General features: G+C 36.8%; 2 protein-coding genes, 1 non-coding gene and 1 pseudogene across 6 annotated transcripts; 1 reads left to right on the top strand and 3 right to left on the bottom strand.

Moving 5' to 3' along the window:
- Positions 1–24168: 24168 nt before the first annotated feature.
- Positions 24169–28552, bottom strand: LOC132618630 (uncharacterized). 4 transcript variants are annotated; one of them, XM_060333654.1, is made up of 4 exons: positions 28151–28552; positions 26255–26413; positions 25701–25919; positions 24169–24519 (listed from the first exon to the last, which is right to left on the bottom strand). In XM_060333654.1, exons 1-4 carry the CDS (start codon positions 28307–28309, stop codon positions 24178–24180), a joined length of 879 nt encoding a protein of 292 aa, XP_060189637.1. In that variant the 5' UTR covers positions 28310–28552; the 3' UTR covers positions 24169–24177. The 4 variants fall into 4 exon arrangements, with proteins under 4 accessions (XP_060189637.1, XP_060189640.1, XP_060189638.1 ...); XM_060333657.1 differs by having other exon boundaries at positions 26255–26391; positions 28151–28284; XM_060333655.1 differs by lacking the exon at positions 28151–28552 and adding an exon at positions 26494–28142 and having other exon boundaries at positions 26255–26391.
- Positions 28553–40080: 11528 nt separating this feature from the next.
- On the bottom strand, positions 40081–52999 carry LOC132619460 (zinc finger CCCH domain-containing protein 1-like; annotated as a pseudogene).
- TRNAV-UAC (transfer RNA valine (anticodon UAC)) lies at positions 52512–52584 on the bottom strand. The gene has a single exon. It is a non-coding gene; the product is annotated as a tRNA-Val (tRNA).
- A 319-nt stretch (positions 53000–53318) lies between the features above and the next one.
- On the top strand, positions 53319–59445 carry LOC132617695 (tetraspanin-19). The gene is made up of 6 exons (XM_060332761.1): positions 53319–53705; positions 56001–56100; positions 57500–57580; positions 57757–57861; positions 58640–58837; positions 58942–59445. Exons 1-6 carry the CDS (start codon positions 53533–53535, stop codon positions 58951–58953), a joined length of 669 nt encoding a protein of 222 aa, XP_060188744.1. The 5' UTR covers positions 53319–53532; the 3' UTR covers positions 58954–59445.
- Positions 59446–72089: the final 12644 nt, after the last annotated feature.

The following is a 72089-nucleotide window of genomic DNA, read 5'->3' as shown; positions in this document are numbered from 1 at the left end:
CAAAAGATCGGAATCTGAAAGGGTATCTTGCAATTAAATTGCCATATTCCTTTAATAATGATTAACTTTTGTAAACGCTTGTACTTAATGTTTTTGCCGTTATTTCGCAGTTATTACACAAAACGTTGTCATCTGTGTGTATAGTCCCTTCTTCTTCTTCGGCGAAACGTTTCAATTCCCACGTACTTTTGGCGGGAAAATAGGATATGACTAAGATTAATAAGACAGTTTAGTTTTTCGATGATCCTCTTCGGTTCGCGTAACGTCTCATAATTAGCCATAAAAGCTGCTTTTTATTGGAACTGTTAGTCCCAACTCTTCATATTCCTCCTTTGAATATATAAGAAAGTGAATCCTTAATCAAATATTTCACAGTCTTCTTTCCTTTCATAAGTCGTTTGAAGCTAAAATTATTCCTTGCAATCTTTTCGTATTTTTTTGAACATGTCGTCTTCTTTTGATAAAAATCCTTCGAAAATTCCATCAAATCCTTTTGAATTAGAAACTCTAGCTAATGCCTGTCTTCCCACTCGTTCCGACTACTCCAATGATTTTGATATTTTCCACCATTCTTCTCCCATAGAGGATATTGAATCCTCTATTGCTCTTGAAGATATTACATCAGTTGCTCAGGAATGTGGTTTGGGTCCTGATGTTATTTTGGCTGTTGACAGCGGGACAAAACTTCATAACCATGTTGATGGTTTTACTTTGATGCCCGTTTTTCCTTTTCTTATTGGGTTTCTGTTACCCATTCCTCTTGTTATTGAGGAATTTTGCCGCCGATACAATGTGTGTGTTGGCCAAATTGTCCCTGATTCCTAGCGATTAATTTATTGCCTTCAGTTTCTAGCCATTAAGGCTAATCTTCATTTTACCCTGGATCATCTGATCCATCTATACGTTCATTTGTTTACCCGTGGAGAACGCAATCTCATCAATTCTACTGATTCCGGTGACGTGGATCGTTTGAAGCGATTTATTAAGATTAGAACAGAATTACTCTATCGCCCATCCGATGATGTTTTCCTGAAGATATGGAACCCAACTTCGAGTCCCGTCAATCCAAATGAAATCGCGGACATTCTTGATTTGATCACCGGTTTGTTGGGAGCCTCTCGGGATGTTACACGTTCTTGGAGGATTTTAAGACTTATTCCCTCAGTTCTTCCTACAGAAAGGCTCGGACCTTCAAACAGGAAACGAAAGAGGGATGTAATAATAATAGATGATGATGAGGAGGAGATCCAAGCTGATATTCGTCATTCCGTTGCTCCTCCTCTGCCTAATCCCGAGATACTGGCGAGAGAGTCATCTCGGAAGAGCGTCAACCATTTCCGACAAGAAAGTTCTTCGGGATCCTTCCCGTTGCCAAGGATGTCCCACGGTAATGCAGAGCTGTCCTTGGTTCGTTTATCCTAGATGCTTCTTCAAGGTTACTCTCTTTCAACGGCCTCTTCATCCCATGCCGCTAAAATGAGAAAAGAAAACGAGCAGCTTAAGTTAGAAATAAAAAAGCTTAAGTCTGACCTTCAGGATTCTGACTTTGTTGAAGCTGCTTTGATGTCGCGCCTGGAGGATGCAGTTTACGCACTACAGCATCAGGATAATGCAATACAGGTATTGAGCACATCTTATGCGGACCTTCAAGATTGTTTTAAAAGTGTTGAAGCTTCTCGTGATCGTTGCTACTCTCGGTGTAAGCTGCTGCGCCTTTAATGTGATGTGGATATCCTTAAATCTCGGAATGAGGCTTTTGAAGAAGCTCTTACTTCAGGTTTTAATTTACTGCATCTCTTCGAGCTGCTACTCATGAGCTTCATGTTGCATCGGCATCCCCTAAAGATTTGGAGGATTCCAGAGAGGGTTCCCACGATTAGGATCACTCTTTCCTCCAAGAACGTTAAGAATCTTGAAAAAGTGTGTGCTGATTTGGTTCGTGGTACCATCCAATTTCGGTCACCATGGTTGATTCTTAGATTCTTGCCTTCAATGATCACTATTTCCGATTCTTAGATTCTTGCTTTCAATGATCACTATTGTTGATTCTTAGATCCCTGCGATCTTTTAAGTAGAAAAGTTGACTCATGTGTACCTTGAATATTTCCGAGTATCCTTCTATTGTGTTTTCCCTATTTTGAATATTTTTTTTAATAACAATAATTAAGGCTGATACAATCGCTTCCATGAATCGAGATCATGTAACAGTAGTTAAGGTTGATATAATCGCTCCATGAATCGGGATCATGTTCGCGGCATGTGCTCCGATGTGCGATTTTGAAAACCTACTGAGACTAAAGTACTGTAACTTATGTTTAGCAGTACCTAGTGTGTACATGCATATTGACAGTCCCTAATTATAGTCCCTCATTGTTTGGGTATGAATTACATATACTCTAACAATGTAGCATGTATTCATTCCCGCACATCCTTTTTCCTGCCTTTACTTGTTAAAATTCAATCGGAATTAACCCCGGTTGAAGGGTATATCTCGTACAATGTGTCTTCGTAATGACATAGCTTCAAATTGTTTATGCTATAATTGTTGGCGATGACTTTCATGTTTGCTATTGGATATATGTATCAATATGCGAAAACACAAAATCATACCAAAAATAACAACGTTTGCGTAGACATAGATAAAATTGAGATCAAATTACAAAGCCAGTTGTAGAGTTCCCACAGACGGCGCCAAACTGTTTGGGTCAAAATTCGTATTTAACTCAAATAGTTGAATTTGTGCTGAGGTTAACTATAGTTGGTAGTAATTTGATTCAGATAAAAGAATTAAGGTAAGTAATTTCTAAATTATTGATAAAAAATAGATAAAGAATAGATAGATAAAAAGGAAAGAGCAAACTTATTCCAATATTGATGAACAACAATAGCGTAGTTCTTAATCTTCAAGAATGAAAGAAAGCTTGATGACCAAAGAATAAAAGTGACAATAAGCAAGAAATAATGATAATAGTGTATTTTTCAGTAAGAATTGGATGCCTCTTCTATCGATGAAAATTATGTTTATAGGTATATGATCCTATCTGGTGCTCTTCCCGTTGTGTGTTTGTCATTGATGAATTAATGATTGTCATTTAATTTCCTTGATTCTTGCCATTAATAACCGTTTCAGCCTTTACTGCGTTAATTTCATTTAATGCGCAATAAAGAGGGTCTTATCTGTTGTTTCTGTTAATGTTCTCACCGTTGACCCAATCTGTTGCCTTTCCGTAAATGCTATGCTCGGCATTACTATCTAATATTTATTCGTCATTGAATAAACTGACACTTGTCGTCTACCTGTTGGTCCACGTGTCAGGTACATTTTTTTACCCATGCAGTATCCTAAAGCATGATTATAAGTTTTATATTGTGTCCAAACATAGTTTGATCATAATTCTCTTTCTACACAACTATCAATTGAACTGGAATATGTAGTGAAAATTTCAAAATAAAACGTAATCAACCCCACCCGTTATGCTATACTTTGTGTAGAGGAGTTACTATTTTTCTTTTCGTATTTCTCAAGGTAGGTCTGTCCATATAAAGCTTTTGTTCTTCCCTTGTATTTTTGGGCTTTTACATTCGGATAAATATAATTTTATACTACATAATACCATTAATAGTATTATTTAATTATTCAGTATGTGATAAAAATTTTATAATCGATATTATTTAAATAGCTAGGATGATTTTGAGATGTTTCAAAGTTTAGTGAATATTGATATTGTAGTAGATATTATAAAGTACATAAAATTAAAGGAATATTATCATTTGATTGAGTCAAGGAAGATGAGACGCCACAAAGACATAAAAATGATAATAAGAATAAAAATTATTGATAACAACAACAACAATAATAATACTAATTAGGTAGAATAATTCTTTTTACACTATTGGTGATACATATTAGAACTTTAAAGTACCAGTTTGAAATAAAGGAGAAAAAGTTAGACGTTAATAATCGTTTATTAGGAAAATACTAGCCTACTTTATTTACCTAGCTATTTACATATTAATGCTTTGATATCCTTTATAAGTACCGGCTCTATTTTTATAACTTTCTCCCTGCCAATTTATGTAGCACTCTTCGATTTTCGATAGTCAATTTGACTAAATTTTAAAGTTAAATTTAATTAGATTAATTTAATATTTTAACATTAAAATTTATATATTTGAAAACTAAATAAAAAGTATTAAGAGTTACAAGTTTTCTAGTATCATTTTGGTGAAAAAATACATCTTAAAATATTAATCAAAGTTTATGCAGTTTGCGAGAAACGAAATGTGTCATACAAATTGGGACGGAGGTAGTATAAATTAACGATTTCAAAACTGACTTTCTTCATCCCGGGAATAAGATAAGGGCTTCCACCCGACAATATCATATGTCTGAAAAGATTTTCTCATAATTTTCTAAAGAAAGGTGAGACTTGAGACAGAATCAAAAAACAGAGCTGGTTACAGGTTAAGTCTAACTAGTATAAGATTTTTCCTATTCCTTTCACGAGTTCATTCCACCAACCACCAAATTTCAACCACTCCCAACCCCCCGCGCACCACCCCATCCCTCCCCCCACACCCGCCCAAAAATTTTTTTTTTTTTTTGGAAAAAAGGCTTTGACATTATTTTTTATTTTTCCCCGCACCCTAACCCCCCCCCCCCCCCCGGGACAAAAAATTATTTTTTTTGAAAACAAAAGTTTTGACCTTTTTTTTTTCACTCCCACCCCACTCCGCACCCTACCCCTCCCCCACCCCATCGCAAAAAAAATTAATATTTTTGAAAAAGAAGTTTTGACATTTTTTTGGTTTTTTGAACCCCTTAACCCCGCACCGTCCCCCCCCCCCCCCCCCCCCCCTCCCTCCCCCCAAAATATTTGTTTTTAATTTTTTTTTTGTCATTTGTTTTGGTTTTTTGCACTCCACCCCCCCCCCCCCCCAAAAAAAAATTGAAAAAAAGTTGACAATTATAAAAATGAATGTTTGCGTGGTTAAAAATTAAAACTTTTGGAGGGGGTGATGGAGTATTGGGGGGGGGGGGGGTGTTGAAAAGATTTTTTTTTTGGGGTAAGGGGTGTCTGGGGGTGTAGAAACCCGCAAAAGATAATAAAAAACTTCCAAAAAAAATGTTGGGGTGGGGGGAGGGGGTGTTGGTGTGGTATGGGTTCCACGCAAGAGGGGAGGAGGTGATGGGGATGTGGTCGTGTAGAAAATTCAGAAAAACAATTAAAAACTTAAAACAAAATGTTGTGGGGGGGAGGGTGGGTGGGTAGGGGGAGGGGGTGGTGTATGGGTTACAGAGTGATTGGGGGTGGGGTGCAAAAAACAAAAAATCAAAAATTAGGGGGGGGGGGGGTAGCGGGGGCGTAGGAGTGGGTGGGAGTGGGGTGTGGGGGGTATGGGGTTGGGTTGGAGTTGGTGAGGGTTGGGGTGAGGGTGCAAAAAACAAAACAAAAAAATCAAAAGAAATTTTTTTTTGGAGGCGGGGGTGGGGAGTGGGGGGGCATAGGTGAGTGGGTGGGGGTATGGGTTGGTGAGACTTGGATGAGTATTTTCCGAAAATTATTTTCTATCAACCAAACGAACATGAGAAAATAAATAAGAAATTCACTTATTTTCCACTAACCAAACGAACATGAGAAAATATTGGAAATTCACTTATTTTCTACACACCCATACTGTATGTGCTTTTTTCTTTTTCTTTTTTTCTTTTTTTTTTTACAATTATTGTATGTCCTTCCATACTCTCGTTTTAAAAAAAAAAAAATCCAGCCGCCTTCCAATCTTTTAGTTTTGTCCGTAATTCCATGTCTGGGCGACAAAAAATAGCCACCAAAGGTAGTACAGTCAAACCTGTATATAGTGACAGCGTTTGTCCGGAAATTTCATGACTGTTATAGTGAGGTGTTGTTATGCATGTATACCGACATTCGATATTTAGATCTCATTTAGCTGTTATAAACAAAAGTACGCAAACAATTAACCTTTTGTACTTTATTGTTATAAACGAAAACAATATACTTGTAAATTTTAAAATTTCAATTGATTTTCATATCTTATAAACTAAAAATTGAAAAGACTAATAAATTACTACTGAATCCATAACTAGTTGGACCACACAGATAAAAAATTAAAATCTATGGAACATATGCATTTTAAATTAATTGAGAATTTAAATATTTCAAGTTTGACGTAAGAACTTTACAATTGTAGGTTGTTTCGTAAATTCTAGTCTCTTAGTCTAATATAACGCTTAAACTGACGAAGAATTTTGTCCAAACTTTCAACAAAAGGAAATTCAATAGCTTTCCCTTGAAGGTTGTCTAAGTGCTTAACAGTTGACTCTTCTATCTCCAAGTAGCAGTAGGTTGAGGCTCTTCATCGACACTTTTGTTGTCACATAATATATTTCTTACAAAATATTATCACACGCTATTTGAGTATGGCTGTTATAGAGAGGTAATTTTACAAAGAGTGAACCGTCATAATGGATGCTATTGTTGTTATAGGCAGAATGCTGTTATAAAGAAATAAAACATAACATGAAAAATCCATTCCGGAGAAAATCAGGCCGTTATAGTGAAAGGTTGTTATAATGAATGGCAATTATAGAAAGGTTTGATTGTAGTACGTATTATCATAAATATTCCATCTTTCAGTTGTATTATTATTACTACTATATAGAAGCACCAGTTGGTGCCCCTTCGTCGTCCGTTTGTGGGCCCAAAAACATTGTGGGCCCATATATTTTAAACACCTATTAATATTTAAAAACAACTACTAATATTTAAAAAAAAAAAAATTGTGGCCCACATATTTTAAACAACTACTAATATTTTAAAAAAAAATTGTGGGCCCCATATTAAACACCAACCAGTAATAAAAAAAAGAGAAAAAAAAAGTGGAACTCACCACATCCAAACTCACGGGGAAAAAAAAATGGATCCCATACAACTACTAATATTTTAAAAAAAAATTGTGGGCCCACATATTTTAAACAACTATTAATATTTAAAAACAACTACTAATATTTTTAAAAAAAATTGTGGCCCACATATATTAAACAACTACTAATATTTAAAAAAAATTATGGGCCCCATATTAAACACCAACCGGTAATAAAAAAAAAAGAGAAGAAAAAAAAGTGGAACTCACCACATCCAAACTCACGGGGCAAAAAAATGGATCCCGAATTAACAAAATCAAGCAATATTAAAAAAAAAAGTGAATCCCATATTAAAAAAATAAACAATGTTAAAAAAAAGTGCTTAGAAAATCAAACAATTAAATCAATAATGATGGACTAATTGCCACATAACCCATTAGAGGGAGCAAATGAAATTATTGTACAGCAACATACTTAAAATACAAAAATGCTTAGAAAATCAAACAATTAAATCAATAATGATGGATTTATTGTCACATGCGTATCAACCCATTAGTGGGAGCAAATGAAATTATTGTACAGCAACATACTTAAAATACTTATATATATACCCGTTTTCCAATTTTTGAAAAACAAAATTGTGGGCCCATATAGCCAGATGGATTCATTGCCACATGCGTATCAACCCATTAGAGGAGCAAATGGAATTATTGTACAGCAACATACTTAAAATACAAAAGTGCTTAGAAAATCAAACAATTAAATCAATAATGATGGATTTATTGTCACATGCGTATCAACTTATTAGTGGGAGCAAATGAAATTATTGTACAGCAACATACTTAAAATACTTTTAAAAAAAATGTGGTCCCCATATTAAACACCAGCCAATATTAAAAAATTCAAAAAAACACCAATCAATTAAGCATTTTAAAAAAAAAAGTGTGGCCCCCGTATTAAATACCAACCAATATTTAACAAAAAAAAAGTAAATAAAGTGGAACCCACCATCTCCAAACTCATGCGAAAAGAAAGGTGGACTCCATATTAACAAAATCAAGTAATATAAAAAAAAAAAGTGAATACCATATTAAAAAAACAAACAATGTCAAAAAAAAAGAGTGCAGACTTTGTATTCGTAGCAAACACTAATATAATAAAGTTTTAGATACGGAGCACAAACTACAATGTTATATTAATCGTGTTTTGAACATAGTATCCCATATTGATAAAATCAAGTAATATATATAAAAAAAAAGTGAATCCCATATTAAAAAAAAAAGTGGATCCCACCATCTCCAAACTCACGGTAAAAGAAAGTGGACCTCATATTAACAAAATCAAGTATATCAAAAAAAAAAAAAGTGAACCCCATATTAAAAAAAAATGTCAAAAAAAAAGTGCAGACTTTGTATTCGTAGTAAATACTAATATAATAAAGTGTTAGATACGGAGTACAAACTACAATGTTATATTAATCGTGTTTTAAACATAGTATATATATGCATAAAAATAGTGCACCCCCTATTAAAAAATCAAATAATATTCATGTAATTTCCAATGTATCTCATTAAGTCAATAATGATGAATTCATTACCACGTGCGTGTCAATCCATGAAATTGCTTTTCTTCAAAAGGTTAAGTAGTCAAACCATACAATTTTCTTTCTTTTTTTATATTAGCCTGAGATCTAATCTAGATATTAAACTGTTGTATTTGCTATTCCGCCGTGTCATTTATTTGTTATGTTTACTAAAATAAATATACTTAAAATATTTATATTTTAAAATAAGATAGAATTTAATTACTTTTTTATTTTTATTCTTACTCTAATAAATGTGAAAGGAAATTAATGTCGTAAAAAAAATATCAAATGCAGATCAAATAATGAATAAGGTAAATTAGTCAAATTATAATTCTAATCGACGTTTTCTTAAAAAACCATGCAAAAAACAACATGACAAGTAAAATAAGCTAAACCGAGAATATTTACTAAAAATTAAAAAATAGTATTTCTTCGTTTAAATAAAAAAATAATTTCTACTTTGTTTCGTTTTAAACATGTAAAATTAATTTAATAATTTGAATTAGAATTTTCCAAATCAAAATTTGATAAAAAATAATAAGTATTTTACACTTTTAAATTAATCGAATTAAAATTGAAAGTATCAATTGATGCTTAAATGTTGCTATTGTTTTATCTCAAAGAGAAGAAAATAGTTTCCTTTTAAACAAGTCTTCTCTTTTAAAAAATATTAATAAATTTGCCCATTTTGTGTTCATAGCAAACATTAATATAATAAAATTTTAGATACGGAGCACAAACTACAATGTTATATTAATCGTGTTTTGAACATAATATATATATATTATCACTATTTAAAAACAACTATATATACATAAATACACTATAATCTAAAGTGTTGGGCCCGTGCACATAGGCCATCTAGTTGATAATATAATTGAAACCTTCGATGACGTGACGCAGATTCTAAAGGTGGTAACAATATTGATTTTCTAATTGCATAACTTACATTCGTTTATTTGATATCCCGGAGAATCTAAGAGCATCAACTATGAGTACAGTCAAACCTCTAGATAATGACACTATTTGTTCGAAAATTTCATGGCTGCTATAGTGAGTTACTGTTATGTATGTGTACCGAAATATGATATTTAGATCTTATTTAGTTGTTATAAACAAAAATACGCAGACAATTATTTTTCAGTGCTTTTTATGGTATATATAAACGAAAATTATATATTTGTTGATTTTAAAATCTCAATTGATTTTCATATCTCATTAATTAAATATTGAAAAAGACTAATAAGTTTCTAATAAATTCATAACTAGTTGTATCATACCGATAAAAAAATTAAAATATACGGAACATATGCATTTAAAATAATTGAGAATTTAAATATTTCAAGTTTGACGTACGAATTCTACGATTGTAGGTTGTTTCATAAATTTCAGTCTCTTAGTGATAATATAACGCTTGAATTACGAAGAATTTTGTCCAAACTTTCAGCAAAAATGAATTCAATCGCTTTCCCTTTGAGGGTTGTCTAAGTCTTTAACAGTTGACTCTTCTATCTCACCAGAAGTAATAGCTGACTCTTAAACAATAACTTTTATTTCTATACATAATATTTTAGTTTATTTTACAAAATATCATTACACAATATTTGAGTATGGCTGTTATAGAGAGGTAATTTTATAAAGAGTGTACCGCTATAATGAATGTCACTGCTGTTATAGGTAGAATGTTATTATAGAGAAGTAAAATATAACATGAAAAATTGGTTCTGGAGAAGATCAAGTCGTTATAGTGAAATGTTGTTATAAAGAATGATAATTATTGAGATGTTTGATTGTATATTTCAATTTTTGCTCTCAGCTAGCCACCTAATGTATAAGAAAAAATCACCTTCATAATTCATTATAGTTACAAGCTGACATGGAAAGATTAATTTAACGGTCAGGAGAAAGCTGACAAACTAGAAATTCAAGGCACTTATTTTTTCTATTTCATTCATTTCTGAACTTGAATTTATACATCAGAATTGGTGTCCATTGTAGAGCAAATTCATTAAGAAGATCCAACACAAATTAAGAGTCTATTCTCTAGGGGATTAAAAAACTACTACTCCACTACGCATATATAGTTATGCGTACATGACCATCTTTTACACCACACGGCAACAAAATTTCCAAGACCTATTTATAGTTTTGTTGCATTTAGAATAATTAAGCAATTTTAATTTATGCCCGAGAAAACAAAAGAAGAAGATTTTGCAATTGGCAAATTTACATTAGACATATCTTGTCCAATATTTATCTAGAAATTTTAAATTTTCATGTCCTAATATTTTACTCTTATTCCAATAGAATTGTCTAATATTATACTTGCACATGAGAAAACCAATTTGTTTTCGTTTGCAAAGAAGCAAATGAGAGGGGGGGAGGGGGGGGGGGGGGGGGGGGAAGGAGGTATGCAAATAATTTCAGTAGAAGAAAACTTGTAATTAGTCACAGATATGGAAATCAAAATCCCAAGCTAATATGCGAATTAGCACAGATTCAGCTAAAAATATATCTCTATTTTCTAGCTAATTAGTCATAGATGTAGGGTTTGTTTTTATAATATAAGTTGTGAACTCTTTTATTTTTATTATTGTGAATATTTCTCTACTTTTACGATATACTATTAGTTTTCTTGGGCAAATTGCATTAAATACTCCTATAATAACATGACTCAGTTTCGGATATACTCCCCTATGTTTTAAAATCAAAAATTTATACCCTCTATTCAATAGAAATCTTATATTTACACTCCCTTATGAGGTATATTTGTATACGGGTAAAACCGAGGATAAGGGCACGCTCGGTTTCCCGTTATCATGGTGATGCTCGGGCACAATACAACCGGCTCATCGGCAACGAGGCAACGAGGCATCGAGCTCGATCTGGAATGAGGCGATAAAGGAAGGGCGGTTAACTGCCATAAGGAGAAGGCTGAAATGTCCGCCCTCAATCGGATATTTCGGCACCGATCTCGGTAACAGCTGTCACCAGATTTCTTTTCTTTATTTAGAATTGTACTAGGGTTGGGACTCCTCTACTATATAAAGAGGAGGTTCCCATCCATTATAGAAGATTGGCAACAAAAAGATAAAAGAGTTCATATCAATAATAATAAGAGTCCTTAGAAATCATCCCCATCTGTTCTTAAGTTTATCTTTATTATTCACCGTGTAAGTGTTCAACAGAAGTATCTACCTCGGTCTCTATACCCGAGGCTAGGCATACTTGGTAGTCGGTCAGATTACTGCTTCTTCGTTTAATTATTGTCTTATTTTACTATTTAATCCGTAATTGAAGTTAGCCACATATCTTTGGCATCCCGCATAAATTTAATTGTTCTCTGTTTTAAGGTTAAACAGTTTGGCACCCACCGTGGGGCCCTAGATAGTAGTGGCGGTTCAATACAACATTCTGGTTACACTCGATATTCTTCACTTGTTCGTTAAGGTTTGATTTCAGGTGTACCAGAATGTCGGATTCCCATTCTGTCAACTTCCAAGTGGAACTAAGTCATCACGAGCACGACGACGGGGACGCACCACACAACAACGCGCCTCCCGTTAATCCTGCTCAAGTCGGATCATCGGTGGGCAACATACCGGCCGACGAGAATAATGGAGTCATGCTGCAACAGCTCCAAAACCAGTTAGATATGGCTATGGCACAGTTGCAGTCCCAGCAAGAGAGCATAGCACAACTGCAAAACCGGGGTCAGGCACCCGATATTGCCCCATCAGAACAGACCCAGGATTCGGAGGAAAGACGCGTTCCGCGGGGTAACGAGAACCACCCCGGGCAAAGCAGCGACGTGATAAGAATGCTCGAAGAATTGACTAAACGGGTCGAGTCCGGTGAAAAGAAGATAGAGGCGAACGACAAGAAGGTGGAGAACTACAACTTGAGGATCGGTCAGATTCCGGGGGCTCCACCAGTGTTGAAGGGACCGGATTCGAAAAAATTTGTTCAAATGCCATTTTCGCCGAGTGCGGCACCGATGAAAATCCCCAAGACATTTCGCATGCCCGATATCCCAAAGTACAATGGGACAACGGACCCAAATGATCTCGCCAATGACGAAAGGGAATCGGTACTACTTAAGAAATTTGGGGAGACTCTGTCAAAGGGGGCTATGATTTGGTATCATAACTTGCCCGAGCACTCGATTGATTCATTTGCCATGCTCACTGATGCTTTCGTTAAGGCTCATGTCGGGGCCATCAAGGTCGAAACTCGAAAATCGGACTTATTCAACGTTAAGCAAAGAGATGACGAGACCCTCCGCGAGTTTGTGGCTCGATTTCAAATGGAGCGCATGGACTTACCTTCAGTTACTGACGATTAGGCCATTAGGGCTTTCACCCAGGGGCTCAATTCGAGGAGCTCGATCACATCTATGGAGCTAAAAAAAACCTGATAGAGTACCTGGCGATCGCCTGGGCTGATGTACACAACATGTATCAGTCAAAGATCAGGGTCGAAGATGATAAGGTTCTGAGGGCTGCTTCAGTATCATGGCATTCCGGTAAAGGGATTGATCGCTCGAGGAGAGTGGTAGATCGAGATTCCCGATCATCGTATAACAAGTACCAGCCTTACCCGCTCGATTGAAGGGGGAACGGGTGCAACAACGAATCAGGCAAGAATGATAGGAGGAACGATCGAAAGAATGATCGAGGCCAAAATAGTCGTTGTTTGATAAACAGAAATGCTGTCGATAGAGCCCCGGGAAACAGAGAAACTCCAAGGTTATCCGAGTACAACTTTTGCGTCGATATAGCAACCATAGCGGTAGCCGTTATCCGAAACAAAGAAACAAGACATCCGAGGCCAATCCAATCTGATCCAGAGAAGCGGGATAAAAGTCTTATTTGTAAGTATCATCGTACTCACAGCCATCGAACCGAGGATTGTCGGCGGCTGAGAGAGGAGGTCGCCCGTCTACACAATTTGGGACATCTTCGAGAATTCCTAAGTGAACGAGCAAAAACCCCATTTTAAAAACCTGGACTCCAACAAGCAGGATAGGCCGGAAGAGCCTCAGCAGGTGATACACATGATCATGGGAGGAACTGACGTCCCCATTGGGTCGGTTATAAAACGCACAAAAATTTCCATAACAAGGGAAAAGGTTATAAAACGCACAAAAATTTCCATAACAAGGGAAAAGCGTATCCGGAACGATGACCCCGATGGCCCCATCACATTCAATGACGAGGAAATGGAAGGCATCGCCCAGTCGCATAATGACGCACTGGTAATATTTGTCCTTGTCAATAAGTTGAGAATTAAACATGTGCTAATTGATCCAGGTAGCTCGGCTAATATCATCCGATGGAGAGTCATCGAACGGCTGGGACTACTAGATCAGATCGTGTCGGCAATACGGGTCCTCAACGAATTCAACATGGCATGCGAAACGACGAAGGGTGAGATCACTTTACCGATCAGTATGGTAGGAACTACGCAGTAGACCAAATTTTATGTGATTGAGAGAGACATGGGATACAATACATTGCTGGACAGACCGTGGATTCACCTCGTAAGAGCGGTTCTCTCAACTATGCATCAGGTATTGAAATTCCCGACTCCAGAAGGTATCAAAACCGTCCGTGGTGAACAGCAGGCCGCAAAAGAAATGTTCGCGGTTGAAGAATCTGTTAAGACTATAAAGGCGCCAAATCGGAGTGAAGGGAAGAATGCAAAATAGCAATCATAGATCCCGATCCCGGAATCTTCAGAAGATCGAAACGGAGATACACTAGACGAAGATATAAAATTCGGGGTGCCGAGAACATTCGTGGTGCCCCATGATTCTGATGCCACTAAGTCCACAGTCGAAGAACTCGAGCAAGTCATATTGTTCGTTCATCTACCAGAAAAGAAGGTATACCTGGGCACGGGGTTAACGCCCGAGCTCAGGAAAATTTTTATTGAGTTCCTTAAAAATAACTCAGATTGCTTTGCTTGGTCCCATTTAGACATGACAAGTATTCCACCAGACGTGACGACACACAAGTTGAGCCTGGATCCAAGTTTCCCTCCAGTCAAACAAAAGCTGAGGCCACAACCTGAGGTAAAACATGCATTCGTCAAGGACAAGGTGACCAAGTTTCTTAATATAGGGTCTATTCGTGAGGTAAAATACCCAGATTGGTTAACTAACGTTGTGGTGGTGCCTAAAAAGGGGAATAAGTTCAGGATGTGCGTAGATTATAAAGATTTAAATAAAGTCTGCCCGAAGGATTCATTTCCTTTGCCCAGCATCGATCGCATGATCGACTCTACTCCGGGTCACGATACGTTGAGTTTCCTCGATGCCTACTCCGGGTACAACCAAATACAAATGGACCCGGAGGATCGAGAAAAAACCTCCTTCATAACTAGGTCCAGCACATATTGTTATAATGTAATGCTCTTCGGCTTAAAAAATGCCAGTGCCACCTATCATCGTTTAGTTAACCGCATGTTTGAACACCAAATAGGGAAATTAATGGAAGTTTATATAGATGACATGGTCGTTAAGTCCCTGCGAGCAGAGGACCACTTGAAATTTTTGCAGGAAACTTTCAGCATATTAAGAAAGTACAACATGAAGCTGAACCCGAAAAAATGTGCCTTCGGGGTCGGATCGGGCAAGTTTCTCTGATTCATGGTATCAAATCGGGGGATCGAAATCAACCCGAATAAGATAAAGGAGATTGAAGATATCACTGTGATCAACGACATTAAAGGGGTACAAAGATTGACAGGACGTATAGCTGCCCTAAGCGGATTCATCTCCAGATCCCCAGACAAAAGTCATCGTTTTTTCTCGTTGCGAAAGAAAAAAACTGACTTTGCATGGACCCCGAATGTCAGATGGCCTTAGCAGAACTCAAGGTACTTACCAAGCCCACCTCTACTCCACACGCCAAAAGCGAACGAGCAGTTGTATCTATACTTGGCAGTGTCCGAGATAGCGGTAAGTTGTGTCCTGGTTCAAGAGGAGAAAGGTACGCAATACCCGATTTACTATGTAAGTAGAACTCTCGGTGACGCTGAAATCAGGTATCCACATTTGGAAAAACTCGCTTTGGCTTTATTGAGTACATCTAAAAAAATAAAACCTTACTTTCAGTGTCATCCCATACGCGTCGTAACATCGTACCCCCTAAGGAATGTCATGTATAAACCCAAACTCTCAGGCCGACTGGCAAAGTGGATTGTGGAGATTAGCGGGTATGATATTGAATACAAACCCTAAACTGCGATCAAATCCCAAATACTAGCGGATTTCGTGGCCGATTTTGCACCGGCCATGATTCCCGAGGTCGATAAGGAAATGCTTCTTACCTCGGGGACTAGTACGGGAGTCTGGACTCTTTACACAAATGGTGCTTCTAATGTAAAAGGGTCCGGGTGAGGGATCGTTCTTAAACCTCCCTCGAGTGACGTAATAAGACAATCTATTAGATCGGCTGATTTGACTAACAATTAAGCCGAATATGAGGCTATGATTACAGGTTTAGAATTAGCTAAAAGCTTGGGAGCCGACATCATTGAAGCCAAATGCGATTCTTTCATAGTAGTCAACCAAACGAACGGAACCTTCGAAATCAAGGATGATCGAATGCGGAGATATTAGGAAATATTGCAAGTTATCCTTCGCCGGTTCAAGGAGTGGACGTTGGAACATGTACCCCGAGATCAGAATAATGAGGCGGATGCCCTGGAAAATTTGGGATCCTCGGTAGAATCGGATGGGTTCAATTCCGGAGCTGTGGTGCAGTTGACAAAATTCGTCATAGAGACCGGCCACGCCGAGATAAACTCGACCAGCCTCATTTGGGATTGGAGAAACAAATACATAGACTATCTCCAAACAGGAAAGCTTCCACCCAATGCCAAGGAATCAAAGGCCCTCTGAACCAAAGCAGCTAGGTTTTGTTTGGTCGATGGCCAGTTATACCAAAGGTCATTTCACGGCCCCTTGGCAAGATGCCTAGAACCAGGGGAAACCGACTACATTCTGAGGGAAGTTCACGAGGGGACTTGTGGAAACCATTCGGGAGCCGATTCATTGGTCCGCAAACTAATCAGAGCAGGATACTACTGGAACGAGATGGAGGAAGATGCCAAAACCTTCGTTCGAAAATGTAACGAATGCCAAAGGCACGCCCCGTCAATACACCAACCCAGGAAGAGCTCCATCCGATCCTCTCCCCATGGCCATTCATGAAATGAGGCATAGATATAGTGGGGCCTTTGCCATGGGCACCAGGTAAGATGTAATTTATTTTACTTATGACTGATTATTTCTCTAAATGGGTCGAAGCACAGGCACTCGAGAAAGTCAGGAAAAAAGAGGTCATTGATTTCATTTACGACCATATAGTCTGTCGATTCGGGGTACCCGCGAAGATCGCGTGTGATAACGGGAAGCAGTTCATAGGTAGCAAGGTCAGCAAATTTTTTAAAGAATACAAAATCAAGAAAATCTTATCCACCCCGTATCACCCGAGCGGGAATCGCCAGGCCGAGTCTACCAATAAAACTATACTGTAGAATTTAAAGAAAAGACTGGCCAGCTCTCAACACCGATGGAAGGAGGTTCTACCCGAGGCTTTATGGGCCTACCGCACAACGGTAGGATCGAGCACCGGGGAGACTCCGTTTTCCCTTGTATATGGAGCCGAGGCCCTGATACCCGTCGAAGTTGGTGAGCCAAGCTTAAGATTCTGATATGCCACTGAGGACTCGAACCATGAAGCAATGTCTGTCAATCAGAATCTCGTGGACGAAAGAAGAGAAGCTGCTCAAACTTAACTAAGAGGGTGTTTGAATTAAAAGTTGGTCAAACTAACTTAAATTAAAAGTACGAGAAAATGACAAAAATTGTTATGTTTTGAGGGTAGATTTAAATATTTCCTTAAGTATGCATTGAACAATTTTGATCCTTTAAGTTCACTGCTGCTAAAGGCAAATCACAGGTTGTTCAAATTTTCAAAATGGTCTATGCATAAGATGTTTACTCTGTCTGAATTGAGAGAAATTAAAGAACCTTTGAGAAAAAAATTTGGTTTGGACTCTATAACAAGAGAGGTAGCATGATTGTAATGTTCGAGGCCCACCAGAAATTAGAGCTATGTTACAAAAGCTCAGAGACTAATAAGTACGGAACTCATGCTATTAGGTTAGAGAATGATACATAGATAAATGTGTTATTTGGCTATGGACCTATGGTTCCATACTGTTTACATTGGTGATTGTTAATTCTTTTTATCGGATGTCCCCGAAGAGACTATCGGTGATTATTGATTAGGGAAAATGGCTTTTTTAGTCCATGTATTATTGCATAATTTCTCTTTTAGTCCCTGTGTTATCAGCCACATTTAACCTTTAATTAAACAATATAAGTGGTTTTGGTCCAATTGTTAACAGGGCTCACGGATTGCTAACTGCTCAAAGGGCAATTTGGATATTTCCCGTGTTTCAACGCAATATTAAACTACACTAAAATTAAATTTTAAAGAAGAAACGCAATCACTGCGATTCTATCAAACATAAAACTCACGGCAGGAAGTATAATCTCCTTCAATCCCCAGTGCATTATGAAACTTGGTTACTTTGAGATGAAACCAACTCAGAAAAAGCTCAAATTAAATAGAAAAAAATACCAGCATTGTGAAACTTCTGTAACTTAGAGGGTGAAAACGGATTAGACTAGGTGGATCTATCGAAATGAAAACTCCCGACTTCTCCCCACGTTGTCTATACACTATATAATGAAATCAGTTTACAAACATGCAATCAATTTACACATAAAAGAACGATTGAAGGGGCATTAGAACATGGATACAAGAAATCAAAACACTAAACCTCGTAATGCAAGATTTTAAAAATAAGGGATCGAGAGAACCCTAGGAATCCTAGCTCGAAATTGGGAAAATTCAGTCTAGAACTCAAAAAGTGGCGCAAAATAAACTCTCCTTAGCAGCTCCGCCATGAAATTTTCATAGACCTTATTCGAGGATTTCTCTAGTTTTAGAAAAGCTCTTCATTCGAAGTGAAAACTTGTGAAGTGTTTTATCACATACTCTAATGGAGTTTGCCACGTGGTATCAAAATGTAATGACTTTTTTATTTTCTGGTCAGAATGTAATGACTAAACAAATCACTTTTGTACCAGAAGCATGCTTCGAGCAAAATATAAGCTGGAAAATAAAGTTCCAAAAGTGTCCTTTATATACATTAAGAATCCGTTTAGGTTACGTGAGCCCCGTTAGCAATTGGACCAAAACCACTCATACTGTTTAATTAAAGGTTAAATGCGCTAAGGTTGATAATACGGGGACTAAAAGAGGAATTATGTGATAATGCAGGGACTAAAAAAGTCATTTTCCCAAGTTAGCTACCAAAAGGAAAATGCATATTTTATCACCTTTTCAATCAGAGGCGTAAATAAAAAAATTAACAATAAAAATAAATATGTAAAAACTTTTTATTTTGTAATTTTAATTCATCTATCATAATTATATTTTAATATACTTAATTATAAATATGATTTATAGGGGGTATAAATATAGAATTATAAAAGTGTAAATATCTAATTTTAAAATATGAAGAGTGTATCTAAAGTCATATTCGAGAGGTATTTAGTATAATTAACCCAATATTCTATTGCCAATCTTCACGTATTTATTGTGATGTGATTCCAACAGACAAATTTCTTGAAGGCTTCCAAAGAGCAATGACTTCTTTTGAATCAAATCTCGCCTTCGAAAATGCTCACAACAACTATGCTTTCCTTTGACATGATCCTCTTCACATGTTAGTTGTACATAGATCCTATGGCCAAATGTTGTTAATTAATTTATGGTCAGTAGGCTAAATGCAGCAACTTCCTGAACTTCTTTTAATTTTCAAATCAAAACAAGTGATTTACTTGTGGTGAAGAAATGGAAGCAAAATAGCTTATTAAATAATGATGGGAAAATGCTTAAAATGCATCTCAATCTTTGCCCGAATTTGCTGTAACACGCCTTCTATTGTCCCCTTGGACATTTTTTACCTGGTATTATTAAGCTCCTAAGTGTTAAAAAAGAAAAAATTATAAGCTTTACTTAGTTTTTTCTTTTCTTCTTTTCATTTTCTCTCTTCTTTTCCTCTTATTCGCTGCTTCTATACCTTTGAAATTTCTCAGTCGCTGGAAATCTCTCCGGCTATGGTTGACTCTTTTTCCTGAAACTATCATCCTTTCTTGTCAGTTACAAGGCAAAGACGACAAAAAACAACAATGATCATTTTTAATCATCTTCTCCGGTTACAATTCTCAGTTACAATCATAAAAACTCGCTGAAAAGTATCTCTCTATTTTTTTAAAATAAATTTTTTTCTACATCCATTTGAATTGCTTTACCTTATAACCGCAAAATCCAGAAAAAAATTCCTAAATTTCCTCCAAATCTGTGAAGAAAAATAGAAAAAGAGCCCACCGGAGAAATTTTCGTACATGCAAAAAAAAATTGAGCTCAATTTGAACTAGATTGCTAGCCATGAATTCAATCATTGAACTAGGTAGAGAAAAAGGAAGAATATAAAGAGCAGTGAAGGAGGCAACAATGAGAAGAAAATAAAAAAAGGAAATAATTACCCAAAATAGGGAAAAGAAAAAGAACATAAATTAAAAAAAAAAAAATATATATATATATATATATATATATTGTAAAATGTACACATGACGGTGCAATACGTTCAGCCATAAATTAGGCTGTTCAATTTTAGGGTGAAATTTATTTCAGTTAAAAATAACTCGGGGGTAATAGAATCCCATAAAAATTAAATGTGTTACAACAAATTCAGACAAACACAGGATTATTTTGTTTATAGAGCCATCGACATATAGTTTCTATGCGGTGAAAATAATTTGGTTCTCAATAGCCTATTAAATTATAAATTAGAGAATGAAATAACTAGAAAGGTCTAACTATGTAAGTTCAACTAACTAGATCATAACTCCTTAGACTGACATAATTGATGTGGTAGGCTAGTGCACATAGAATAAAAAATTCCTTTATTTTGAAAATATTAAGAGGAATTTTGACTAGAATATCTTAATTTATGACTTTCTTTTCTTTTTTAATTGACATAATTATCATTAAATTTGTACATTGCATTAGGAATGTGTCGATAGTAAATTTGAAAAAGAAAATACCTTCTCAATTTTGTGAAACATCAATTATTTTAGACTAACTTTTAGAGAGGTTAAAACATCAATAATTTTGAACCTTAGAAAGTAATTTGCTTCTAAATATTCTTGGGATTAAACTTTTTTTTTTTTAAGGTGGTGTCCATGCAATGCAAATTGAAATGAAATTTTTACATAAATTATATTCATTGGCTATTTTAAATTTAAGCGGCTTAATGGATTATTATTTAGGTTAATTCTCCGATCCAAATTAAGCAATTGACCAGAATCTTCTCATTCACAAGTTCTCACATTTTAGACCCCAGGAATAGATGAATTAACAAGTAACACTTCAAAGAGCACAAATTGAAAACAATTACAAACCCTACCCAAAAGAAAAACAAAAAAAACTGTTTACAACTCAACACCCAAATTAGTACATATCTAAAGATAGTAACCAACTCTCCCCCAAACCCAAATTCCAAAACCCCTCAAATCTCAAAAAGTCAAAATGATAAAGAAAAGAAAGAACAAATCTTTTTCTACATGTTCAAAAAAAAAAAAAATCAACGCCTCATGTGCCTGACCTTGTGCCAACCCTTTTGCACAATCTTCACTCCCTTCTTGAAAAGGGTCTTCAAACCTTTTGCTCTCTCCTTTACTTGATTCTCAAAGGCACCCATTTTGCAGAGAGAAAGAAGAAGTAGAGAATTTCAAGAATGTATCTATTGGTTTCAAGCAGAAGTTTTGGAATTTAAAGGAGTTGGGGGCCTACATTACATTTTGTTTTTTGTATACTTAGTGGAATCCAGCACATTAGATATGTATGCATTTGGAATTTAAAGGAGTGGGCTGTCAGTCAATCTTGTTACTTGGGATATTTCTTAATGTGTTTAGCGGAAATTGTGGTCATCCAGAGCTGTGTGGGGGCCTTGCAATCACCTCTTTGGGACAACCTCGATTCGTTTTTTAACCTGTCTTGTCTCTTTTTAGGGAAGAGGTTCAAAAACATCCCTTTACTTTGAAATTTTTTTTAAAATATCCTTTAAATTTATTTTTGATAAAAAATATCCCTCTCATCTTTAAAGTTTTTAAATATATTCCTATCTTGACGGAAATTATCCTTTCAAATAATCCGAAATTCTTTTTAAACCCGTTTCATCATTTAAACCCGATCCAACTAAATAATAACCCATAAAATCCCCTTATTCCCCCAATGCATAGGTATGAAGTTTGAGGAAATTAGGGAAATAAAGAGATCTTATGGATTATTATTTAGTTGAGTCGGGTTTAAATGATGGAGCGGATTTAAAAAATGATTTCGAATTATTTTGGAGATAATTTCTGTCAAGACAGGGGTATATTTAAAAACTTTAAGGACGGGGGTATTTTTGACCCAAAATAAGTTTAGATAATATTTTTAGCCCTTTTTTCAAACTAGAGGGGTATTTTTAACCATTTTCCCTTCTTTTTATTACTCCATCGTCTCAATTTAAATGTCTAACTTTCTTTTCACCTTGTTTCTTTTTTTATCTTGTTTTGTTTCTTTTTATTACTCCATCGTCTCAATTTAAATGTCTAACTTTCTTTTTACCTCGTTTCATTTTTTCAACTTGTTTTGTTTCTTTTTATTATTCCACCATCCCAATTTAAATGTCTAACTTTCTTTTTTATGTCTCAAGTGTCTCTTTCTATATTTATTAAATTGACAATTCAAACATTTTACATGACAAGTTTATACCCACAAGATTCAAAGGGCATTTTAGTACGTCATAATTTATACACATCTTTAATTTAAAACTACAAAATTTAAAACCTTTTTTATTTCTTAAATTTCATGTCTGGTCAAACTAAGACACTTAAAGTGAGGCTGAGGGAATAGTATTTTTATTCCATTTTAAGAAAATAGTTCTTTTATATTTGTTGCGAAAGATTGGAGATTGTGGGTTAAGTTCTTTTATATTTGTAGCCAAAGATTGGAGATTGTGGTTTAAATAGCAGTCTAGCACACAATCATACATAAAGCAAATAAATAAGTGGAAGCAGCGTAAAAGCTTAAGATTGAATTGTTTGAAGCAGGCTAAAAGCGTTAAGACTTGGAATGTTATTTAATATGAAAAGAATCTTAAAACAAAATGTCATATAAACTGGGACAAATTGAGTACTATTACTTTTCTATAAATGATAAATTCTTTAAAAAATTAGGGTGAACAAGACCTCCAAAAAGTTCAAAGAAAAGTATGGGAAGCCAGCATAAACCAGCGAGACATGTCGATTACATTTGAACCAGCTAAACATGCCTGTCTGTCCATTATTGTACAGCTTGCAGATATTTCTTAAACGTTGGCTCTTTTTCCCCTAAAAGGAACTGATTTTTGGAGCAACGGGTGGTCCCTTGTGCTTCTAGTATATTCCATTCACAATTTCCTCGTATATACAGTAGACAAATTCCTTAAAAGGATTTGAAAGAGCAATGATTTTTTTTTAATCAAATCTCACCTGTCAAGTGCTCAATAACAGCTATATTTCCTTAACATGATCATCTTCACATGTTCTCAAAATAGAAGCTTTCCACTTGTCATTTTCAAGTCAAACTTGAAGCAGTCAACGGTTTCTACAATTAGCGGTGTTCAGTGAAAATTGTAAAATTGAACGACAAAAAAGATTAGTAATTAGGTTTGATATGAATTAATATTGAAAAAAATAATCATAATTGGTTTAGTTTGATTTTAACTAAAAGAAAGATAAACTATTAAAATCATACCGATATTATATGTATTTTATAGTTAAACATATTTATCATAATGTAATTTGCATGATAATTTGATTTTAATAAACAATTGGTGTATCAAAAAGGTCATAGTATATGATCCAGTGATGCTTTGAAAGTACTAGTGCGAATCAATATGAAATAAGCTAATAGATCTGGTTCCACAAGAAATCAAATTATAGAAAGACTTTCTTTTTTGTTTTGCGAAAACAACGAGCATTGGATGGAAACAGCCATATTTATCATTCTTTTAAGAGATAATACAAAAGTACAGGACTTTCTATAGGATTTACAATTTGGGAAGTTAAATTTGATATCTAAACCTTCCTTACAAATCCCCTTCCCCTTTTCACTAATTCGTATTCTCTTGTAATTTTAATTGTCACAAGCATAACATCTGGCTAAGAATAATCCATCAGGTACTTGTTACTCCGATCCCCATCTGGCTTGACATCCTTTTATCTTTGGAAAATTGAAAATTAGTCTCCTTCCTTCAATCCAGTTTCATTGATTGTCAGACTACATCTTTGAATGTAGATTTAGTTATTCACACACGTTATGTTGATGATATTGCAAAATTCAAAACGCTTTATGAAAGTGCTCAAAAGCCATATTATTACGATATTCGTACCGATCTCCCTCATTACTTAGGATTCTTTTTTATCATGCTAGAGGAGTTTTACTACCCCGACACTTGAGCTAAACAGTTCAATTTCTGACCCGCACCCCCAAAAGAAAGATCTATCTTGCTCTCAAAAAGCAACAACTCATGATGCATATGTTATTAGTAAGGTTAAAGCATTGTATAGTGAATGAATTACAATAGAAGACCTTAAGTTTCCACTCCAGCAATAAGAGCATCCAAGGATTAAACCTATGATGAACAATTGTATGAAATTTTCATTAGAGAAGTGAGCTGCACTAAAAACAACTGAGCTAACAATCACTGCTTGCTGCCACTTCATTGTGGAGGAAAGAGCAGTCAAGAAAAACCCTCTGTAGACAACTTCTTCTAGCAAGGGGGTGATGACACAGTAGACCAGGATGCATGATGTTATCGATATTGGACCACTCGAAAGAATTTCTTTCAAGATTGGATTGTTGACGTCCTGCAAAGCTCATCAAACAATGATCACTTTCTCACACCACCGATCTAGATTTATAACATCATACAACGCTGAACAACAACTCAAAGTGAGACCTAATATGATACTATCCAGAATTTCAAGAGATGGAATGGAAAGAAGTCAAGCTTGCCTAAAGAACAAACAAGGAAAATTGTCCTTGAACAGCTTGCTCAAGAACTAGAATTAGAATCAGATTTGGTTGACCTTTTCATTCCAAGACGCCTTACAATGGAGAGGAATCACAACTATAGATAGAGGGAAAGATTGGGAAGGGGGAATTAAAAAGTTAGTTATAACTAATTCTAACAGTGAAACAGTCCCTTAACTAACACGTCCAGATCAAGTGACCTCTCTTAACTGATTTTCAACAACCATCCATACTAATTAGACCAACTGAAAAGGGAAAAGAAGCTAAAATTGGAAACTTTCCATATTTGGATCGTATAATAGTATGATGGATATAGACGAGAAAATGCATCTACGGATGCACCTTCTACTTAATCTCCCACTATACTTCTAAATTTAACAAACTTAAGAGGCAAATAACTCACTAAAATACATACATACAGGTAGTTAAGCATGTTAGTTTCCGGTGCTTCAGTTGTACACACTTCTAATTCAAAATATATGTTTTAGATTCCTCGTCAATAATTTAACTGAAAGTTGAAATAATGCGTGCTTAACGTCCACAGAATCAAGTGAAGAAAATCCTTCCCCAATTTTGCTATCTAAAAATGCCAATTATCAAATACAATTCGGTTGTCCCAACTCCCAAAGGAAAGGCAATTAAAGCCAAAGTAGAAAATATGTTGAAATTATGCAACAAAAGTTGGGTCTTATAAAGAGAAAGGAGCACACAGAAACATTTATCACTAGGGAAAGCAAGTTCATTTGATAAAAGAATTGCACTGCCTGCCAAACCCTGGTTTAAAACTATCAAAACCAAAGTAAAAATATGAGATTGCTTTGTTGCGCAGGTTACTCACAAGAGGGTATAATTTTCTGTAATGTAACTACCGTGATAAAGTGACACAGAGTGATGTATTATAATATTTGTCTCTTTCTTTTCTTCTTCATCTTCTATTTCAAGGTGAACACATGCACTAAACATTTCAACTCCCAAATTGATAATGCAACTGAAAAAGGAATTGGAAACAGCTTACCTTAGTACCTATCAACGTGTCAGCAATAGCTGATGTCACGAAAACCAGAATTACCAGGAACCCGAAGCCAAGAACTGACGCAAGTAACCAGTTCCTTTCTCTGGTTGATTGTTTCTCTTGAAAGAAATCACGAAGCTTGTATTGGGACTTCCCAGCACGTCTTAAAAGAAACAGAACGCTGATAAGCTCTAACGTCTGAAGTACAACTAAGGACAATGCCTGTGGTGAAAAACAAGCAATGACACTATCAAATTGATTAAAATCACAAGTTAACGGACTATTTTGTAGTTGAGAAAAGTTTAACGTTTCAAAGCTACCCAAGTTTGATATATGTCACTTTTGAGTTCCACAAATTTTATTATTTGATGGAATTAATTTCTAATAGTAAGAACTTCTGTGCGCAACAAGGAAATGAAAGATAACTGATTTTTTTACTTTGAGCCAGTCACAAGAAGCAACAGAGAACACAAGAGAACTTATGTGTATATCTCTTGAACTTAAATCATACTTCATTATAGCAATAGTTTATACTGTTATGTAGAAATCTTACTCACCTCGGTCTGTGGATCAAGAGCTGAACGATGCAATATGCTGGTAACAGCAGACAAGCCGCCAAAACTTAAAGGAACATGCACACTGAACAGGTAGAAAGCCATACTGCTCCACAAACTCCCCGTATCACAATGATTATCTGATTTAAGGACCGAGAAGCCCTATTAAGTTGAAAATCATTTACTCAATTATCTGAATGACAATATTGTACAAATTTTGGAGTAGAAAACTGAGTACAAACCTTGCTTAATCACTAACCATTCATGACTATCCATTTCCAGTTCATTAATCAGTAGAACCCTTTTGATCTTAAAAATACAAAGTAACTATTTTCAAGAAAGTTGATTCGATTTTGAATCATGTTACCCCACATATTGGTGCTTCCTCTTTACTCCAATACCTCAAGCACTAGCCCATCCCCTTTGGGATCAAATTCAGTTCAAACACAATTTATCCCGCGGCTATAAGACTTAGCTCCCTGCTTGGGTTTATTGTCTTTTTGGAGTTTTGATTTATTCAAAAATCTGTGCATCAAGTATTTTGCCATGATGAATCAATGTTAACTCCATGTCGTCTGTTATGCAGATTCACTTTCTGCTTCCAGAGTTCCAGTTTCAAAGACGGTCTTTTACCTCAAATTACCTACTTTTGGACAACAAATCGCAGCAATGTGATCCAGATTCTGTCCTGGCTTACTTTGCGGGTCTGTAATAACCTTATATATTTTTTCTTGTGTAGCAGAAAAGTCGGAAAGTTTTCTTTAACTTATGAAATAAGGGGGCTCAAAGCACACCTGTAACATCCTGGATGCAGTTTCTTCCTAAATGGGGTTGGCCGAGGCACCTCATATTCTCATTTTGTTGTTGCTCATTTCCTTTAAGCCGAAGTGTTTGGTACAAATTCTCCATAGGATGTTACGACTTAGGACCCCCAAGTAGCCTGCTTTTATGTAGAAAATAGAGTCTGTTCTAACCCTTTCCTCGCTAATGACTTTACAATAACATGTCGAATTGCTCAAAAGTTTGAGAAGCTACATTAAACTTGTCATTAAAGGTTGAATGGTCTTAAAGCAAGTTATAAGCTTTTTTTAGTAGCTATGCAGCTGGAGAGCTCCAAACTAGTACCTTTTTTGTCTCCCCCTATTTACTTCCTCCCCCTCCATTTCTGAGGCAGATCTAGCTCTTCCCGGTGAGTTCAATTGAACATATTGCTTTCCGCTTAGACCACATAAACGCGAGCAAAAAAATGTGTATGTTTTAAAATAGATCACACTGACTCCGAAACTACTGACTCTAAATCCTGGATATACCTCTAACTCCACCTCTTTTCACTTCTATTTCATCTAAGCTACCAGATTCAAATTTAACACCCTACACATCAATACAAACTTTTGAGAAACTGCCCTCGACATTTTCATTGTTTATTGGGCTTTCCCTTGTATTTGGTACTTCAAGAAACAAAACATGACCCAAAAGATATACATAGAAATCTTAATTAGCCAACTAGTTCCTAAATCCTGCGGCACTTTTCGCTTCACGAGATCCTAACTATATGACTTTTGACCAACATTTTAAATTGTATTTCTCAATTCTCATCATACTGACACGGCCAAAATTTGCAACTTAAAATACTTTCCGCATAATTTTTGAATATCTAATTTTTTTTACTTTTAAAATCCTGAGCTAATCTAATTCAATTTAGCTTTAAATATTAATCAAATTGACTCTCCAGAAACGAAAAGTGCCACAAAAATTGAGTCGGAGGAGTATTAGACTCAACAGACGGAAACCATCCTAGTTAAAATGTTCTCTGCTCACCCAAAAGGTTAAGTTTTTAAGTTTCTTCTAGCTAACATATGTTATCGAAAGAAAAAAAAAAGGCGGTGAAAGCAAAAGTACCTCGGGGGGAATTTGGGTATCCTTGTTTCTTATGCAATTGCACTTGGGATAAGCTCTTTTGTGGAAAAACTTGGAAGGGTACAAATAATTATGAAAATCTTGAGTAAATTTCACCGATGAAAAACAAATTATAGGTGCACGGACCATTAATCCGTTCATCTTTCTCTGGTTTCCTTCGACTTCCAACGCCAATTTCAGCTCAACTTGGTCCTAGCATTAGAAATGGAAAATATTTTTTCGAGAAAATGGTTCTGTATTGAAATCATTTTAGTTATGATGATATTTGAACAAAAAAATGTGCAATAATATCTAAGTGCTAATTAAAACAAGTTATGTGACGTAAAACTTGAATATTGTTATAAAATAATACAAATTGAGAGAGTTAGAGAGGAAGCTTAAGGAGAAATTTTATTATCATCTTTTTGATCTCATCTCCAACCAAAACTTGGTCTCCAAGTAAATATATACATATTTTATAATACATGGACAATCACTTATAATAGTATTTACAACACTCCCCCTTAAATGTTCATTAATAGATAATGTGTCTCGTTAAAACCTTATTAGAAAAGAAATCCTGTGGGAAAAAGTTCTAGTGGAGGAAAAAGAGTACGCATATCTAGTAATACATTTTGATAGTTGCCTCGTTAAAAACCTTGCGAGGAAAACTCAATGGGACAAAACCTTAACTAAGGGAAAAAGAGTACAACACGTATTTTACTCCCCCTGATGATAACATCACTTTATTTTTCGGAGACAACACATCTCAATCTTGTATACCAGCTTCTCAAATGTTGAGGTCGATAATGCCTTAATGGACAGATCTGCCAAATTATCAATCGAGCAAATTTATTGAATATCTATTTCACCTTCGGTCGAAGATCGCGTCTGAAAAAGAAATCTAACGAAATATGCTTTATTCTGTCTCCTTTGATATATCCTTCTTTCAAGTGAACTATGCAAGCTTCGTATAATATTATCGGATCTTCACCTCCAAATAAATATCACATGATTGCAAAATGTGTTGAGGTATTGATCTCAGCCAGATACATTCCTGACTTGCTTTACAAGTTGCTGATATCTTGACGGACTTGAATAAGTATCAATAATTGACTGTCATGTAGAATGTCATATTATGGCAGCATCCTCACATGCTCACACATAATTTGTTTGAGATCTAACTTTATAGAGATCATATGAATGCCCTGCATTTCATAACCAATAAATCTTGATAATACTGGTTAGCAAAAATTTAAATCACTATTTGATTCATCCTGATGTCTCCACGAGTAAAAGTGAGACTATATCTTGCTTGCAAATTAATAAAAGCATTATCTCATGGATAGTAATAGCAGGATACATTAGTGCATCAATTGCACTAAGACATGGTACTTTCCAACCATTTTCATGAGATCCAAAATTGATCTTTCTTTATGTTAAGCGATCATATAGCCATTGGGGGTACTCAATGGAATTGCTTTAAGACCTTTTCAATCCTTTAAGAATTTTCATATAAACTTCACTGTCTAGCTAGACATGAAAATATTTCATTATACGCATTCAAGCTTTTCATGTATTGTCAGATTGCATAAAACCTCATTGCATCCACCTCAGGTAACACATCTCAATACAATAATGTCAGGACTTTTGCGAAAAACCTTTATACCACAATGCACGAGTCGTACTTTATATTGTACGAATTTATTTTTCATTTCACTGTTCGCACAAAATTTCCTTATACCCCACTGACATTATACCTTCAAGTGTTTGGAATATAGATCCAAAATATTTCACACTTACTATGTGAAACCAAATATACTTGAATTGCGTATTTTCATTTGGCCAATCATCTATCTATCCACATTTCTTGATAGATTTGAATTCAAGATCCTCGTCGCCATTTATAATGTTGAGCGCTACATTATATCAAAGATACCGTCAACGGTCATTTGATACCGGTTCCAATGCGACATAACTTATTGAGATCTCTTCATTTTTTCATCATTTTCAGGTACCTGAACCTTTCTCAAGGTTTCATGAAGTGTTATGTCGTGGTGCTCCTTTAAAGAACTTGCGTCATTATTATGGTCATCTTGATCATTTGCTCCTCTCCTTCTTCAAGGAGATTTACCTTTGGAACCGATTGGTCTATCACGCTTCAGGCATGCCATAGACTCTATCCTTCAAGGACTTTAATTCTAGTAGGAGCATTTGCAGCTGCAATATGTATTTTCACTTTGGTCAGCAAATGCATCTGGCAGTTAACTTGAATTATATTTTAAACGAGGATCATACTAGTGATAATTCATTATACATAATTTATTTATTTTCAGCTGCTTATGACCTCTCCCCCTAATGTTAGAAAATTCAACATTTACCCTCAATCTTATTTGAGGACCCATCTTTGTGCGTTATGGTGGAGCAATTGAATCATATACCGCACATTCACATTTTTAGATGGGAATTATTTGGTTCCTGACCTTGAACCAATTGTGATAAGGAACCTTGTTGGCTTGATGCATACAAGTGCTGGTACATATTAAATAACACATCATACCAAAATTATATTTGGGAGGTTTGTTCTCATAACCAATTGTTTAGCTATAATTAGAGGCATTCAATTTCTGCTAAACTAACTTGGATATAAACCAGCATTATCAACGTAATTTCATAGTTTGGAACCATGCTCTTAATTTAACAATTTGAGCAAACAACTGTGCAAAAACCAAATTGCAAGTTGATACCAAATGCACATGTGACCGTAACATAGATGCATCTATTAAGATCATATAAGAGTAAAACGGTCCACATGGCAGGTGAACGGGCCCATATTCACCTTTTTTATGTTCCAGAATTATTGAGGGATTCAATCCCAACTTTAGCTAGTATAATGTTCAATTTATCATGATAACAAGTAGCACAAGAAAATTCTTGAAGATCTTTTATTTCTTCAATATATAATCACGTGAATTCTCAATTATTTTTTCCTCACATTAGAACCGGAATGGCCAATCGGTCATGCCAACTGATATTTATTTCAATAAAATTTTATTTTACCATCGCATGTAATTCCATCATCATGCTCATAATTGTGTAGTAGAAACAGGAGGGAAGCAGGGTAACATTTCACATTTATATTTCTTACCCGCCATATGACTGCAGTCAGTGTTTTAAAAGGCGAGGGCGTAAGGCGGGGCGTTTTACATCTGCCTCAGTGAGGCGTAAGCCCCGAGGCACGGGGCGTAAGCCCCATGGGGTTTTAATTTTTAGTATTTTATAAAATGATATAATTATAATAAATACTTTTAAATAGGTGAAATAGCGTAAAAAATTGAAGAAAACTATAAATAAGTGATATATATATATGCTCCACCCCCACAAAAAAACTAATTAGAACAATCTATTATATGCTACTTACAAGTACAAGTGACTGCTCGTTACTTTTTTGAGATAGTAGAAGACAAGATAAATAATTGGAAAAGAATATATATTAGGCATTCTAGCAATAAAAAAAGGTCTTGACTTTTAAATTTAATGTTCCAGTTCCTTTTTAAAACATTTGAGTAATTACATGTTGACTTTTGAGAATTTGGGCATTATATTAAGGACTTATTTAACAAAATTCGTTTTAGTTTGAAGAAGTTTTCTGGGCTTACGCCCCAACATGCCCCAACAAAAAAAACTCGCCCCAAACGCTCGGGCGTACGCCCCGAATTGCTGGGCGTACGCCTTTGGAGACTTTCGCCCCGGAGCATTTTTGGTACGCCCCGCCCTAGGGCTCGCCCCGAAAATGCCTTTTAAAATACTGATTGCAGTAATATAAAGATATTAAATCTTTCCATCATTTATAGTCTCAATATGAATGGCCACTTTGGCGAATATTTTTGAAACTCAATAAGTTTCTTTGAGACTTATGACAATATAATACTTTCTTGATAATCAATATCCTTTAAAGGAAAAAATTATATCATTTCGGTCATGATCAAATTTATTATAGGCAATACTCATTTCTTGCTTTAACCTTTTCCCTTCAATAATCATTACCGACAAGATGATTAATGACTACTTATACCTTAATGACAATTTCTCTCAAACCTCTCCTAGAGGTGAGTTGTGGTACTAGCATAATACATAAGCACGTCTTTATCCCTATCTTTTATCATTTCTTGCCACATTCACTTTCAAGAATGGGCCAGCATTCACGATGCTTATCACAAGTCTCATTCTCTTCAAGGAATGCACTATAATTTTATATATGTGCTTCATAAATTTGATATAAACTCATTGTCATGTCTTAATGTTTATCATATTTATGTGATCCACCTCAACATCACTTTGAAAGGTCAAGTGCGCCTCCACTTTGTATTCCTTTCTTTTGATGGAGGATTTATATAATTTATCAAATTAGGTCACACAACAATCGCGTGCTCACGACATTTCGTACGACGTTGAGGCAAATATTACTTTCACCTTTTGAAGGATCATTTTGAGAACCCATAGTGTTCTTCATTTTATAATTATCACAATGATGCTGATTATTTTGTCCCTAGTCAGGTCCACGTTCATTCATACGGACACTATAATTATTTTGTCATCTTTCAGACTTATTATATACTGTTACCACATTTTCTTCCAGGAATGGAGCAAATTCAGTGGGATGGACTTCATAATTTTGTTTCATCAAAAGTATATATTATTTTGCCACAATCATCATTATATCATCAATATGGTGTGTTGACACCCAATTTTGTCCCGCCTCTCCTCCGAAATACCTATTTACGCTTCTAATATTTTTGGAAAATTAAAAAATATATATATTATATCTTACTATAATTACTAGCCTCTTATCAATACCCACGTTTTATTATTCTATTACAGTTACCTATTATTATTATTATTATTATTATTATTATTATTATAATAATAATTCACAATTTTATCATTCCGGCATTTTTGTCAGCTTACGCACACGCATCGCATTTATCTTTGCATAATTAGATAATAGTGTTTATTTACTGTGGATTTTTGAAATATTATTGCACGGCTATTACAACGCCATTTTTTATCTGAGCACTAATAATTGCATATTTTATATTAAGTAATATTTTAACACAAGTTAGTTAAATAGGTCTTTTATTTAAATGTAGTAGCCCAATCAACTCGTACTATTTTCGGACCAATTCACAAAAAACCAGTCCACATTTTAATTTACCTGACATCATTTTAATTTACCAGCCCAACTTAATTCACCCCAGCCCAAATAATTAGCCAACATTTCCGACCAACCCATTCTTCTTATTTGCCCAGCCCATTCTTTTTATTTGCCCAGCCTATATTTTAGCCAAACCAGCCTATTTTTTTACCCGACCCGGAAGCCCAATTCCCGTCCAAAATAAGGGAACTTCATTTTCTCCCTGATCCGCCGCCTCCCCCTTCCTTATCCTCTCTCTCTCCTTCTCCCTCCTTTCTCTCTCTCTCCTCTCCACGCCACTGCCACTCCACCACACCTTGTCCCCCCACGCTTTTGTTCCCTCCACCTCCGTCTGTCACCCCACTCCCCTCTGTCCCCGCTCCTCTCTCTCTTCTTCGCAACAAACCCTAGAATCGCCCTATAAATAATCGGTTTTTTAAGCCACCAGGAGGTTTTTTGGATTGGTGAAAACCCCCCTAGAATCTGAGGATTTTTGATTGGTGAAAACCCCCCAAGAACCGAGAGGTTTTCGATTCAAAAATGCCCCAAGGAAACTGAGGTTTTTTTTTTTCCGATTCAGAAACCCCCTAAGAGATACCTTAATACTTCTTGATAGTCATTTCGAAACACAAGTCTTTAATGGTTCCGGTCCCCTTTCAAAATATCGGCTTTTAATTGTTCGATATCGTCACAAAATTAAATCCTGTTTTTTGGGCTGTGGATGTTCGTTTTGAATCCGAGAATACGCAAGTTCGAATTTCTGTAGTGTTCGAGTGGATATCGAAGCCCCGCACCCTAGTTCGCTGCACCCCAAAAAGGTCTGTAATTCCCCTTTCTTTTTACTTTGCATTTTTGTTCTGTCTCTTTGGTTATTTGTAGTTGATTATGTGTTAGGTTAGCATGTTTTATGTGTTGTTTCGTTTAGTTACTATATGGCATGATTTAGATGTTATTAGTCTTAAATTTTATTAAGTACATGATTGGTTCTATTTCTGCCTATTGCTTTCTCAGGCATTTGCTATATTCCTATTACGATCCTGTTAGCATATTGGTTTACTTGTGTAAGTGATTAATTTGATCATATTGTGCTAGCTTGAATATCTTGTTTAGTCAGAATCGTTGAAAATGCTTATGTAGTATGTTTGATGGTTTACCTGATCCCTATGTGACTTGTCAGTAGCTGTTTGGTATTTGGAAGAACAAAGTAATCTTTAAGCACGCATATGTCTGGTTGCTAGTCAATACAGAGTTGTTATTTCAAATGATGTTTGGCTTTAGGAAGTTTAAATTTTGTTGTATGTTAAACCCTGATGATAAGTTGTGTACCAATTTGTATAAGGCTGCTTGGATCTAAAACTACGTTCATAGAGACCAAAAAACATGTAACTTGAGTTATTAAACTGACCAAGACCTTTGTAAACTCCTTTCCTTTGGCTTTATGTTCCAGCATTCTGTATGTTTGTGTGTGTATAACATACTGTGTGTTTATATGTGTATCAGTCTAGTCTTATTTAGTTGAGGTTTTAGGCTAATATGCTGATCAAACTATATATGATCTACCTAGTCCTCAGTATGGATTTCTGTTCAGTCTTGCTTATGTTTAGTTTATCACATCTGTTTATGCTTCGCTTAGTTAATGGTTTGATCAGGTGATTCACTTGTAGGATAGCCGACTCTAATAGTGTTATAAGTAACTCTGTGTTGATCTTAATTCCTTGATAAATGATTTAACTTGTTGTGGCAGTCTCACTGGTTGGCTATTGAAAGTGTCTTAAATGCTTAAAAGATGATTTGTATACATTTAACATTACTATTATTCCTTAATATGAACTCACATGCTCTGTGTGAAGTATGAACATCTAGTAGGAATCCTATTAAGCTTCCTTATAACCTGGTTATAGTGTGTAATGACATGCTTTGACTCCTCTTGAAAAGCATGGCTTTAATGCCCTATTCTATTTTCAAAAGGTGTATTTCATTGTTTAGTGCACCTCACATTTGCTGATGCAAGAAATGGTACACATAAATTTAAGTCAATGCATGAAGGAAAGTATGGTCCCTTGGAGTCTTTGTTTGGCCTGTGAAGTATTGCTATTGGTTCGGTTGTTGGCAGAAGTTTATTGTTGTCTGAAACAGGGTTCACATAGTCTTAATAAGATCTAAAAATGTCCTGAAAGGTTTAGTCTATTGGACTGTATGGAGGCGGTATGTTGGAATGATTTCGGTAAATATATTAAGATTTTGGTTGGTTAAATCATGGCAAGATGTTAATTGGATTCTTAGCTAAATTTGAATCTTTCCCGCTGACTTATATATAAGGTTGACCTTTGAAATACCATATGACTATACTGGAAAATGTATCTTCTTTTTTATTTAGGCCTGAGCTTGTTATTTGCCTCATTAGAGTGGCTTAACTTTTGGGTACATAGTCATGTTACCTTAATATAAAAGGGGTGCAGATCCGTGTGAAACGCCATGATGATTTTGTGCTTATTTGAATTCGTATATGTTGATGTATCTAATACATCCCTGTGAATTGTGTATACACAAAATATATTTAAAATATACAGATTATATATCATCTACTGATCTATTTTGAGCTTATATTTTTTACATGTTTTACCATATTCGTGGAGTGTATACTAATCCTTTTCCTTTTATCTTTCGCATGAAACTCGCATACGAGTCCGAGGGACTCGTTCTTCTCCTGCATGCGTTGTTGGGCTAAAAGCCCAACGAAATCATCTTGAATCATTTCCCATCAAGACAATCTGCAATATCAATATATAAAATTTATCGGGCCAAAGCCCAATAACATGCATAGTGTGCAGCAGCTGGGCCGGGAAGATGGGCCAGATCCATTCAACTTTCTTCCCCTCTACTTTATTTTATTGTTGCGTATTTTGATTGTTTTTGTATGACTAACCTTGTCTTATTTTATTAACTTAGATGAATCCTAATGATTTAGTAGATTTAGTTTTAGTAATGGTTAGTTAGTTTAAGGAAGATTAACAATTAACTCCATAAGTTATACCATTCTTTTTCATGTTTCATTTTTTATTTGGGATAATTGATTTGCAAAATGGCATGACTATATATTTTAAGTAAAGGGAATCATGTTTCTATCATAAACGTTTCAAAAACGTCACTAATACGCAAGTATAAACTCAAGTATTATTTTATAAATAACTCTTCAAGTTTGAATTAGTCATGTCTATTTTTCAGCCGAGCATAATTAAATAAAAAAAAAGGGAAGAAATTCATCCCCTTTGCACTCTATCTTTAAAAACAAGTCTAGATTTCTTACACTATTATACAGATATAATGTCATATTGGCTAAGTTTTCTCTTAAAGCTTCTATCTATATACAAATCATTATATTTTGCCAGTCCCATTTTTACCATAAAATTATTATTTTAAGCTTAACAACATTTATAAGTTTTTTTATTTTCACGTGGACTACTATGCATTTCTTCAAGTCAGTTCAAATAACATCATTACGTTTTCCTTTTAAAACCTCAATAACATTTACAACCTATTTTTCTTAAGAGTTAAGTATTATATTTAATCTGAATTAATTAACCTAAGTTTGGCCGGACAACCGTAATTAGCGGATTCTAAAGGATGCCTAACCCCTTCCCTTTAGGATAATATAGAGCCCTTACCTAGAATCACATTGGTTAAGCAGACTATTAACAGAGGTTTAGTTTTAACTTTACCTTAGTTAACATCTGGGTGTCCTAATTCACCGTTAAATTAATTAGGTGGCGACTCCTTAAATAAAACAAATAGGAATCACCAATATGTTGTACTCCTAAATCAACCCGGTTAAAATGGGGTACGACATGGTGCATTGGGACTCAAAACCAACGTCTTACACATATAAAGGCGTGTTAGGCCATAATTTGCTGGGACTTAAACCCGACATCTTATCATCATGGTGTACCAGGACTCAAACCCGATGTCTTACCCTCTTATTGTGATGGAAATTGAATCCACCATCTTACCCTCAACTACTTCATGATTATATACATAAGTAAGTTAAGTTTCAACAAGACATTTGAAATATAACCATTCTTGGGTCCAACACTTTTATAAACTCTATTAGAGTTCAAGTTAATAATAATCATTCATGGACATAGTAACAAAGGAAAATAAGTGACACAAATTGAATATAAGAGAAAGAAAATATCTCTTTCACACTTCAACAAAATAATATCAACTATCTAAACAATTTAATGCTAACCCAATATTTTTATAAAGCTTACAAGTGATTTAAATTCCAAGAAGGAATATGAGTACATCTCCAACTTAGTGATGTGACCCAAATACTACAAGTTAGAAAAGTTTTTTTTTTTTTTTTTTTTTTTTTTTTTTTAAATCAACAGCATTTAGCTCTAATATGCTTGGAATGTTAATTTCATCGGACTCAAGGAGAATAGTGATTATTATCCTTATAATATGCATGTCTGACTTGTATAGCAATTATGTTGTTATAGGCATAACCACTAAAATGTTATTGAATGGACTAAATATAAGTATCACCACTGCATCAATTCTTGTATTGTTGAAAAATAATATTTCGCGTAAATAATTTTGAGCGATAACTAGCGAAAGGTTATATGAGATAAAATACCTTCCTCTAATTCGCTTCCTGTAGCTAATATTGAGATGTCAACCTCAAATAATCATACAAAGAAAACTTTATAGTTAGGCCAAAGTATCACAAAGAGAAAACAATAATATACCTCAAAAGGGAGCAAACAAAAACTGCAAATTTTACCTTCTCTCATTAATAAATTTTGTGGGCACAAAATAGTCAGGCAGTATCATATATACTTTGGTTCCTTTGCAAGCTTAATTCAATGAGTGCAGTATTACTTGAATCACCTTCGAGGTGCTAATAGAAATAAGATTAGAGACTCGTAAATACCTTTTGTCTTCAAACCTTTGTCCCATAGATAATATGGAAGAATTAAACGGTCTTTGAAGCAATTTTGTTTTCAAAATGCTTGTTATTTTTTTTTCCTGGAGCATATTGATAATGGTGCTCATCTTCTTATATAATCCAAAGTCAGTGTAATGAATGAGAAAATTTGGAGCACAATGTGGACCTCTTAAGAGTCCAACCATGAAATATCCCTGCACTTTTAATAATCTAAATTAATATAAGGAATTGAATACAATATCTTATAGGGTAAATGCAGAAGTTCCAAAGTGAAATGTGCATGGTGGAGATATTAATCCTCAAGAGTAAATAATTGTGTTGATAACGTGTTATAAAATTATACAAATTGAGAGTGAAATAAGAGAATTAAAGAGGAAGCTTAAGGAGAAATTTTATTGTCATCTTTTTGATCTCATGCTAAGGAGATAAAACCTTCCTATTTATAGGAATAGAAATACTTGGTCACCAAGTAACTAGTTAGATTCTAACTAGATGAGTCTCATAGCAACTATAGTTATTACCTAGTTACATTGGTCTCCAACCAAACCTTGCTCTCCAAGTAAATAAATACATATTTTATAATACATGGACATTCACTTATAATATTATTTACAAAAAATATTTGATTATTTTTTTTAAGTGAAAAATTATTTGGGTGAAAATCATTTTAACCCCCCAACTTTGCTTTGAAAATCAAACTGCCCCCTCAACTATGAACAATAGACATTCTCCCTCTTTTATCCTATGCAATATCTATTTTACCCTTGACATTTTTAATCCTCCATCTATGTAATACCATTTTATATTATACAATTTTTTTTAACCTAGGCATTTATAAATTTTTATTTAAGTTCATATATAAGTAGAATAATCCTTTTATGAATTTATCACAAAATCTAATGTTACTATGATTGATATTTTAATATACATGCATGTACATACACACATACGCGCGCGCACACATGTACATACATATTACCTGTTATTTTACATATATATGTATATGCATATTATAAGTTTCAATTCTCTCTTATTTTCTATTGTCAATATATAAACGAGTTTTGGTTGTCATTAATGAAATATTAATAATATACCTCTATTTTTATTAATTAGTTTGTATTACTTGCATTGAAATATATTTATAAAGCTATTATTACTTGTTACTTTTAGATAATAGAGTTTTGGTTATTAGTAATAAAAAAAATCGTATTCTTCTCGCTTATTTTATAATAGAATGACATTAAGTTAGATACTCGATTAGAATTTTTTACTTTTATTTTTCCGTCTCGAAAATAATATTTATTTTCTTATAGAAAATTAGTTATATAGATTAAGATGATACAATATATCATGATTTTAAAGAAATAAAAGAAAAAAGACGAGTTGATAATATAAGGGTAAAATAGGTATTTAAAAAAGCTAATTAGGATAAAGGGAGGAGAATGACTATTGTTCAAAGTTGAGGGGGGAGTTTAATTTTTAAAGCAAAGTTGGAGGGTGAAAATTTTCACCCGAAATTATTTTTATTTACAAGAAACCTTAGTTTTCTCTTTTCCCTTTTGGCTTTTTCCGTTTTACTCCCTCCTGGTTAAAAAACTTGTTACATTTTACTTTTTGAAAGGTAGTTTGAGTTATCTTTAAAATTAAATAAATTAGATTAATTTAATATTTTAAAATTAAAAATTAAATATTAAAAAATATACCACTTAAGAGGTGTTATAAAGAGAATTTTGGAAGGATTTTACAACAAAACATGTTCGGTGTATAGATTGTAAAGATACTAGAGAACCATTAGTTAAAATATTCAAATTGCTTTATATTGCTACTATTAGCTGCCTCTCTGCCACCCGACTTATAATCTCCTCGATCATGCATAAACTTGCGAATGTTCTCGTATCCACAATATCTCATTTCTTTATGGTCCTTACAAATATTCGGTTGATAATCAAATCTTGTTGAAACTCTCATAGAGGCACAAGTCCTAGGAGGATCATGCGTTCCACTAGATTTCCCACTAGAAATTGTATGTTCTTTTCTCAAACCGGCTTTGTAATCAGTATAGCGATTCATACTTGTATACGGTAAAAAACTGGATACGGGTAAATCCGGGGCAACTATGGATCGGAGAGGGAAAAGGGGCGAGAGTTCGTACGAGGACATCACCTTCCCGGATAAGCACTTTGATCGCTGCCGAGTGGAAGCGCCATCTGACCCGGTCTTTAAGCCGCCGAGGGTTCGGGATCTCTCCCCGGTGTCTCATCACCGTTGGTCCGGTGTCCGTGAGTCCGTTGGTCCGATGCGACCGTTGCTAGGACGCGTCAATGGTGTCACATCATGGTCAGCTGCCAACTGTGCGTGTGTCAGACGGCGCCGTCAGTCAAATCTCACAAAACCCGTGCAGGGGCTGTCCCCTTTTATTACTATTTTATTAAACCCACATTGGAGGAGGCCCATGGGCTCATTAGTATAAATAGAGTGCCCCCTCCTCCCTTAAGGGGGTTGATTCTTCTTTTACTTTCAAGAGCATTTGTAACACAACATATATATATATATATATACATCCGATTCTTGTTGAACCTCTTCAATCAACTCGTCATATGTGTAAACAGCCGGTATTTATGCTCCTTATTTGTGTATTAAAAAGCGTTCTTATCCAATCTTTGTAATCAATATTTAGGCCCAAGCACATATCCTATATCCACATACAAATTCAATTGGTTACCAAATCGGGGGTAAGCAGTTTGGCGCCCACCGTGGGGCTAGGATAATAGTGGTCTTTGGCCTTAACTTCCACCACATTCATCGAAACCAAAAACTCCCTCTCCGTCTCTGTGAAAACGGTCCAAATGGCTGACGTCGAACAATCCGGTCATGTCAATAATGCCGAGATAGTGGCGGAAAACGAAGGGAGCGGACTGCGGGCATTGCCGAACCCCGTTGATCCGAACCCCGTTGATTCAAGGGAAGGACTTAACCGGCAAAACACCGTAGATCAAGAGAATGCCGTTCCGCCGGCAACCGATCCTCTAAACACTCACCATTCCATTACGTTATCCCGGGATAGGGTCCGGAGAGAGCCAGACGCGCCAAACGACGGCGTTAGCTTGCGTTTGATCTTTGAAATGCTGCAGGAACAAAGGGCGGCAATCGCCGAGCAAGGGCTAGCGATAGCTCAACTGCAGAGCGGAAAGGGTGAAGCAGGGCCGGTAAAGTCAAAAGGTACGGTTGAAACCGGAAGAAACGGAGAACAAATGATCGAGAGCGACGGCTCCGGAGCCGGCTCCTCAACTGAGGTCCTAAAAATGCTCGAGACCTTGGCAAAACGGGTGGATTCGACCGAGAAGAGGGTCGAGACGTACAATTCTCGCGTGGACCAGATACCGGGGGCTCCACCTCTACTGAAAGGGCCGAATTCGAAGAGGTACATCCAAAGGCCTTTCCCGCCAAGTGCGGCCCCGAAACTGATCCCGAAGAGGTTCAAAATGCCCGACATACAGAAGTATGACGGCACCACAGACCCACACGAGCATGTGACCTCATATTCTTGTGCCATAAAAGGCAATGATACGTAAGAAGATGAGATCGAGTCGGTGTTGTTAAAGAAATTTGGGGAAACCCTGTCGAAGGGGGCATTGACGTGGTATGACCATTTACCCAAACATTCGATCACTTCTTTTGAAATGCTCGCTGATGCGTTCGTAAAGGCACATGCCGGAGCGATAAAGGTGCAAGCCCGTAAGGCTGATATCTTCCGGATAACCCAAAGGGACGATGAGCTGCTACGGGAATTCGTCACCCGGTTCCAGAGGGAACGTATGGAGCTCCCTCCGGTGCCAGAAGAATGGGCCGCACAGGCCTTCACAAAAGGACTCAACATGCTGAGTTCGGTGGCCTCGGCCAAACTGAAAGAGAATTTGTTAGAATACGAGGCCGTAACTTGGGCCGACGTCCACAACAGGTATGAGTCGAAGGTCAGGGTGGAGGATGATCAATTCGAGCTCCCTCCGGTAAGGACCAAAGTAAATAGAGGTTTCGAGGTACCGAGGAAGGGATATGAAGGCAAGTCCGAATCATTGAAAGAGAGGTTTTGGCCATATCCCTATACGGAGAAGCAAAATTTCAGGTCGGAAAAGGCAATAGAGAGTCCGAGCCATTTCTCGGGTCGGGGCAGCAAGCGGGTTGAACGCCCGTCTAACAGTCGGGGACTCTCGTTTAGAAGCGACACCGGAAGCTCCGCCAGCAATAAAGTTTCTCCAAAAATTTCGGAGTACAACTTCAACGTTAGTACTTCGGGACTTGTCTCGGCTATTGGACGTATACCCGATGTAAGGTGGCCTAAACCATTGAGGACGGACCCGGGTCAGCGAGATCCAAGTGTAGTGTGCGAATATCACGGGACCCACGGTCATCGAACTGAAGATTGCCGCCAATTGAGAGATGAGGTAGCCCGGCTATTGAAAAATGGTCACCTCCGAGATCTGCTGAGCGAGCGGGCCAAAAATCACTATAAGGAAAGAGAATCTTATCAAATGCCCGAGCCTGTTGAACCCCAACATACGATCAACATGATAGTGGGGGGCACTGATGCCCCTCGAGGGCCGGTAATGAAACGGACAAAGATTTCTATTGTCCGTGAAAAGCGCACTCGAGATCATTCGACCGAGGGATCTATCGTCTTTAATGATGAAGACGCAGAGGGCATCATCCAACCCCACAATGATGCATTGGTAATCTCTATACTGGTCTTTAAAACTAAGGTCAAACGCGTTTTGGTTGACCCGGGTAGCTCGGCCAACATCATCCGATGGAGGGTGGTTGAACAGATGGGACTGCTCGGTCAGATCGTACCAGTGGCCCGGGTGTTAGGTGGGTTCAATATGGCAAGCGAAACCACGAAGGGGGAAATCTCACTGCCTGTAAATGTGGGTGGCACCATTCAGCAAACGGTGTTCTACGTGATCGAGGGTGACATGAAATATAATGCCCTATTGGGCAGACCTTGGATACATAACATGAGGGCCGTGCCTTCAACACTACACCAGCTGTTGAAGTTCCCCACGCCGGAGGGAGTGAAAACCATCCGAGGCGAGCAGCTCGCTGCAAAGGGAAATGTTCGCAGTAGAGGAAGTGGCACATCGGCCCAAGGGGCCGGAAGAGAAATGTGCAATAGGAGGAGAAGTTCCCAAATAGCAATCAAAGTGCGCTGGGTTTAACCCGGTGCATGAAGAGGAAGATTACGAGGTACCCAGATCGTTCGTCATGCCGGATGACTCGGATGCAACCCAGTCGACAGTGGAGGAGCTGGAGCAGGTCATCCTGTTCGAATATCTCCCAGAAAGAAAGGTATACCTGGGCACGGGGCTCACCCCGGAGCTCAGGCGTCAATTAATTGAATTCCTCCGTGCTAATGTCGATTGCTTTGCATGGTCGCATATAGATATGACAGGTATATCACCAGACATAGCAACTCACAAGCTCAGCCTGGACGGGAGGTTTGCTCCGGTAAAGAAGAAAAGAAGGCCCATGGCGGAGGCTAAACACGCATTCGTGAAGGACGAGGTAACAAAACTTTTGAAAATAGGCTCCATACGGGAAGTGAAATACCCGGAGTGGCTGGCTAACGTTGTGGTAGTACCCAAAAAAGGTAACAAATTTCGAATGTGTGTTGATTTCAAAGATTTAAACAAGGCATGTCCGAAGGACTCGTTTTCGTTGCCCCACATCGATAGAATGATCGATGCAACGGCCGGGCACGAGATGTTGAGTTTTCTCGACGCTTACTCCGGGTATAACCAGATCCGGATGTACCCAGAGGACCAAGAGAAAACATCTTTCATCACCCGGTACGGGACCTACTATTATAATGTCATGCCTTTTGGATTAAAAAATGCCGGTGCAACTTACCAACGCCTAGTTAATGGAATGTTCGAAGAACAAATAGGGAAAACAATGGAAGTTTACGTTGACGATATGGTTGTTAAGTCCCTGGAAACAGAGGACCATTTAAAGCATTTGCAGGAAACCTTCGATGTGCTTCGCAAATACAACATGAAGCTCAACCCGGAGAAGTGTGCCTTCGGTGTAAGATCTGGCAGATTCCTGGGTTTCATGGTGTCAAACCGAGGGATCGAAATCAACCCGGACAAGATCAAAGCCATCGAAGATATCGAGGTGGTGAACAACATAAAGGGGGTTCAGAGACTCACCGGGAGAATCGCAGCGCTAAGTCGCTTCATATCGAGATCCTCGGACAGGAGTCACCGGTTCTTCTCCTTGCTCAGGAAGAAGAACGATTTTGTCTGGACACCCGAGTGTCAAGAAGCTCTACAGGATTTGAAGAAATACTTGTCTAGCCCCCCTCTACTGCACACGCCGAAGGCGGGTGAGACACTATTTCTATATCTAGCTGTCTTCAAAGTGGCGGTAAGCGGCGTTTTGGTCCGAGAAGAATCAGGTACGCAATTCCCTATCTATTATGTGAGTAGAACATTGGGGGACGCGGAGACCCGTTACCCCCATTTGGAGAAGCTGGCATTAGCACTGGTGAGCGTCTCCCGAAAGCTTAAACCTTATTTTCAAAGCCATCCCGTATGTGTAGTGACTACTTATCCTTTGAAAAACATCATGCATAAACCAGAGTTGTCGGGTAGGCTAACGAAGTGGGCTGTAGAGGTTAGCGGTTACGACCTCGAATACAGACCCCGAACGACCATCAAATCCCAAATCTTGGCCGAGTTCGTAGCAGACTTCGCCCCGGCCATGGTCCCCGAGGTCGAAAAAGAATTCCTACTAACCTCAAGAAGGGCCACGGGCATTTGGTCTCTGCATACGGACGGGGCCTCGAACCTTAAAGGTTCCGGGCTTGGTATTGTCCTTAGGGCCCCGGCCGGTGATGTCATCCGACAGTCCATCAAAACTGCCAAATTGACTAACAATGAAGCCGAGTATGAGGCTATGATTGCAGGTTTGGAATTGGCTCGGAGCATGGGGGCAGAAACTATCGAGGCAAAGTGCGACTCGCTTCTGGTCACAAACCAGGTGAATGGCACATTTGAAGTCAAGGACGAACGGATGCAGAGGTACCTCGAGAAAACCCAAGTGGTGCTTCACCGATTTAAAAAATGGACCATGCAGCATATACCAAGAGAACAGAACTGCGAGGCCGATGCATCAGCAAATTTGGGATATGCGGTCGAAGGGGTCGGGTCAACGGTGCTACTATCAAACACGGCCATAGAAAGCGGACACGCCGAGGTATATTCAACAGGTTTGACTTGGGATTGGCGCAACAAATACATTGATTACTTGCGTGATGATAAGCTCCCAAGCGACCCAAAGGAGTCACGTTCGTTACGAACAAAGGCAGCCCGTTTTTGCTTAGTGGATGGCCAATTATACTGACGCTCTTTCCACGGACCTTTGGCTAAATGTTTGGGCCCTGGGGAAACGGAGTATGTGATGAGAGAAGTACATGAAGGAACCTGTGGCAACCACTCCGGTGCGGAAGCTCTGGTCCGAAAGCTTATCAGAGCCGGGTATTACTGGAATCAGATGGATGAAGACACGAGAAACTTTGTCCGAAAGTGTGACGGGTGTCAGAGGCATGCCCCGATGGTTCACCGGCCCGGGGAGTTGCTGCATTCGGCGGTCTCACCATGGCCGTTCATGAAGTGGGGGATGGACATCGTGGGCCCGTTACCCCGGGCACCAGGTAAGGCACGCTTTATCTTATTTATGACTGACTATTTTTCTAAGTGGGTCGAAGCACAGGCCTTTGAAAAAATCAGAGAAAAGGAGGTTATCGACTTCATTTGGGATCACATCGTCTGCCGTTTTGGCATTCCGGCCGAAATAACTTGTGATAACGGTCCTCAGTTCGTGGGTAGCAAAGTCAACAGTTTTCTTGAAGGGTTGAAGATCAAGAAGATTGTGTCGACCCCATATCACCCATGTGCAAACGGACAAGCGGAATCCACAAACAAAACAATAATTCAAAACCTAAGGAAAAGGCTAGAAGCATCAAAGCATCATTGGAGAGAAGTATTACCCGAGGTGCTGTGGGCGTACCGAACCACGGCCAAGTCTAGCACGGGCGAGACCCCTTTCTCATTGGTGTACGGGGCCGAAGCCCTTATCCCCGTCGAGGTTGGCGAACCGAATCTCCGGTTCAGGTATACAACCGAGGAATTAAACGGGGAGGCCATGGCCGTAAGACTCAACCTCGCCGATGAGATGCGTGAAAGAACATTGGTCCGAATTGCGACCCAAAAGCAGAGAACGGAAAGATACCACAATCGGAGAGCCAACTTTCGGCATTTTCGAGTTGGGGACTTGGTACTTCGAAAAGTTACTTTGCATACAAAGAACCCAAACGAGGGAAAGCTAGGACCGAACTGGGAAGGACCGTACAAGGTGACCGGTGTAACGGGCAAAGGATCATACCAGCTGGAGTCCATGGATGGGCAATGCCTGCGCAACAATTGGAACATAGCCCACATAAAAAGATACTATTGCTAAGGTATGATCCTCTCATATATACCTTTTGATAACCATGCTGCCTTTTTTTTACAGGAAATCGAGGGCGGCACAAAAATAAAATTTAGGACTGAAAGCAAGTGTTGCACTCTTTTCCTTAGTGCGGTTTTGTCCCAAAATGGGTTTTCCGACGAGGTTTTTAACGAGGCAACAAGTACAACGTGCTACGCGACGAAGATAAAGGGCCAGAACTCGGGTATCCGAGGTTACATCTTCCGAGTGGGGGCTTAGTAACACTCACCCGACCTCGAAGCTCGGACAAGTGTTAAGAGGGCACAGTACCCACATCGGAGCATGAAACGATAAAAAAAAAAAAAAAAAAAAAAAAAAGCTCATCATTTGCCACGGCAAAAACAGAGGCCGGCCACTGGCCACCTCCTTCGATGTAAGGACCAAACGATCATAATAAATCGTGTCCCATTCAACAATTGCTACGGCAAAACTAAGGCCCGGCCACCGTCCATAGCCTCCGATGTAAGGACCAAACGATCATAATGAATCGTGTCCCATTTAGTGTTTGCTACGGCAAAGATACAAGAAATGAAAATTCTCATATGTACAAACACTTGCAATACAGAAACCATTACAATGACCGTATTTTCGGCATTGCTCAATTAATACGCCCTGTACCGGACACTATGGCCGATATTAGACAAGGCCAATGAGGTCATCACAAACCGGCCATGAAAAACGCCGGTCCTAGAGAAGCCCCTATCATGGGCACGGAAAGGTCCGAAGCCCACAAAACATTTGGTAAGTCCCGCGGGCAGAATTAATCAATGACTACGGATAATCTCTTCCGAAAAACGGACCAATAGTTCAAGGTAAAATAAAAACAAGCACTCAAACGAAGACACAAGAGGAGTGCAACTTTCATATACGCAAAGGATACTTTTATAAAGAGTACATTTACATCAAAAGAGTACGTTTACATCAAAAAATCCTATGCTACTCGGCATGGCTAGAGGCAGAATGATCGGACTCGGTTCGTTCGGAATCATCCGAGTCGGACCCGAGGGCATGGTTTGCCTCCTCCTCCATCTCTTTGGCCTGGTTTATCAGGGCCGGAAGATCAGAGAATCCGCGATCGGCTTCTTCGAGGGTGAGTCACCGAGACTTCCACTTCTCATACTCGGCGACAATGGCAGTATGAGCCTCGGCCGTTTCCACGCCTTTCCAGGCTTCCTCCAAATCGGCCTCAACTTTAGCCAACTTAGTCTCCAGCTCGGACCGACCCGCCACTGCAATAGTCCTCATATGGACAGCAGCTTCTAGCTCGGCCTTAAGAACATCGTTGGCACTCACCGCCTCCTCCAGCTCGGCTTTTAAGCCCTCACTAATCCGAGACCGCTCCTCGGCTTTCTCTTCGAAAACTTTCATGCGTTCTTTATATAGAGCGGTATATGATTCCAGTAGCCGGTTCCTCCCGGCTAAGCTCGTTGCATCGGCTTTCACCAAATCAAGTTCCCCCCGGAGTTGGGACACGGTGGTCTCCAGCTCATCCAGCCTTGACGAAAATTGAGCTTTGTCTCGGCTAAGACAAATCTTCTCAGCCTCGAGGCTTCGGTTATAATCAGTCATGGCGGCCAACTCATTTTTCAAACGACGATTTTCGTCCTTGGCCGCATCAAGCTCGGGACGAAGGTTGGCAAGAACGGCGGCCCGACCCAACTCTTCATCCTTCTCTCGGAGGAGATGCTTGTATTTCTCCGTTTCTCGGCCTTGGGCATCTAGCTGGCCTCGAAGATCATCCATCTCGTGTTGGGCACGAATGAAGGCTTCGTTTGCCAGTACTACACTCTGCAAAGAAAGCAAACATAAGGAATCAAACGAAATAAGCATAAGGTCTATTGATATAGAAAGATGGCCGAGAGCCTTACCCGGTTGCCCGCGTGCATCCCTTCGTTCATAAGACACTGCCAGGTGACCCCGGTCATTTTTCGCTTGTCCGAGTCAGAGACGAGAGGACGCAAATAACTGTCTACTCCTACCAGACTCGATAGAAAGCCACAATCCTCGGGGACGGTGATTACGGCCGATCTGGTCCTTCTTGGTTCTACGCTCGGGGCTGGGAAGATAGTCACCAGGTTGTCTCTAGAGCCGGATTCTGACTGTCGGTGGGCCGACCTCGTGACCCGAGGAATTGGAAGATGGCCAAAACCCGCAGCTTCACCGGTAGCAGGAGGAGTAGTTGAAAACATATCTTCAAAGTCTTCAATCCTCGGGGCGGGGGTAGACGAGCTTGGCATAGACCCGATGTTCCGGGCAAGGACCGGGGGTTCCGGAGTAGAAACAGGTTCATGGTCGGGCGATGGACGAGCCTGAATGGGGGCTTCGGTCTCCGAAACTGGAATGGTCCTTTTATCGGTTGCAGTGACAGCCGTTTCCCCGGCTCCTTTACTCCTCTGCAGGGGAGTATCTTCCGAGGAAGTTTCACCTAAAATATCGACAAAGTCAACCGACCGAAGAGGAGCCGGGGAAAGGATTTCTTCCGCACCTGAAGGAAGAACGGGAATCAAGATACCTTCGTTGATAGAAGGCAAGGGCAGTTCGGAGGCAGTATCCTCGGGTGTTGGGGCTGTTGACGGAGCCGGGTTGACCCTCCGAACTATGATGTCGGGCTCCGTTTCCTCTCTCTGGGGCCGGGCAACGCTTCTTGCCTTCTTTCGTTTAGACGGCTCCCCCTTTTCTGAGGGCCGTTTTCTTTTGGTGGCTTCGGCAAGAACACGGGAGGAACCCGCCGTATCAAACGCGGACGCCGGTGCAGGGGAAGCGGCCCCCGACTCTGATCTAGATGCCACCGAGCCCTTCGGCAAACCTGAACGATAAAAGACGTTGGCAGGTTAAGAAAATTGACGACCTCGAATGGCTAAAGATGCAGCAAGATCGAAGGAAAATCGAAAGTTACCATGATTTTGAGCGATCCATCGACCGCGTGACAAGTGGGCCCAAGTCTGGTCTTCATAGGGAAGCTGGTTGAGGAGCGTCGTGACCCACTCACTCAGATCTCGGATAACCGGGGGAACAAACCCATTTGCTACAAAAATAAGGAAAGGGCGGTGAGATAACAATACCATAAGCGACTGAACAGGTAAGGGCGATGGCTCAAAGGTTCGAACTTACATTTGTCGTTCCACTTCTCCGGAAAAGGTAGATGGGCGGCCGGGATTATGTCCTCGGTTTTTACCCGGACGTAGCGTTCTAGCCACCCCCTGTCCCGATCTTCGTCCATCTTCGAGAAAAGCGGGTTCCGGCTGCGCTTGGTTAGTTTTATGACACCGCCCCGGAATATCCTTGGGGAGTACAGGCGTATTAGGTGGCCCAGTGAGAATTCTTTCTCAGCTCTGTTGGCTAGCAACCGGAGGCAAGCAACGACCCTCCAAACAATCGGGCCGATCTGAGCCAAAGTCACGCCATAGGTCCGGCACATATCCAGTATGACCGGATCAACCGGGGGATCGAGCTTAAGGGTAAAGGGATAAGTGTATACGTACAAGAACCCTTCCCGGTGATCGGTAACGGATTCGTCTGGCCCGGGTGCAAAAACCCCTACCGGGCGTGTGCGCCACCCACAGTCTGCCCGGACCGTGTTGAGTTTATCCTCGGTTATGGAGGAAGGATATCTCCTCACGTCATATCCCCGGTCCGAGACGACAGAGGGCTTTTACGCCTCCAGGTCTTTATTGAAGTTAAATTTGGCCGGTATAACATCCGAGGTCGTAGTTTCGGGGTTACTCTTTTGTTTGGTCGGGGACACAACCTCGGCCCTCGGGGATGAAACTGAAGGAACTTCGGTAGAAGTGGTTTCAGACATGTTGACGGAATGGAAGGAAAAGGATTTTAGGAAACAACGCAAAAGAAACGAAGGAAATAACGATTTGAAGAAGCAAAGAGCAGTTGGCAAGAACGATGACAAAGTTAATCCCCTCTTTTCTTTTTTCGTATAAACAAAAGAAGATTTGGCAACAAATTTGTAACAGAAAGGACGGATCTGGAACGCAGAGGGAAGAGGAAAAGAGAGGACAGATCGAAAAAAGTGAAAAAATGAGGGAATAAGGGGCTTTATATAGGCATAAGGAAGGGAACGGTTATCAAGGATGGACAATCGAGGATCGCCGCGTGTCAAGTCATTAATGTGAAGCGACGTGAAACGACGTGCAAGAGGCGGTTGACAGGAACGGACCATCCGGAATAAGACACGTGGCCGGCAAAGGGGAAGACATGACGCACCCATTCCCGCCAAAATAAGGAGATAAGGATAGGTCGTCCGGACAGTCGGATGTATGATTCATTCACTTCCCGTCACTCCGATGGATCGTTGGTCCGGGAAGCGTGGGGGCTATCTGTATACGGTAAAAAACCGGATACGGGTAAATCCGGGGCAACTATGGATCGGAGAGAGAAAAGGGGCGAGAGTTCGTACGAGGACATCACCTTCCCGGATAAGCACTTTGATCGCTGCCGAGTGGAAGCGCCATCTGACCCGGTCTTTAAGCCGCCGAGGGTTCGGGATCTCTCCTCGGTGTCTCATCACCGTTGGTCCGGTGTCCGTGAGTCCGTTGGTCCGATGCGACCGTTGCTAGGACGCGTCAGTGGTGTCACATCATGGTCAGCTGCCAACTGTGCGTGTGTCAGACGGCGCCGTCAGTCAAATCTCACCAAACCCGTGCAGGGGCTGTCCCCTTTTATTACTATTTTATTAAACCCACATTGGAGGAGGCCCATGGGCTCATTAGTATAAATAGAGTGCCCCCTCCTCCCTTAAGGGGGTTGATTCTTCTTTTACTTTCAAGAGCATTTGTAACACAACATATATATATATATATATATATACATCCGATTCTTGTTGAACCTCTTCAATCAACTCGTCATATGTGTAAACAGCCGGTATTTATGCTCCTTATTTGTGTATTAAAAAGCGTTCTTATCCAATCTTTGTAATCAATATTTAGGCCCAAGCACATATCCTATATCCACATACAAATTCAATTGGTTACCAAATCGGGGGTAAACAATACTCTTGTACAATTTTTCAACATCTCTTGTCTAGCATTTTCCTTTTGCCTCCTATTCCAGCTTCAAAGCTCTTTCCCGAATGACCCAATTGTATCTTCAGAGAACTTGGTCTCAGTTTATAAAATTAATGTTGCTCTACTATCATTTTGAATTTGAATTTTCTTTGAGGACTCAAAATGAAAAGAAAAAAAAAATAACGGCTTTTGAATCCACATTGGATTAGCCTTATTACACTTTGAAAGTTCCAGTAAAAAAATGTAACTTCTTATCAACACCTGCGAGTTTTTTCTTGGTGTATATGATTGAACTTCACCTTCTATATCTTTATTCTCCCCTTCTTCAACCGTGGGATGATTTCTAATACCTTTTCCCCTTGATGATTTTTTGAAAAAATTGCATACGAGACTTTAAGCTTTCGACATACATAGTTTGAATCACACATTGGAATATTTTGAATTCTCTATAGCCGTAAGACCAATTAGAAAGAATTCAAAAAACTTGAAAGAATAATTTAATTTATTCATACGTGGAGAAATGAAAAATTACGATTTCCAAGAAAACTTGTAAACTAGAGAGAAGAAGGTAAGTACCAACCTTAAAAAATAGGAAGCAAAAAGGGAAATTGGTCTTGAGCAGGTGAAATTTAAAATCGCAAAAAATGCAACATAATATGTTGCTGCCCAGGATCGAACTGGGGACCTTTAGTGTGTAAGACTAACGTGATAACCACTACACCACAGCAACTTCTTGTTATGAAGTTGCCATGATTCCTTTACCTACCATTTCGAGGTATCTTAGGGGGAATAACCTTTTTTTCTCGAAAGAATTTGTGGGTACAAAAGTTCCTTGATGGCATTTTATGTACCAAAAAAATGCTCTTGCATTAACGAAACTTCATTTAACAAACTATGAGCCTGTTTGGATAGACTTATTTTAGGTGCTTTTAAGTACTTTTATAGCATTTGAATTAATTAAAAAAAAATTAAACACTTATTTTTAAGTTAAAATAACAAAAATATGTAAAAATCAATTAGAATACTACAACTAAGATTTCATGACCTTTCTAATCAGTTGATCTATACAACTCTGAATATGGAAGGAACCGTCTGATACAATCATTTCCACCATATTCAAACTGTCAAAACACTGACCATACCATTAAAAAAATAATTGAATAAATTATTAGCTAATTGAAATTGAATAATATAACCATTTTCCATTTTCCCCCTTTCATATTCACATGGACCTGGAGCCCGTTTGGGTTGGCTTATAAATTGCTGAAAATCGCTTATAAGTTATTTTTAACTTTTTTGAGTATTTGACTGTTCATATTATAAATCATTTTATACTTAAAATAAATCTAAAAAAATAATTAGATCTGTTTAGCCTAGCTTATCTAAAATAACTTATAAGCTGAAAATAACTTATAAATTACTTTTTTTTTTTTTGCCCATCCAAACAGACTACTGAACATTTTCTTGAAAATTTTCAAACACGCCAACTGTCCCAGTTTATTGCTTGAAATACGGACAATCGATAGCGACGTCAGCTCAATCGGTATTCGGTGAAAAATCGAAGCACAAAATTCTTTCAAATTTTTCCAACTCATCGTCATCTTCACCAACTCCAACAACCCTAACCTTTCAAAAAACCCTAAATTCAATATAGGGTTAGGATTTTCAATCGAAAAAAATGTCGAGGATGGCGACGAGTTGCATGCAATCATTATTGAAGGTGGTTAATTCGTTGATTGGAATGGTAGGGATTGCCATGATTTTATACGCACTTTGGATGTTTAGGGCTTGGCATAAACACATGGCTCCTTATCCTCCACCTTTCTTTGGCCCTGATAGCCCTGCCCCATGGTAATTTTTTTTTTCTTTGACATGAAAGTTAGTTACTTTACGTGATGGTGGGGCAATCTATGTGTCTTTTTTTAAGAAAAAAAAAGGGGATTTTTGAATGTTAATTTGTACTTCGATTACCTTATTATTTTGTTGTAGTTACTGTTCTTTTGTTTTTCCTTTTTCCAAGCATACTTTGTTGTCATGCGTTCTGTATTATTTGCCATGGCTTCTTCAATTCTATATTGTTTTTCCTGAACTGCTTTGAAATGCTTTTTCTTGAGCTGAGGGCAGGATATCTTATAAAAACGCCACAAAACTTTCAAGATGGAAGTTATCCTATAAATGCTGTACTTAGGGGTGGTACGGTATGGTATATACCGAATACCATACCGATACCGAAGTTTTTAATACCGCGGTTTTAGTATTATGGTATTTGGTATGAATTTAAATTTTCTTTGGTATTCGGTATGGTATTTGGTATTTATAAAATGGATACCGAAATACCGTATACCATACCGAAGTTTATACTACATATATACAATCCATATATATTATATTTACTACTGCTAAATATATAGACTAGTTTTCGTATAAAAAATTACATCACATCTCATTTAATGCCAATTTGTATCTAATAGAAAATTGTACCATCAAAGCTAACTTTTTATCCAATATTTTCATGCTTTTAGTCTTTCACATATGCTGAGGCCTAGAAGCAGCCTTTAATTTGTCTCTGCTATTTTTCCAATACATTAAGACTTGAAATGGTGGAAATGGCCTATTCTCTCTACTGCTGAATGAAATTTTTGGTGTAAAATTGTTTAGGACCGAAGATTATGCTTAATTTTGGCTAATGTTGTTTAGACTTTGAAACTTTGACTACTCTATCGTGATTCAAATGTCCGTTGTGCAATTGATTAACGAAGAAAATTGCTTGTACTTTCTATTAAATACGTCTATTTGTGTATGGTGTTAGTTTAATATAATTGAGAAATCTCGAAGCCATAATCCTTTATTACATGAGTATATATGTAAGTCGAAGTCAAATAAACTATGGTTACCGAATTACCGTACCGTGAAATACCAAAACCGAACTTAAAAATACCGAACCGTACCGAATTAATTTGGTATGGTAATGGTATCGTATTTTTAAAAACCGAACCGAAGTTACCGAACCGAAGTTTCAAATACCGTACCATACCGTACCATGCCCACCCCTAGCTGTACTCATGCCTGTTCGAAACACGAATCATTGTATTAAATTACAAATAGAGAGAAATCGTGGATATCTTATAAAAACGCCACAAAACTTTCAAGATGGAAGTTATCTATAGTGGCGGAGCCAGAATTTTAACTCAGGGGTTCCAAAAATATAAAGAAGCAGAGAAACGAGGAAGCCAAGGGGTTCAACATCTACTATATATACATAAAAAATAATTTTCACCTTGTATGTACAGTGTAATTTTTCGCCAAAAGGGACTCATCCTTACTAGCTCTGCCCCTGGCTAAGGGTCTATCGGAAACAACCTCTCTACCTACCGAGATAGGGGTGAGGTCTGGGTACACTCTACCCTCTGTAGATCCCACTTTGTGGGATTACACTGGGTATATTATTGTTGTTGTTGAAGTTCATTTCCGGGAGTCATGTTCAATTAACTGTGTCCGATCCCCAAATGGTTGGTCAGCTATGTGGATTCTCTGTATCCAAGTACTCATAGGATCCATTACAGTAAGACTTTTTTTTTCTTTTTTAAATCATAGCGGACTTGGGGCCATACACTAGTTTGCACGGCTCCATTATTCAGCCAAGTGCTTGCGTCCTCCTAATAGTATAGGTGGCAGTAGGACACACCATTGGTTATACTTAAACTATCTTTACAATGGTCTAGGACCAACTATGCTTTGATCATTTATTACCGTTAAACAATAGATATGAGGATATCCGTTTTATGCATCATAAATGGAATGCTTGATGCAAGCACTTAAAAAAGAAATGGACTGCTTGATGCATGGAAGCACTTAAAAAAGAAATAGACTGATTGATGGAAGTAGAAAGTACAGACCACCCAGACCTTTTCTTTTTCTTTGTTATCTTTTTATTTTGGTTCAGTAGTAAAATAATGGTGCTTCTTTATATTGGATGGTAGAATTTCACACACTCATATGGACGTGTTGAGAATGATAATTGTCAAGATTTTAATATTCTTATGTTTCATAAGCTTTCAAATTTCTGCTTTAATTTTGAAATTGGATGTTAATTTCTGATTTCAATCTTGTTTTGAAAATTTGGTAACACAACTTTGTCTAATGCAGGTTCATTTACGCAACACTTGGTCTTGGAATAACTTTGTCCGTAGTCACTTGCTCAGGTCACATTGCTGCAGAGACTGCTAATGGCTGTTGCTTGTATATTGTATCCTTTTGATTACTTCACTTTTTATTGATGTAGGTTATTGGAATGAGATTCTTGTCTTTTCAGCTGCCTTCAATGTTTTTTTCTTTGGGGTGGGGGTTGGTGTGTGGGGGTGCGGGGTGAGGGTGGGGGGTGGGGTTAGAGTAGAGATGAGTGTGTTTTGAGAAAGTTGCCTGGACATTCTTCATCCTACTCTATAGTAATTAACTAGTGGTTCAGCAGAAGATGAGCAGACCTATGGAGAACTTTTTACTGTCTTCATCTTTTAGGAGGAAATTGTGTTGATACTACATCTAGCTTGGACTGCAGAATCTTCTTGCTCTGCTAACGTGAAGAAACAATACTCTTGTTTACGTATTTCAATGCTGCTAGAATGTGACTTAGAGTTTTGTTTATTAACGTGATTTTCGATAACAACAATTATCACTGTGCTTATGACTCCTATTTCTATTTCGTTTGCGCTCTTGATATAATTTCAACGCCTGTGATTAAGGGGGATAGGACAGGAAGTATTTTCTTGAATGCTTCTGCACTGGTGCTGTTGGAATAATGAACTAAAGATTAAACCTGTTTGGCATCCACCTATTAGTCAGAATGGACATGGGAGTTTGTATTTGGGTATTTGACCTAATAGGATCATCTGGAAAAAAAAAAGTCCTATCACTGAAATGCCCCTACTATGGGTTAAGGCTTAGCAGAGAGACCGTGTTTTCCATTTTGGGATGTGAAACTATAGCCCCAGCCCCCAGATGATATGTAGTATATCTACCAATGGATTTTCTTGGTTTACTTTTGCTGCCTTTATCTAAATGTTGAGGTTGATAGACTTTATGCTATATTAGCATCATAAGCATCCACTTAAAACGTTGTCAATGATCTGTACTGATTGGTGGAGCTATTTTAAAAGATTTTAAGCACCTTCGTGTTGAGTTAGGGAAGGAGGCCACACAAAGTGACTCATTTTCAATTGACCATGTGCAAAAAATTAGAATTAATGTTCATTCTTAATGATTGCTAGGCTCTCTCCCCAAGTGAGCTTTCTTCTTTGCTTTCTATGAGATGCATAAGGTGTCCCTATTTTTGCCACCTTGTTAGATATATCTATATATATATGTGTGTGTGCGTGTGTGTCCTTTTGCACCGCGGAAGCTTCATTACTTGGACTCTGCTTCTAGGACTTGGATGGATGTCACTATTATGATTAAGATAAATGCCCTTATTATTATTCAACCTGCAGTGGTAAATCCGAGGTGGTCTTTTTACTTTAAGATTCTACAGTTTAGTTGCGTAATGCTCCATATACTGTATGGTCTCTGTTTCTTGTGTAAGTTGATATTAGACCTGCATCGTTGATTGAATATTCCATTAACACAGTGATGTTTCTCCTTAAGTGGTATAGTACATGGTTTTTGTCTTCCTACTCCTCATGATCGAAGCAGCTGTGACAGTAGATGTATTCCTCAACGGACACTGGGAAGAGGTATATGCAGTTAAATCATGCACCACACATTTTGTTCTTAGATATAGAAATTTTAACTTACATTCTACCCTCCCCAGACCCCACATGGTGGGATTCTACTGGGCTTCTTGTTGTTGTATATAGAGATTTTAACAAACTTCTGGATATTGATTTTTTATTTGATTTGACCTGATCAGGACTTCCCTGAGGACACGACTGGGAACTTCGATGAGCTTAAACACTTTGTGAAAGAGAACTTTGACATTTGTAAATGGATTGGCTTGTCAGTAGTGACTGTGCAGGTCTGTCTCCTTCCACACTCATATACTACAATACTATGATAAATTATTTCCCATTTTTATTTGGCAATATTAGCCCCATTTGTATGATTTATCATTAGCACACATTGCTGTGTGAAATGAGTTAGATAAGCCAGTCCAAGTGATTATTACACTTCACGAGCTCTTCTTTTTTAAACCATTCCTGCATCACTCCAGTCTTCTGCCTTCTTTATTGTTTTGTTACTTATATTTTGAGGCTGTTGATGAGAAGGAAGGTTAGTTGATGTTATCAGCCATTTTCGTGTATTTGCCTGATAATAATAACATTGTGGATTCATGTGGAAGGAATTTGTTACTAGACCAGAATGTGTATCTGTTGGATTTTCTTTGTAATAGGTCTTAGTGGTTTTCTCGAGCCGAGGGTCTACCAGAAACAGCCTCCCTAGTCCTACCCCACAAAGGTAGGGGTAAGTTCTGCGTACATCCTACCCTCCCCAGACCCCACTTGTGGGAATACACTGGATATGTTGTTGTTGTCGTTAGGTCTTAGTGGTTTAGTGCACTTTCCCGCTCTTTATACTATCTGATGAAATTTTCTTTGTTTGGGGTACCATAGAAGCTTATTTCGCTCATCTCATTTGTCCAAGTGGCTATAAAATCTCACATCAAGGGTTGAAGTCCTTTCAGCCCTTTCTTCTACTCTCTCCAAATATGAACTCTGTAATATCTTGAGAAGGTCTCTTTCGAGAGATCCTTGCATCTTATTCTTGCTTATTTGCTGATATCTTTCCACGTGCAGGGTCTAACTATATTATTGGCAATGATCCTTAAAGCTCTAGGACCACATCAGGAAAGGTATTACTATGAGAGCGATGATGAGTATGTTCCCGACAGAGTCCCACTATTGAAGAGTTATGTTCCTTCACCTTCTTATGTTGTTGGCGACCCTATGTATGCACCTAAGAATGATGCTTGGAATATCAGAATTAACAGCAAGGTAGGCAATTCTCTGCAGATTCACAGGAAAAAGCCATTTATGTTCTCTGTTCGAAAGATATTTTGCTTGATATCTGATTTTATTGGTTTGTATTTAATGTGCAGGCAAGCAGATGAGCTCCAAGTTTAGTTGGTCAATCGGCAAGAACTGAATTTGCAATACAATTATTGCATTGTGCAAAATATGTGTGAAGTTGAAGGTGGGATTCGCTTGCTTCCGACCTGTAGTAGAATTCATGTAAACATGTGCAGTTCTCGTATATTCTGGGTCCATATACCTCTTACACTTGTTGTACAATGTGATAATGCAAGAGTTCGAAACGTCTACTTCAGTTGCTTTTATGTATAATAGTAGAATCATGAAACTTACGAGGACAGGGAGTAAAGTACAGCAGTAAAACTATTAGGGATGAAAAAACAAAAGAAATCTAATCATTCTCTTGCTAGGTATAGTGGAGGAACAATCAATTACACTTGTCACTAGTGGAGACTGTTGCATTCTTTTGCAGTATTACTTATTTGTTTGTCCCTATTGTGGACTAACAATCAATCATACTTGTTATTATAAGTAAAAGAGGAGACCGTTTAGATCTTCTGAAGTACTACTTACCGTTGGTGTTTCCTTTTTGCTATGATTGCAAGTCTAGTAAGATTAGTATATTCAACAAAGCACTTTCATCAAGAGTATAAAATGTTCTAATTTGTAAAGATACTAGGTATTTATCCGCGCCTGGTATTTATTTTAAACGACATTACTTTTTTATGATTAAGTGAGAATGAATACTACTTAATCGTGGTTAAGTTAAACAAATCTATCTAGGATATGTCATATATCCATCAGCTAATGTAAATGCCTAGCCGGCTGTGAGTAAAGTTCTTTCAAAGACTAACCCAACCCCCACCCTCCCCTTGTTTTTTCTTTTTCTTTGTGTGTGTTTTACTGTTGAACCTGAAAGCACTTGAAAAATGAAAAGACCCAACTTTCATCCTATGGAGGGCTATACCACTCACTTCAAAAGACTCACCTTTGATTCTATGGCTAAAAGTGGTAAACTGAGAATACTACTGATTTGGCATGTAATACTTGTGCACTGTTCATAATTATTGACTGAAATCATTGCTTGCCCATTAGGGCTCAAAGATAGGATCTTTCCAGTTCTGTGATAATTTGCTTGGTACAATTTAACGTTCATTATTAAACTATACACCCAAATGCAGTCTGTTATCACATTATAACAAAAAAGTGGCTTTACATGTAAAAACAAGACATTTCTCCTCTAATATCGATCTTTTAAATGGGGATAGTGAGCAATTATTGGCGATTGTCGATATTTTCTTAACCTTCCTGTCCATTCCATTAAAGAATTGAAAATATATTCCATTAAAGAATTGAAATTATTTTGATGAATACATGTAGTGTTTCACCTATATGTTTTTAAATAGTAGTGTCGCACCATCACAATATTGGGCGTGCTAACTAAGTCTCGCATGGTGAAAAACAAGAAGCTATACATAAAAGGTTTAGTAATATTACGCTTAATGGTCTAAGGCCTTCTGGAAAAACCGTGCAGCTTTACCATAAGTCGGATAATATCACACCATATTAAGAGTATATTTTTGGACGGTTTTAGCCCAATAGCTAGTACTAGGGCCAATGATTTGATGAGACAAGTATAGAGATGGCGGAGGGATGGTATGGGGTCCGACTTAGTCTCTTTGCCCATTTATAACCGTTTTACTACCTTTAGGCGTAGCTTTAGAGATACATATACCAAAAGAAGCTAGTGGGCTATGGTGGCATAAATACTTGAATATAAATTTATGAGAAGGAGTCATGTGAAACTTAGTTTGAGGGAGATATTGTTGGGTGAACGAACAAAGTCTCACATTGAAAGTTGGTGAGAAAAAGAAGTTACACATATAATAAGGTGTAGCGATACTTTTAATGACGTGAGACCGTTTAGAGAAAAATTAATGAGGACTTATCCTAAATGAACAATATTAGGCCATGTTAAGAATATTTGGGACGGTTTTAGCACAACACCGAAAACTAAATATGCTTAATATATAGTTATTTCAATTGGTCGAGATTGTATTGATTTTAAAGTTCCAACTCTTTGTATCCCCCTACAGAAAAATATTCGCATCTAGCTTTAAAAAGTTTTAGAGATATAAAGACGTTGCAGCAACCAAACTCTTTGACGTATTCGTCGTCTATTTTTATGGTATAAACTCTACATATAATATGTTTTTAAATACAAATAATTTCTTTTCAATGAAGTTGTGTCATTTTGAACATATACTTATCAAAACTTTTTTTAAGTGTTTTTGTCACATTTGGTAGGTGTATACAAGTAATTATTGGTCTTTATTAATAGTAAAAATCCCTCAATTAAGTTTGTGCTCACACCTTTTCAGTTTGGGGACTAATGTCAACTTATGATTTGGAGTGCCAATTTCTAATATATATTTTTTAAAAGCCACTATATCTAACTCCTAATAATTCTACGATGAACAGTAGTGATGTCTGCTGAACGGAAATCAAATATCCATCACTACATATCTCTACAATGGTACTTTTTCACTTTAACTTAACTGAAAATTATTAGTTTAGCAGACATTGTGACACAAAAAGCTTTAGATTACTTTATATCTGTTATAAAATATATATATATATATATATATATATATATATATATATATATATATATATATATATATGAATATCCATATAGTCTAGGTTTTCCACATGTCCTAAATAAGAGTAGGTACATGTACATTTGGTGGCATGTATGAAAGGAAGAAAATGAAGCAACACAAGTTTGATTTTAACTCTTGGTGTTGTCATTGATGACTTCATCAAGAGATTTACCATATCTATAAATAGATGGTTAAGTTATCAATTTGTTAAGAGATATCAACAAGAAGTGAAATACAATATCTCCCTCCTTTCTACAAAGTTATTAGTTTGCTTCTCTTGTTTATTTCCAATTATATAGTTTTATAACACGTTATCAGCACGAGTCTCTAATATTTTATTTGAGTTTAGCCTATATCGAAGTTTTTGTTATTTAAGGGGTTGCAATTATAAATCATCTGGGAAACGGTTCACGACGGTGTATGCAATCAAGTATTGTTTGCAATTCTTCATGAGGTTTGGGCATCTAGTAAGTTATACTTGTATCTTATAATAAAAACAGTTTCCATCACAGGTAAAGTGATTTGAGCCTTTTTGCTTATTATTGTTGGTTTAATATTTTTAATTCACTTCTAATGTTACATGATATGTTTATATATGCGTATATCGTGATTAATTTAGTACTTGTTTTTAGAATGATCCCAGAAGTGACATTCATACTTCACAAGTCTAAAGTATCCCTAAATTTATTTATATTTATGGATCATGATCACTGGAAGTGATGATTCATATATAGGCCTCCATATTGTGATTTATATTGAAAATATGTTAGAGAAAAATCTCTACATTATATGCATATCTCGATTTGCTCCTGAAGTAGCAATATCTTAAAAGAAATTTTAAGCTATCACAATTTGATATGCTTAAGGCCTGCACGTTCAGATGATTGTGTTCCATTTTTGAAGAATGAGAACTTTTGATATAAGCTATAAATATAGATCCATTCCCTGAAGTGAATGTGATAATATGTAGTAAAGCCTATAAATATAAGCGTGCATTTGATTGTGAAAATATCATGATCCATCTCCAGAAGAGATAATTATTTATTTACAAGTATCATGACACTAGCAATGTCCAAATAATATCTGATTATGATAAATAAATTGAAGTCTCTTGAAGATGTTATATATGATAATACCATTCATCGTAGATCATAATTGGTACGATCGGGACACTGTAGTAGACCTGAAGTTTACTAACAATAAAAATGGTTATCATATTGAGACTACAAATGATCGGAATATTAAATATCTTCAAGTTACTATGGGTAAGAAATACACAAGTGAAATGTTACCCGAGCATGATGAGATCACATACCACGATAAACCAGAAGTTTATTAAAAGAAATAGCACTCGTCATAGTAAACTTGAAGTTTACGGGTACAGATAATTTTATCAGTTGACAAGACCATTTTGATCGTCATGATTTAAATCTGATGTGCTAATTGAGTATTAAAAACATATTGAAGAACTATAAAATTCTTTAAGAATTTGTTTGTGTTGCTTGTTCTCATGATAAGTTGATTACACCAGCTAATGTGGGACTGAATCCCCAAAATTCTGAAAAATATAAAAGGTGAATGTGGGCCCCTTCACCTGTAATGTGATGTCTTAAATAGATGTATCTATGAGACGGTCTCATGTATGTTTATTGTCAACTGGCAGTTTGACATTTACGAAGTTGCTTGCTCAAAATGATTGAGTTGGAAGCACAATTTTCAGAATATGTAATCAAGACAATCGTCTTGATAATGCTGGTTTATATCTAAGTTGGTTTGACATTAGATGCCTCCATAATACAGCCAAATCATTGCCTATGAGAACAAAGTTTCAGATGTTGGTCTGAGATATGATATATTGCATACAACAACACTTGTGTGCTTCAGATCAATAAATTTTGAAAAATTCTCCCCTCATATTTGGTTCAGGGTCAGGAACTAGATATTTCCATCTTTTAGCATTTGATGTGCGGTACATGATTAATGGATATACCATGATGCACACAGATGGATTTTCCCAAAGAAAATGGGGACATATGTCACTAAAATAAAGGGTAGAGAATAAGCAGCTAAGAAATATGTTGTGAATTATCATTAGTATGATCCTCAGATAATTCAAGTCAAATGCTGGAAGCATTTGCTGACCCAACTATTTCATATTTCATCTGCAAAATGCTCCTATGTCCCTGAAGGACAGAGTCTACAACATGCATGGAGCATGGTAGACCAATCGGTTCCAAATATAATAATCCTTGAATAAAAAAGGAGGAGCAAATGATCATAATAAGGAGGCAAAGTGCTCTTGAAGAGCCGACGACATAACACTTCATGAAACCTTATGCGAGGTTCAGGTACCTGAAAATAATGAAGTGATGAGATCTCAGTAAGTTATGTCGAATTGCGAACCGATACTACATGATATCTTGTCGACAATATTTTGATACAATATAGCGCGCAATATTGTATAAGGTTGTGAGGATTTGATTTCTACGTCTCTTAAAGCATGTTGATGTGGAAATAATTACTAAGTAAAATGATGCATCTTGGTAAACGTAATGTTTATTGGGCCAGCAGTCCAAACATCAGAAAATGTCACATTATTTATAATGATGGAAGTTGTCACAGCCTATATGGCTTACTTGACAAAATTTATATGAAAATTTCTGAAGGATTCAAAATGCCTGAAGCATATACAAATTCTTGGGAAACTTGTTTAAAATCCTTAAATGGATTAAATGAATCAAGGCTGATGTACTGAAATCGCCTTAATGAATATTTATTGACGAAGGGTACAAATAAGATCATGTTTACCCTTGTCTCTATATGATAATCAAAACCTTTCAAATTATTATGCAAGTTGATGACTTGAATATTATTGGAGCTCTTGAAGAGTTTCCAAAAGCACTTGATTATATCTGCTGAAATGAGAAAATTGAAATGGTCTTGAAGTACCATATATTTGTGCAGTTGATGCATTTATATATCTTGCTATAACTACAGGCATGATATAATTTACTCCAATATGGAGTTATTGAAATAGATCAACTGCATATTGCAAATGAAAGCCCTGACATGAATGTATTTGTCCTAACCAATACTGTCAAGTGTTTTAGACATACAGGGTATTCAACTAATCGACATAAGAATTCAATCCAGATGTGTTATCTATTTCCATGAAGGATTATTGTCATGACAGTCAAATCATAGAAAGACAACAATAGATTATGAAGCAAGTCATGATGTACTTGTCCTGATTGCAACAATATTATACAGCGATGATGCACCTCTATCTGAGAAAGGAAGATGCAGATCATCAACCAGTTCGTCAAATGATAATTTAACAGATCTGATAAAAGCTCTGTCAATCTCAAGATATGATAAGTTGGTATACAAGATTTGTTACATCATCGTCAAGAATTATGTGATGCTTTAATCAGGAGGAGCAAATACGCACTGTACTCTTTTTTCCCTTGACCAAGGTTTTGTCCCATTTGGGTTTTCCTGGCAATGTTTTTAATGAGGCAGCTCTCAAAGCGTATTACTAGATATGTGTACTCTTTTTCCTTCATTAGGACTTTTTCCCACGGGATTTTTTCCTTATAAGGTTTTAACGAGGCACGTCATCTATTAATGTTTTAAAGCAATCCGAGCGCATGTGGTATAACCGCCTTAGTGAATATTTGTTAAAGGAAGGCTACACAAATGATACAATTTGCCCATGTGTTTTTATAAAGAAAGTAATATCGGAGTTTGTTGTACTTGCTATATATGTTGACGACATAAACCTTATTGGAACTCCTGCAGAGCTCAAAAAGGCAATTGATTATTTAAAGAAGAAATTTGAGATGAAAGATCTTGGAAAGACAAAATTATGCCTTGGTTTGCAAATTGAACATTTGACAAATGACATTTTTGTCCATCAATCTGCCTATACAGAAAAAGTGTTGAAACGATTTTATATGGATGAAGCACATCCATTAAGTACTCCGATGGTTGTTCGATCACTTGATGCGAATAAAGATCCGTTCCGACCTCAAGAAAAGAATGAGGAAATTCTTGGTCCAGAAGTACCATATCTTAGTGCAATTGGTGCACTAATGTATCTTGCCAATACCACAAGGCCTGACATAGCATTTTCAGTTAATGTATTAGCGAGACATAGTTGTGCTCCTACAAGGAGACATTGGAACGGAATTAAACACATATTGAGGTATCTAAAGGAGACTATCGATTTGGGCTTATTTTATTCTAACAATTACAGTCCCGATCTTGTTGGTTATGCCGATGCAGGGTATTTATCTGACCCACACAAAGCTAGATCTCAAACAGGCTATGTATTTATTTGTGGGGGCACTGCCATAACTTGGCGATCTACAAAGCAGTCTATTGTGGCTACCTCATCAAATCATGCTGAGATAATAGCTATTCATGAAGCGAGCCGTGAAGTTGTGTGGCTGAGGTCAATGATACATCTCATTCGAGAAAAGTGTGGTTTGAAATGTGATAAAATACCCACAATCTTATATGAAGATAATGCAGCATGTATTGCCCAATTGAAAGGAGGATTCATAAAAGGAGATAGGACAAAGCACATTTCACCAAAGTTGTTCTTCACACACGAGCTCCAAAAGAATAGTGATATCAACGTGCAACAGATTTGTTCAAGTGATAATATGGCTGATTTGTTCACCAAGTCTCTACCAACCGCAACTTTCGAGAAGATGGTGCACAAGATTGGAATGCGAAGACTCAAATACTTGGACTGAAGTTCTCATCAGGGGGAGTTAATACATGTTGTACTCTTTTTTCCATACAAGGTTTTGTCCCACTGGGTTTTTCTTGTAAGGTTTTTAATGAGGCAACCAAAATGTATATTATTAGAAATATGTACTCTTTTTCCTTCACTAGAATATTTCCCACTGGGTTTTTTCTAGTAAGGTTTTAACGAGGCATATTATCTATCAATGGACATCCAAGGGGGAGTGTTATAAAATATATATATATATATATATATATATATATATATATATATATATATATATATATATGAATGTCCATATAGTCTAGGTTTTCCACATGTCCTAAATAAGAGTAGGTACATGTACATTTGGTGGCATGTGTGAAATGAAGAAAATGAAGCAAGGTACATGTACATTTGGTGGCATGTATGAAATGAAGAAAATGAAGCAACACAAGTTTGATTTTAACTCTTGGTGTTGTCATTGATGACTTCATCAAGAGATTTACCATCTCTATAAATAGATGGTTAAGTTATCAATTTGTTAAGAGATATCAACAAGAAGTGAAATACAATATCTCCCTCCTTTCTACAAAGTTATTAGTTTGCTTCTCTTGTTTATTTCCAATTATATAGTTTTATAACAATATCATTTTTTTGTGCGGATTGCCCGTCAAAAGCAATGGTCTTTAATTTTTGCCCCTCAAATTGTTGTACTTTAATTTTTGTCATTCACTTAATATTCAAGGTTCTGAATTCAAATTCTAGCTCAGTAATAAAAAAAAAAATCACAAGACAGAGATTTGGATTCCGAAGACAAAACTTTGCCTCACGAAGAATTTTGCATGCGTAACTCTTCTTCACATGCAAAACTCTACCTGCAGATAGAGTTTTGCATTCAAAATTTTGCTTGAGGCCTAACTTTACTTCAAAACTCTGCCTTGCGATTTTTTTTTTTGACTGAGCTGAAATTCAAACCCCAAACCTCATGATATTAGGCGAAGGACAAAAATTAAAGACCACTAATTTGAAGGACAAAAATTAAAGAACAGTGCCTTTGAAGGTAATCGTGCAAATGACCCTTTTTCAACTTAACTTCTTGTTTAAGTGTGGTTCGATCAGTTTTATTTTGCTACTGAATAATTAATGAGAAAATTACACTATATGTTAATTGGGGCAACAATGCTTTCAAAATTGACTCATTTTTTTAGTTCTTACAAAAAATGACCCAAACTTCTCTCTCTCTCTCTACCTTTGTATATGTTTGTATATTTTGGCTATTTTTTATAATGTAAGTTTTGAGCTATTTTTTTGCAATGCAAGTGACCAACTTATATATTTCTGAAATTTTCCCATAATTAATCTGTATGTAACTTTATCAAAAAGAATCTAACTTCAATCTATTGCAGAAGTGGAATTGTACGTAATTAGCAATACAGTTAATGATGTAAATTATTCCATCTTTAGCTTTACGACTTAATTAAAATCGTATGCTTGTAGCTTTGTCAGTATGTACTAGCAGTGCTCTCCGTATCACCAAATTAATAAAAAGGGGCATATTAAATCTCAATTATCATCGAGCTAAAATATTTACTTTTACTTATTAAATTGTGGTGCGTTGAGAGGAAAAAAAAATGTTATCGAGTCGTGCTTCTGTTTTAAGCTTACGTCTATATAATTAGTATTTGTATGATTACATGACCTAATAGAGGAAATATGAAAATATCAGCTTCCTCTCAATATGTTAGGTATAAAAATTTAGGGGTAACATTGAGTTTATACGTGTTAGTACGTACTATCAATCGTTAACAATACGAAAGGTTTCAGAAACTTTGAAAAAAATAAAAGAAATCAAATTGTGATAACTTTATTATCCATCTTCTATACCTTGTTTTAAAAAAAAAATTCATCCACTTTATTTGGGTTGCATCTTTTTGTTGAACATTCTCGCAAAACTATTTACCATGAAATCCAATGATTATTGAAGTTTAAACTTGTGAAATATCACATAATTGTACAAGCTAAAATTATGTCTGATTTTGCAGTTAACATCTCCTTAATATTCTATTTCCATGTAAGTCATTCGCGTATATGACAGAATAAACTAAAAGCTAAATCGTTTTGAAGAAAGAAATTCAATGTGACAAGTGTGCTAGCTCAGTAAGTATTTATAATTTATGTACATATCAATAAGTTTGGTATGGTAGATTTTATAAAAATGTCTATTTAATATTCTTGAATTATTATTACCACCTTATAATATACCACATAAAGACACAAAAAACGTTACATAATAAGGCCAAAACTATACGGCCATAACACATGTGACTTCGAAGATACTGGATTTTTCTGTTAATTTCTAATATTTTTTAGACTTGGGGATTGGATGTTCTATAACCACCTCTACGTCTGTAATAATCTCATTCTGTTGTTTTCATAAAATACATGAATATTAAAATAAAATAAACGTCCATCATAAACAGTAATTTTATTTCTTTTTATTCCTCCTTTTAATTATAAGATCTAATGATGGTTAACATTGGCCCTTCCAATATTATTTATTATGTGGTTTGAAGTAATTAAGAAGCTAGTGAGGATTATTAGAAATGCTAAATGTCATGCGAAGAACGATAAAACATGTCCGAGTATACAATATACAATCTTTTAAAGACTTAATACATATCCAACCCCTTAAACTTATTTTTTTTTTTCTATTTTGACATCTCAACTAAGTGTTGTTCCTATTGAACCCGTGAACTTGGCCTCAAGTGTGTTTATAAAATACAATCCAATTTACATAGTAACAAATATGGTGAGTTTCAGTTTCTTTAGCCTTGCGCGTGAATGTCAATTGCATCCTACGTGAAAAATTCAACCAACTAAAACATCGCACTCATTTTAATTATACACATCAGATAGGAAGAAGTGTGCTACTGTGTTATATAAGTGAAGAACCACCGCTTAGATCAATCAAATAACAAAATCGGAAAATAAGAAATCAGAATTGGCAACTAAAACTGAAAAATAAGAAACCAAAAACTGGAAAATAAGAAGCCAACAATATTAAGCAACACCAAATCCTACTATGTTATTCCAGAATCCCAAAAAAGCTTCAAAATCAATCTCAACAGGCTGGTCTTCAATTCCTGGTTGGCTGAATTGCTTGGTTCTTGAAAAAAAGTCGTTATACAAATATATTTAATGATGTGTATAATTAAAATGCGTGGAAGGTTTTAATTGGTTGAACTTTGCACGTAGGATGTGATTGACGTTTACGCGCAAGGCTAAAGAAAACGAAACTAACCATGTATGTTATATAAGTTGGATTGTGTTTGATTGACACACTTGAAGTAAGTTCAGGGGTTTAATGGGAATAACATTTAGTTGAGGTGCCAAAATGAAGAAAAAAAAAAGAACAAATTTAGAAGGCTGCATATGCATTAAACCACTTTTAAAAGACAGAACTATGATTTAATTTGAGTTCACTCATTGTGCAAGCTTACAAAGATTTGAGTGACCATGTCATGTAAAAGTTCACAGTATAGAACATTGCAATACGCAGAACGATCATCTAATGCACACTTTACATCTTGAACTATTTGTCATGTGCCTAGTGCTTTTTGTTAAGTTTTGATTTAAGCAAGTGCAATAGATGCGATATCTTGTAATCCCTAATCAGAAATTTTGTGGATAATAGACTATTATCTAGATCACTAGATGTATAATTAAGTGTCTAGACATTAAAATTTATTGATATTTTACATTTTACATTTTTTCCTTTTTACATTCATACATAACTTCTCATTCTAAAATAAGTAAAATGTCATGTTCCATGATGCTCCCCGTTGTTACAAAAACACTATTTAGCCTATGTCTTGAACCTAGCTAAAACAGAGAAATTAAGTGAGTGGTCAATTACTTGGACAAGACAAGGAAGTAACACGAGACATATTATTGCCTCAACGGCCCACAAATCACCAATGAGTCAATGACTCCGACTTTTCTGACTTTTTTTTCTTATTTTTTTCAAGACATTTTTGTTTCTTAGTAATATTATTAAACCTTTCCTGTGGAAGAAAGAAAGAAAAAGGTCCTATATTTTGACAATAAATTTGCATTTGCACTTCCAACCACCATTCATGCCACAAATTATGCAGGGAGACATCTTTTTGTTTTATAAAGACAAAAGAGAAATAAACATACTTTCTCCTCCACTACTTAAAAATACAGGGTATATGATAAAGGGAAAAAGAGTCATCTTTCCACTGTTTGAATATCAAAATTGTAATCATTAAATCTCTTCTAATGACTTAAAACTTGTGGTAGGTTGTGGAAGTTACGAACATTTTACTACTCGGAGTTATTAACTTAATTATATGCACTAACAATCTAATATGTTCGCAATATTAAGGCAGATTTACCAATTATAAGGAGGTCATTTATCATATTTTGCACGTTACTTTCCATATTAGTTGTAATTGCTTTTTAAATGGTCAATAATTTTTTTCTGATTTATATATAATGAACAATTTTTTTTAATATATATATAGTCAAACCTCTCTACAACAACATCGTTGGGTTCAAATTTTTTTTACTGTTATACACTTATAACAACATTAACATTTAAATAATATTTAGCTGTTCTGGGCAAACAAGATGCATGAAATCTAATTTTTCATTTTTAATTCCTAAATTCTAAGCTTAATCACACTTTGTATAACAAAGAAAAATTTAATGATCAAATTAGGAATATACATGTGATATTTTTTTGTCATAAATAGTGTATTAAAGGATCAAATATTTGGTCAAAATCTCTACACTTATTATTGGAAATCATAAATATTCTATTTTTATAAAGATGGTTAATTATTATATTACCAAAAGAAGAAGATAGCTGTTATATAGAGGGTAATTTTACAAAAAACGTATTGTTATAAAGTTGGTTATTACTGTTATAGGTGAAATGCTGTTATAGAAAAGTAAAATATAACATAAATAATCGATTCCAGAAGTGTTTTTAGATGAGGATGCCGTTATAGAGAGCTCTAACCGTATAGCTAAACTCTATAGGTACTGATGAAATCCTTCCCCAAGCTGCAACCCCTTTACTTCAACAGCCAACAGATAAACAAAAATAAAATTTAATAAAAAGGAGAACAGAACAAAATAGTAAAACTCAATTATTTCGCGAATTCAACTAAATAAAAAGAACAATAATTATTTCGAGAATTCAACTAAATAAAAAGAACAATAGACTTTGAGGATTTGGTAAACATGTTAAGTCTTATATGTAAAAGTTTTTTTTTTTCGTGTGTGTGTGTGTTTAGCTATCAAGAGCCTTGATGCATAACTAACCATGTATTACGTAAAATTAATCATCCCATTCTGGAAGGAGGAAAAGATAGAATTGAATAACGTTTGTGATATGTTCTTTTGATAGTATAATAATTAAGGTGTCTCTTAACCTCACTTTTTGATACGACTCATAATGATAAGAGTTACATGTCTTTTTTTTTGCAAGTTTAACGGCTTGAACGTATCATATAAATTGTTAACATCTTAATTAATGATTTTCTAACGTCACGCATATATCGGGCGACATAATGATGTTAACGAGCTATAATGAAAAGATGAATCTCAAAAGAAAATCCAGTTTTTCTAGACTAGCTACGACTTTATTCAGTCATATGTCTTATGTATTAAATTGGAACTTAAGAAGTTAGGATGAAGAATCGTCATACTAATAAGATGTTCTTTTTATGTTCTTACTCACACGATGTCTGTTTTGAGGTCCTATTAATCCATATTTATGTTGGGA

Source organism: Lycium barbarum, chromosome 11 (assembly GCF_019175385.1).
Source record: "Lycium barbarum isolate Lr01 chromosome 11, ASM1917538v2, whole genome shotgun sequence".
Taxonomy (NCBI): domain Eukaryota; kingdom Viridiplantae; phylum Streptophyta; class Magnoliopsida; order Solanales; family Solanaceae; genus Lycium; species Lycium barbarum.
Note: the sequence above shows the minus strand (reverse complement) of the source record. Positions and strands in the feature narration are given on the sequence as shown.

Bases quoted from the DNA above. Each gene is read 5' to 3' on its own strand.
- LOC132618630 (XM_060333654.1), bottom strand. From the start codon at position 28,309: ATGAACGGATTAATGGTCCGTGCACCTATAATTTGTTTTTCATCGGTG. The intron at 26,414-28,150 runs GTACTTTTGCTT...TCAACTTAATAG, and splicing joins ATACCCAAATTCCCCCCGAG to GGCTTCTCGGTCCTTAAATC. The intron at 25,920-26,254 runs GTGAGTAAGATT...TTTTCACCACAG, and splicing joins CTCTTGATCCACAGACCGAG to GCATTGTCCTTAGTTGTACT.
- LOC132617695 (XM_060332761.1), top strand. From the start codon at position 53,533: ATGTCGAGGATGGCGACGAGTTGCATGCAATCATTATTGAAGGTGGTT. The intron at 53,706-56,000 runs GTAATTTTTTTT...TGTCTAATGCAG, and splicing joins CCTGATAGCCCTGCCCCATG to GTTCATTTACGCAACACTTG. The intron at 57,862-58,639 runs GTCTGTCTCCTT...TTCCACGTGCAG, and splicing joins TGTCAGTAGTGACTGTGCAG to GGTCTAACTATATTATTGGC.